At 42.1% G+C, this 72,089-nt stretch overlaps 2 protein-coding genes across 4 annotated transcripts in view; both read right to left on the reverse strand.

The window, feature by feature from the left end:
• Positions 1 to 5,231: 5,231 nt before the first annotated feature.
• Positions 5,232 to 45,882, reverse strand: CDK5RAP3 (CDK5 regulatory subunit associated protein 3). Of its 3 annotated transcripts, none has more exons than XM_056549024.1 (14): positions 45,775 to 45,882; positions 42,585 to 42,630; positions 40,520 to 40,651; positions 34,656 to 34,756; positions 29,552 to 29,600; positions 27,560 to 27,738; positions 25,506 to 25,642; positions 17,191 to 17,341; positions 17,027 to 17,116; positions 15,146 to 15,230; positions 12,810 to 12,898; positions 9,756 to 9,961; positions 7,488 to 7,659; positions 5,232 to 6,032 (listed from the first exon to the last, which is right to left on the reverse strand). In XM_056549024.1, the coding sequence occupies exons 1-14, from the start codon at positions 45,778 to 45,780 to the stop codon at positions 5,967 to 5,969; spliced, it is 1,509 nt and encodes a 502-aa protein (XP_056404999.1). In that variant the 5' UTR covers positions 45,781 to 45,882; the 3' UTR covers positions 5,232 to 5,966. The 3 variants fall into 3 exon arrangements, with proteins under 3 accessions (XP_056404999.1, XP_056405000.1, XP_056404998.1); XM_056549025.1 differs by having other exon boundaries at positions 45,690 to 45,787; XM_056549023.1 differs by having other exon boundaries at positions 45,684 to 45,785.
• Positions 45,883 to 70,450: 24,568 nt separating this feature from the next.
• PNPO (pyridoxamine 5'-phosphate oxidase) overlaps positions 70,451 to 72,089 on the reverse strand; it is a 51,680-nt gene continuing 50,041 nt past the window's right edge. Inside the window, 2 exon segments of the mRNA XM_056548109.1 lie at positions 70,451 to 70,871; positions 70,955 to 71,025. Of these exon segments, the coding sequence (XP_056404084.1) occupies positions 70,712 to 70,871; positions 70,955 to 71,025 (231 nt within the window). The 3' untranslated portion in view covers positions 70,451 to 70,711.

Consider the following 72,089-nt stretch of genomic DNA (forward strand, 5'->3'; position numbering starts at 1 on the left):
CGTCACGAACTTCTCGGCTCGGCAGTTGATAACTTATCCTGCATAAATTAGTTTAGCTTTCCGGTGCTCCGGTGGGCTGGAAAAGGTGGATACAGTCCTAGGAGACTCTTTCCTAGGAATGTATCCACCTTTTCAAGCCCACCGGAGCACCTGAAAGCTGAACTAATTTATGCAGGAAAAGTCATCAACTGCCGAGCCGAGAAGTTCGTGACGAATCGAATTTACTGTAAGTTCGCTCATCTCTAGTGATATTGTTGAAAAACAGAATTTAAAAACAGAAAAAATACAGACATGTGAACTGTGCAAAAACAGAACACTAAGGCTAGGTTCACATTGATGTTGACGTTGAGCCGACAGACCATGAAACGGGTCGGAACACAACGGACACTGCTGGGTCCCAACAGACCCTTTTCACTTGCATTAGGTCCGTCGGGGATCCAGTAGTTTAGCAGAAGAAAAAAAAAAAAGTGCATGCACAATATTTTTCTCCGCTAAACTCCCAATGTAACTCCGAATAGCGGAGACCAACAGCAATGTGAACAAGGCCTAAAATTCCTCCGACTTATATCCATAGATTAGTCAGAGTACCAATATGGATCCACTAAACCATGCTGTGTATTGAAGAAAAAAAAACACCATCTGCAGAATGAATTGGCCCAGGTTTACCAATCTGGTAATTATTGTAAGGCTATATACCAACCAATCACAGCTCAGCTTTCATCTTAACATGCACTGGTACAATGAAAGCTCAGCTTTGATTGGTTGTTTTGGGCAAAATCTTTTTGTCTCTGACAGATTGATACATCTACGACCATTGTCCAGTTTTACCGATGCATACAAAGCTGAAATAATCCAGATCTAAGATACAGAAAGAAAATGACCCCCTAAAACTGTTTATCACATTGGCTCATACTGTTGGTTAAAGAGGTACTCCGGTGGAAATTTTTTTTTTTAAATCAACTGTTTTTAGAAAGTTAAACAGATTTTTAAATTACTTTTATTAAAAAATCTTAACCCTTCCAGTACTTATCAGCTGCTGTATAATACAGAGGAAGTTCTTATCTTTTTGAATTTCTTTTCTGTCTGACCACAGTGCTCTCTGCTGACACCTCTGTCCATGTCAGGGACTGTCCAGAGCAGGAACAATTCCCCTTAGCAGACCTCTCCTGCTCTGGACAGTTCCTGACATGGACAGAGGTGTCAGCAGAGAGCACTGTTCACAGACAGAAAAAAAAATTCAAAAGAGAAAAGAACTTCCTGTGGAGCATACAGCAGCTGACAAGAACTGGAAGGATTAAGATTTTAAAATAGAAGTAATTTACAAATCTGTTTAACTTTCCGGCACCAGTTGATTTAAACAAAAAAAAAAATGTCTTCCAGTGGAGTACCCCTTTAGACAGTCAAGTTATAGTTTTAGACCATCTATTAGTTGGCTTACTTACCAAAATGTCAGCGCATTTCTTAAGTCACATCTCTTTTCTAATAAGCCACACTGGGTAGATGAAATGTGTCACAACTGCTTGGCACCACAATTCTGGCACAGTAAATCTAGGCCATAGAGGAATGCCTATGTTGGTATTATTTTCTATGGAAGGAGATGTAACACTGGCGACAATGCGGCCATTAAATTTACTATTTAAAAACTGCAGCATTGGCAATAGCGCATATAGATGTCGGTATTTAGTCACATAGGTCATAGCTACCCAATTCTTTACAAGAAAGAAGATGTGTTTATGTGAATAACTAAGAAATATATACATATATATAAATATATATATATATATATATATATATATATATATATATATATACACACACACACACACACATTATTTTACAGTTTCTGATATGCTTTCTTGTATAATTTAGTCCCTGGGCGCTGATCTTGGGTGTCGCCGCTGCAGAGGGCGCTAGTTAAGTTAAATCAGCTTGTCTATATGGACAAATGCAATTATAATATTTGCGATTTTAGGGTTTATTTAGATGAGGATATATATAAATCTCCCACATGCATTTAGGCTGCCATGATAAATGTGCATGTATGTAGTCATATTCTTTAAGTAAACCTGGCAGACGTATGACAAGCTCACCAGGGACCCTATTATTGCAGTTGTGGACCTTATATACAGGATAGGATAGGGGTTATTTACAAAACAAAATAGTAAATCTTGGGAATACTGTCATTAGGAAAGTGGGAATATTTTCTGGTATCACCTATAACAATGTTAGACCTATCACTTTGCAGATAATAAATGCTACAGTTTTATCGTTTACCACACAATGAAGCTGCAGACTGTACTTTACACTGATGTTTGCACAAGGGGTACGGTATGTCTTATCTTATGGACGCTAAGGAAGAAAATCATTAATTTTTTTCTTTTCATGAATGCCTAGAAGACAAACAACAGATTTTTGCTGACTACCCAATATCTAAAATGCACACAAATAGCCACAGACAATGTCCTCATAGAAACACAGTGCGCCACCAGACATTGTGCTGTCTACGGAATGTCCAGCCGGAATTTTCCAGGTGGACATTTCACCGTGTAAACATAGCCTTAGAGATGATGTGAAATCCAGGTCTCGATGGGTTACAGCGGTTCTGACCTCACAGAGGGGAAAACGTAATATTGGGCAGGTGATTTTAATAATGCAGCCTATTAAACTATATTTTTCTTTTTACTGCATTGAAAATAGACCAATGAAACTTAAAGGGGTTCTCCACCATAAGGTGATTTTAGTACGTACCTGGCAGACAGTAATGGGCATGCTTAGGAAGGATCTGCGCTTGTCTTGGGGCTAAATGGCTATGTTGTGAGATTACCATAACACTGTGGCTAGCTTTTTGTGAACTGGTATTTCCTGTTTGAGTTTCCTTCTTTGCCTACAAATGCCAGAATTCCATTTTCCTCCCTCCCACACATCAGCCACTCCACCCATTGAAACATAAATGAACTGCATCCATTCAAAAGACCTGTGGTTTTCAATCAGGGTGCCTACAGCTGTTGCATTAGTTGCAGTATGCAAAAAGAAAAACGGCAGCACAGCACTCACCCTTCCATACAGGACGTGGTTTATTCGGGGTCCATACAGTACAGTGGGACGGGGGGGAGGTGAAGGAAAGAGAGCTCACCCGAGTCCAGAAAACGACAGCACCGTTTTGCAGTAAAACCGCTTGGTCACTTGGTCACAAGTGCTGTGCTGCCGTTTTTCTTTTTGCATATTGTACGCACCTGTGTATACAGCGTCCTGCACCACCATTCATTACAGTACAGCTATCCCGACATCTACAAGTGATTGCTCACGGGTTCCAGTGCCGAGTACTTATCTCTATTTTGTAATGCATTAGTTGCAGATTGATCCCTCCACCCATAGAAGCAGACAGACTCCCTGTCATCAGCTGACTAGTGATGACAGGTCTCGGCCGCATTGCAACCTGGGAAAAATCTGAGACAACAGTCATTTTGTATGCTGGTAAAAATAAATATTGGGATGAAAATCACAGAAGAATTGTGAGAAAACCGTCACACACAGGTACAGACACTATATTATGAACTACACTAACTTTACAGCCCCTGTAGCATAGTCAAATAAAAAAAAAATCCTGGAATACCCCTTTAACACCTTTATCCTTAGTATAGTTTTTTTTTTTTTTTTTTTTTTTTTACTGGAGGGGCATTTTTTTTTTTTTTTTTACCTTTAATTTACAAAAAATTATACATTCTTTTTATACAATAACTTTTCTCTTTTTTTTTAGATACCATGAACATCACCAGAAGTTTTTTTTTGTCCCCCTAACCCCCCTACCTCCCCTATAAATTTCTCAGATAAGGTTCCAGGGCCCTGTCCGACCCTTACCATCCACATACTCTCATTGCCAATTAGACTTATTTAACCCCTTAAGGACCAAGCCCATTTTTACCTTAAGGACCAGGCCAATTTTATTTTTGCGTTTTCGTTTTTTCCTCCTCGCCTTCTAAAATCCATAACTCTTTTATATTTCCATCTACAGACCCATATAAGGGCTTGTTTTTTGCATGACCAATTGTACTTTGTACTGAAACCTCTCATTTTACCATAAAATGTACGGTGAACCCCCCCCAAAAAAAAATTTAGGGAGGAAATTTAAATGAAAACCACAATTTTGCACATTTTGGAGGGTTTTGTTTTCACATTGTACAATTTACGGTATAAATGACAGGTGTTCTTTATTTTGTGGGTCAATACGATTAAAATGATACCCATGGCTAGATACTTTTATATTTCTGTACCGCTTAAAAAAAATCTAAAACTTTTTGTACAAAATCAGTAATCTAAAATCGCCCTATTTTGACAACCTATAACTTTTTCATTTTTCCATATATAGGGCGGTATGAGGGCTCATTTTTTGCACCATCATCTGTACTTTTTATTGATACCACATTTGCATATATAAAACTTTTAGATAATTTTTTATAAATTTTTAAAAAATAAAATGTGACAAAAAAGCTGCATTTTTGGACTTTTTTTTTATTTTTTACATTTACGCCATTCACCGCATGGGATAATTAACATTATATTTTGATAGTACGGACATTTACGCACGCGGCGATACCAAATATGTTTATAAGATTAAAAAAATGACACTTTTTGGGGGTAAAATGGGAAAAACTGACAATTTTCATTTTTATTGAGGGAGGGGATTTTTCACTTTTTTTTACTTTTTATTTTTACATTTTTCAACTTTTATTTTGCACTTTTTATGTCCCCATAGTGGACTATCTATAGCAATCCTTTGATTGCTAATACTGTTCAGTGCTGAGTATCGGACATAGCACTGATCAGTATTATCGGTCATCTTCTGCTCTGGTCTGCTCGATCTCAGACCAGAGCAGAAGACCCCGGGATGCGGCCGGAGCCAGGTGAGGGGACCTCCGGCCGCCATGCTGGATGATCGGATCCCCGCGGCAGCGCTGCGGGCGATCCGATCATCCATTCAAAGTGCCGCACTGCCGCGATCCGTATTGATCACGGCATCGGAGGGGTTAATGGCGGACATCCGCGCGATCGCGGATGTCGGCCATTACCAGCGGGTCCCCGGCTGCTACTAGCAGCCGGAACCTGACGTTTAGGACGCGAGCACCGGTCCGATGCTCGCGGTCGTACACAGGACGTAAATGTACGTCCTGGTGCGGGAAGTCCCGCCAAACCAGGACGTACATTTACGTCCGTGGTCGTTAAGGGGTTAAATAATATTTCTCCTCTCCTACCCCATCTCCTCCTAACTAAACCACCATATAATTATACAAAAACAGAATAAAACAGTAATGAGGCAGTTTCTTTATGTGAATTGAATATACCTTATTCAGATATACAGGACAGATTATTTGGGCACAAATTTCTGCCTATAGCATAAACATACCCTTAAGATGGCATAACCTACAAAGCATCCGTCTCGTGCACCATGCTCCATTACAGACATCCAAGCCGAGGCTCCCTTGGCACCTTTGTAGCCAAATCCCGCAGCGTCATTTGTAAACCCATCCAGTCAGAACCCGACAAAGCATGACTTCCCGCCCCCTGGAAGAGCTGCACAACGTGCTTACAGGTATGGCTCCGTGAGCCTGCTGATTAATAGATGCCATCACTCAGTGTCCAGCTGGAGGGTGCAGCACCCCCCCCCAAGAGCGGAGATAACAAGCAGCCGGAATAATGAGCAGTGACAGGTCACTCGTCATTCTGATAGGATGTAATTAAGGAGCCAGGAAAAGGAGAAAGACGGGCGCTGGCGCAGTGTGGGGCTAAGGAAAAGGAGCAAGGAGGGAGACGGAATGTGTCATCCGCACAATGGTCCGAAAGCATACAGGTTACAGACATAAGGGGAAGTGGGTCATTGTCATTCGCAAACGATATCGCTTTAAAGGACAGGACACTCATACGACACTTTATAAACACTGTACTTTTAATGTAAGGTCACATGATGACTTTCAAAGTCCAGTGCCGATAAGTTTCACCGGGCGGTTGTTATATCTTCGGGATATATCTGCTTCAATCTGTAAGAATTAAAAATAAAAAAAATAATAAAAAAAAAGCGCAATGACTCCATTAAGACTCTAAAGCCATACATATTAGTTTTAAGCAGTGTTTCCAAACCAGGGTGCCTCCAGCTGTTGCAAGACTACAACTCCCAGCATGCCCAGACAGCCTTCGGCTGTCCGGGCATGCTGGGAGTTGTAGTCTTGCAACAGCTGGAGGCACCCTGGTTGGGAAACACTGCTATATACAATACACCACAACATCTCCGGTCATGCTCGGCCTCACCAGGCACTGTCCATGCATGCTGGGAGTTGTAGTATTGCAACAGCTGGAGGCATCCTGGTTGGGAAACACTGGTCTATACAATACACCACAACATCTCCGGTCATGCTCAGCCTCACCAGGCACTGTGCGGGCATGCTGGGAGTTGTAGTCATGCAACAGCTGGAGGCACCCTGGTTGGGAAACACTGCTATATACAATACACCACAACATCTCCGGTCATGCTCAGCCTCACCAGGCACTGTGCGGGCATGCTGGGAGTTGTAGTCTTGCAACAGCTGGAGGCACTCTGGTTGGGAAACACTGCTATATACAATACACCACAACATCTCCGGTCATGCTCGGCCTCACCAGGCACTGTCCGGGCATGCTGGGAATTGTAGTATTGCAACAGTTGGAGGCACCCTGGTTGGGAAACACTGCTATATACAATACACCACAACATCTCCGGTCATGCTCAGTCTCACCAGGCACTGTCCGGGCATGCTGGGAGTTGTAGTTTTGCAACAGCTGGAGACACACTATTTGGAAAAGATATAAGTAAACATGGAAAAAAAAACTGCTCCCCGCCTGGATTGGAGGAACTTCTGTGTCTTTAGGAAGCACAGAACAGGTATCCAAGGCGCATACTTGACGTGAACAGGTCCATAACAAAAAAAACGTACAGGTTCCAGCTCCCAAAAATGTCTAAAAGTCCAAAAAAACAAATTTCACATGATTAAAATGATGAAAACAAAAAATAAGGTGGTATTAAAAGCATAGCAGAAACGCTTCTGCTATGCTTTTAATACCATCTTATTTTTGGTTTTCATCATTTTAATCATGTGAAATAAATTTTGGACTTTTATACATTTTTTGGGAGCTGGAACCTGCAAGTTTTTTTGTTATGGACCTGTTTGGAAAACACTGCTTTAAAGTCAGACGAACCTCCTGATTTTGGCAACCTTTTAATCTGCATAGGGGCATACTGACTCTCTCATGACAAAAGATGTTAAGGAAAAAGTCAGGTATGTTAATAAGCCACAGGAGGTGTCTGGCAGCGGCATTCTCACCTCTCCCCATTAATAAAACAAAGAAATAGCAGTTTGTACATCCAGCTACGTCTTCCTAGTAGTACATTTCCTACGTTTTAAGTTTTTTTTTTTTTGTTTTTTTTTAACCCAAGCTTGCCCCTGATCCCTACCACTCACCTGCTTCTGGAGTTCACGACTCCGCTCTTGAAGAAGTAAAAGTTTAGGTTCCAGGCTTTCCCTCTCCTCCGCTGCCAGCTTCCCCCTCTCCAACCATGCCTCTCTTTTCCTCTCTAAGAGCTCTGCTTGCTTCAGGCGCTGTCGCAGTAGGTCCGTTACACGATCAACATACCTGTAAATAAATGTCATGTATTCTGACCCCAAGAAGCACCTTAGTCTATTAAAAGAAACAAAGAATGTGTCGGCAGAGAAGAACCCTTTGGCCCATCTAGTCTTCCCAATAACCTGAATCCTATCAATAGTCCCTGGCCCTATGTTATACGAAGAATAGCCTTATGCTTATCCCTATCTTATATGAAGGATAGCCTTATACCTATCCCTATCTTATATGAAGGATAGCCTTATACCTATCCCTATCTTATATGAAGGATAGCCTTATGCCTAACCCTATCTTATATGAAGGATAGCCTTATGTCTGTCCCGATCTTATATGAAGCATAGCATTATGCCTATCTTATATGAAGGATAGCCTTATGCCTATCCCCATCTTATAAGAAGGATAGCCTTATGCCTATCCCTATCTTATATGAAGCATAGCATTATGCCTATCCCTATCTTATATGAAGGATATCCTTATGCCTAACCCTATCTTATATTAAGGATAGCCTTATGCCTAACCCTATCTTATATGCAGGATAGCCTTATGTCTGTCCCGATCTAATATGAAGGATAGCCTTATGCCTATCTCTATCTTATATGAAGGATAGCCTTATGCCTATCCCTATCTTATATGAAGGATAGCCTTATGCCTATCCCTATCTTATATGAAGATATGAAGGCTTATTATAAGCCTTATGCCTATCTCTATCTTATATGAAGGATAGCCTTATGCCTATCCCATGCATGCTTAAACTCCTTTACTGTATTTGCAGCGACCACTTCTGCAGGAAGGCTATTCCATGCATCCACTACTCTCTCAGTAAAGTAATACTTCCTGATATTACTGCAGAAACCTTTGTCCCTCTAATATAAAACCATATCCTCTTGTGGTAGTTTTTCTTCTTTTAAATCTCCTGTCCTCCTTTACCGTGTTGATTCCCTTTATGTATATAAAAGTCTCTATCATATCCCCTCTGTCTCTTCTTTCTTCTATACATGTTAAGGTCCTTTAACCTTTCCTGGTAAGCTTTATCCTGCAATCCATGTACTAGTTTAGTATCTTCTTTGAACTCTCTCTAGAGTTTCTATATCCTTCTGGAGATACGGCCTCCAGTACTGCGCACAATACTCCAAGTGAGGTCTCACCAGTGTTCTGTAAAGCGGCATGAGCACTTCTCTCTTTCTACTGCTTATACCTCTCCCTATACATCCAAGCATTCTGCTAGCGTTTTCCTGCTGCTCTATTACATTGTCTTCCTACCTTTAAGTTTTCTGAAATAACGACTCCTAAATCCCTCTCCTCAGATACTGAGGTCAGGACTGTGTCAAATATTCTATATTCTGCCTGAGGGTTTTTACGCCCCAGGATACATTATCTTGCACTTATCCACATTAAATTTCAGTTGCCAGAGTTCTGACCATTCTTCTAGTTTGCCTAAATCCTAAATAAAAAACAATGGGGGAGATCCAATGCAATTTATGCCACACTTTCAATGTGTTTTAGACTCTTTTGAGCCCCATTAAAAGGACAAGGCTTATCAGACAGTGGATGTGACTTTGTTAAAATGGGCATGGCTTAAAGGAGAACTCCAGCCTTAATGAACTTATCCTGTATCCACAGGATAAGGGAGAAGTAGCTGATCGCAGAGGGACTGACCACTGGGACCTGGAACGGGGGCCCAGCTCTCTCAGTGAGGAGAACAGTAGATGGCACATGCTCCATTCATTTCAATGGGAGCACCGAAAAGACATAGAAATGAATGGAGTAGACTACACACACTCCTCAATGAGAGAGCCGGGGTCCCGTACCGGAGATCACGGGGGGGTTCCAGGGGTCGGATCCTGTGGCTAGGGCATGAGTTAATTTAGGTTGGAGTTCTCCTCTAAATGTTTTGGTACACACATTTTAAGCTAACTAATAAATGGTGCAAACTAAGACTAGACAGTCTGAAGATGCACCAGATTTTCCAATAACCCAAACCACTATGGTAAATCTGGTATATTCACAGACTGTCGAGTACAAGTTTACAATGTCTAAGAATTAGACAGTTTTTATTGATCTCCTCAAACAATCTTGGTGAGAAGTAACGCACAGCTGATCACACTAACCGCGGTGATGCTAGGATGAGGAAAAGATGGCGCATTTTGACGTCGGTTAAGCGTCCAATTAAGCTTCTAACTTGCGATAACATGGCTTCAACTTTCTTCTGGGTCTGTCCCTGCAGAATGGATGGGGCTGTCTGGAACTGTGTGACGGTGACAATGTCAGTATCACCATCAATACCCTGCAGCCACTGAGAGAGGAAGAGCTCCAACTGGTAGGGAGATATAAAAGAGAGATTAATAGGAAGAAAAAGACAGAGAAGGACATAAGTGACAAAATCAAGAGCAACAACAGAGAGATAGAGGAAAAGACACAAGATATCATCAGTTCTATGAAAATCAAGAGAGAGAGAGAGAGAGAGAGAGAGAGAGAAAGAGAAAGAGAGAGACAGAGAGAGGAGACAGAGAGAGGAGACAGAGAGATAGAGGAAAAGACACAAGATATCATCAGTTCTATGAAAATCAAGAGAGAGAGAGAGAGACAGAGAAAGAGACAGAGAAAGAGAGAGAGGATAGAGAAAGAGAGAGAGACAGAGAAAGAGAGCGAGAGAGAGAAAGAGAGACAAAGAAAGAGAGCGAGAGAGAGAAAGAGAGCGAGAGAGAGAAAGAGAGAGAGACAGAGAAAAAGAGAGAGACAGAGAGAGAGAGAGAGAGAGAGAGAGAGAGAGAGAGAAAGAGAAAGACAGAGAGAGGAGACAGAGAGAGGAGACAGAGAGATAGAGGAAAAGACACAAGATATCATCAGTTCTATGAAAATCAAGAGAGAGAGAGAGAGACAGAGAAAGAGACAGAGAAAGAGAGAGAAAGAGAGAGAGGATAGAGAAAGAGAGAGAGAGACAGAGAAAGAGAGCGAGAGAGAGAAAGAGAGACAAAGAAAGAGCGAGAGAGAGAAAGAGAGCGAGAGAGAGAAAGAGAGAGAGACAGAGAAAAAGAGAGAGACAGAGAGAGGGAGGGAGAAAGAGAGAGAGAAAGAGAGAGACAGAAAGAGAGAAAGAGAGAGAGAGAAAGAGAGAGACAGAAAGAGAGAAAGAAAGAGAGAGAAAGAGACAGAGAAAGAGAGAGAGGATAGAGAAAGAGAGAGAGACAGAGAAAGAGAGAGGGAGAGAGAGAGGGAGAGAGAGAGACACACACAAGAGAGATAGGGACAGAGAGAGAGGAGAGAGAGAGAGAGAGAGAGAGAGAGAGAGAGACACCGAGAGAGAGACAGAGAAAGACAGTGAGATAGAGAAAGTAACAGAAAGACAGACAGACAGACAGAGAAAGAGACAGAGAGAAAGAGGGAGAGAGACAGACAGAGAGAGAGAGACACAGAGAAAGAGAGACAGAGAAAAAGAGAGACAGAGAAAGCGAGACAGAGAGAATGTATGAAAAGTAAGGAGATTCCGAGAAAAAAAATATTTAAAGATTAATGTCTAAGACAGTGATGTATATAGCTATGTATATCTATCTATATATCTAGGTAAATAGTCATGAGATAGAATTGATGAAAATCAAGGAGATTCAGATGTAAAAAAAAAAAAGACATGTCTAAGACATTCTTTCCCAACCAGGGTACCTCCAGCTGTTGCAAAACTACTATTCCCAGCATGCCTGCACAGCCGAAATGTCTAAGACAGTGTTTCCTAACCAGGGTACCTACAGCTGTTGCAAAACTACAACTCCCAGCATGCTTGGACAGCTGACAGCGTTTCCCAACCAAGGTACCTTCGGCTGTTGCAAAACTATAACTCCCAGCATGCCCGACAGCCTTCACTTGTCCGGCCATGCTGGAAGTTGTAGTTTTGCAACAGCCGGGGGCACCCTGGTTGGAAAACACTGGTCTAAGAGGTCAAGGCTGAAAAACAGATTAAAACACAGAGGAGGAACAAATGAAACAAGTTGTAAAATATAGCAAAATGGAGAAGACAAGAGCACAAGAATGGTGCAGACTGCAGAAAAGCTCTGAACAAAGACGACAGAACAAAGAGAATAAGATAGAGAGAGATCATGGAATGAGAGGAGGAAGAGAAAGATAGGAAAGGGCCATGAGTATAAAGATCCTGCTATTAACAACACCATGCAAGAAAAGAGACATGTGGAGAAGTAAGGAGGTGTTTCTCATGCTGAGGATTTTTGATGCAGTTTTTGAAGACAAAGCCAGAAACACAACACAAATGGAGGACATCCATATGGAGAATCTGAGACTTTTCATTTTAAATCCATTCCTGCATGAAAAAAACTGAACTTGGGAACCCCTCCTCAGGGTATGTTCACACTACGAAAATTTGCGAGGAAAAGCTCCTCGTAGTAATCCTCTTTCTGCTCTATGGTAAAATGGAGCAGAAATCACGTAAAATTGGTGCTTATTTTCTGCGGAATTTGCTGCGTAACTTAGCGCAGAAATTCAAAGTCCCATTGACTTAAAGGGGTACTCCTGTGGATCAACTGGTACCAGTAAGTTAAACAGATTTGTAAATTATTTCTATAAAAAAAAAATCTTAATCCTTCCAGTACCTTTTGGCTGCTGAATACTACAGAGGAAATTGTTTTCTTTTTGGAACACAGAGCTCTCTGCTGACATCACGAGCACAGTGCTCTCTGCTGGCATCTCTGTCCATTTTAGGAATTGTCCAGAGCAGGAGAAAATCCCCATAGCAAACCTATGCTGCTCTGGACAGTTCCTAAAATGGACAGAGATGTCAGCAGAGAGCACTGTGGTCATGATGTCAGCAGAGAGCACTGTGTTCCAAAAAGAAAACCATTTCCTCTGTAGCATACAGACCCTAAAAAGTACTGGAAGGATTAAGATTTTTTAATAGAAGTAATTTACAAATCTGTTTAACTTTCTGGCACCAGTTGATTTAAAAAAATAAAATAAAAGATTTCCACTGGAGTACCCCTTTAATGGGATTTTACTTGCAGATTCCGCCAGAAAAATGAACATGTCTTCTCTTTTGCTGGAATTCTGATCTGTGTTGGAAACTAGAGTCAATGGGAGTTTGATTCAAAGCAGAATCAGTCTTGGTTTTCCGTAGTGTGAACTAAACTTTAGGTGCAGTGGTTACAAGATCGGGCCGTCACCTCCATTAATTCATCAACAAACTGATTGCGCGTTTCTGTGTTTTCAAGCACTGTGAGAGCGTCGGATCCTCGAGCCACACCTGGAGGGACTGAGAGAAATGGAAAAATCATTAAAGGGGTATTCCAGGAAAACATTTTTTATTAGATCGACTGGTTCCAGAAAGTGAAACAGATTTGTAAATTACTTCTACTAAAAAATCTTAATCCTTCCAGTAGTTATCACCTGCTGTTGTTCTTTTCTGTCTAAATGCTCTCTGATGACCCCTGTCTCGAGAACTGTCCAGAGTAGGAGGGAATCCCCATAGCAAATGCCAAGGGGATTCGTTCCTACTCTGGACAGCTCCAGAGAAAGGTGTCATCAGAGAGCAGTTAGACAGAAAAGAACAACTTAACTTCAGCAGCTTATAAGTACAGGAAGGGTTAAGATTTTTTAATAGAAGTAATTTACAAATCTGTTTAACTTTCTGGACCCAGTTGATATATATATATATATATATATATATATATTAAAAAAGTTTTTTTTTTTCCTGAAATACCCCTTTAAAGCAGAAACAAAATGACATCAAAGCTTCAAATTGTTTCTTTTAAAAATAGTAATTTAAAATTTCATGTTTCCTTAGGTACCCGCTAAAGGTGGTATTGAACATACAATCTATACAACAGCTGTTTTACCGGAGAGAGGAATAAGCTACTGCCAGATTAAAGGGGTACTCCACTGGAAAACATTTTGTTTTAAATCAACTGGTGCCAGAAAGTTAAACAGATTTGTAAATTACTTCTATTAAAAAATCTTAATCCTTCCAGTACTTATCAGTTGCTATATGCTCCACAGGAAGTTCTTTTCTTTTTGAATTTCTTTTCTGCCTGACCACAGTGCTCTCTGCTGATACCTCTGTCCATGTCAGGAACTGTCCAGTTCCTAAAATGGACAGAGAATCTTACAGCTAGTTTACCCACACTAAGCCCAGTATACTGGGTTATAGTGAAGGTGAACAGCTGTAAAACGAGGGGTTACTCACTAAAATCTGTGGCTTCTGTGCAGAGTTATGCTTGTAAATCAATTTATTAATAATGCACATTGGAGGCAGGGAGCTGGCTGGCCCAGCTACCCTGTCTCACCTATATTCACTCCTTGGCCCGCCCCTGGCTTCATCATACAAATTCTGCCACTTTCACGTCACTAGGACATGAGACACGGCGGGGGAGGTGAGTGTGTCTCTATGCGTCACTGAAGCCTCGCTACACCCGGAAGCCAGCCGGGCCTATGCTCTGCTCAACATGTGGAGGCACACTAGTTGGGAAACACTGAGATCATATGCTAGAAGTTGTGGTTATGCAACACCTGGAGGCACACTGGTAGGGAAACACTGAACTAGCCGATAGCAGAGGGTTTGACCACTGGTGCCCCCTGCAGTGTTGAGAACGGGGATTGTGCAAGCGCACCACTGCTCCATTCAATCTCTTTAGGAGCCAGGGAGCCTAACACTGTACTTGTTTGTTCTCCAGCTCCTATAAAGTAATGAATTGAGCAGCAACGCGCATGCGCAACCTTATGCTCTTTTCTAACAGGAGAATGAAGTCCTCATTTTCGAGATCGCTGGGGGCACTTGTGATTAGATCCCCTAACCTGTGGATTTAGGATAACTTTTTTTTCAAATGGGAAAACCCATCAAGTGTTGTCTAGAAACCTAGTGAAGTTCATAGGAGAGATGTGTTAGATATTTTTTATAAACACAATAATAATCCTTCATTTAGATCGAAGAATAAAAAAAAAAAAAATGAAATTACATTCCTAAGCAAGCATTAACCAAAAATGTCAAGAACTAAAAAAAAAGGGAATGGAAGAGACATTTTAATGTCTCCAGAAGTAAATTGACAAAGTCCAATCAATGTTTTATGAATGTAATAAAGGGATTTCTGTCCCTTTATGGACACAAGTCCCACAAGTCTAATAATATGAACTAACAGCATTACAGGGATCTACACAGCCATCGCATGCCTGCAGATATGCACATATATTTATGCTTATGTAAAAATGTCCGAAGTGTTGCCATCTCCATATGACAACGACTAAACCCAACTTAGTTCTAAGAAGAAAGAGATGACAGCACAAAGTAGGAGAACCTACAATGAATCATCCAAAATCTGTACTTGAGCAAAATCTAAAGGATTTAATTAAATATTCCTGCAAGACTCTTAGAATATGTGACTGTCACTTCACCAACCACATCCTGAAATGGCTGATGAATGACTAATACTAATACAAGTTCTGCTAGATACATCATTCAGGCATGTTACTGATGACAGCTTCCATCGTCTTCAGTTTTAGGTCTTACCATCGTGCCCAGCTTCCAGCACGGTGATGATTTCACCAGGCGCAATTTCTTCGGTGTCCCAGACTATACCATCCGAAACTGTAGCCTAAAAAACAAAAACAAAACCCCCAAAATACATATTCATTTAATTGCACAATAAATAATATAAAAATAGTCTGTTTCATACAGTTGTAGTGTTTTTTCTACGCTGAATGCTAAAAGGCTGCCGAGGCATTTCTTACTATATTAAAGTGGACCTGTCGGTAACAAAAACTTTTTATATAATGTATATAATACCATTATATGGATATTTGTAATATACATTGGTCAAAAATGTGTATATTTTTGTCCCTACAGCTATTGCCTGTGTGTCTCTTTGAGGAGTCCAAATACAGGAAGTGATGGTGGACAAGCAGGGCTCTGTACACTGAGGACAAGCAGGGCTCTGTACACTGAGGACAAGCAGGGCTCTGTACACTGAGGACAAGCAGGGCTCTGTACACTGAGGACAAGCAGGGCTCTGTACACTGAGGACAAGCAGGGCTCTGTACACTGAGGACAAGCAGGGCTCTGTACACTGAGGACAAGCAGGGCTCTGTACACTGAGGACAAGCAGGGCTCTGTACACTGAGGACAATCAGGGCTCTGTACACTGAGGACAATCAGGGCTCTGTACACTGAGGACAAGCAGGGCTCTGTACACTGAGGACAAGCAGGGCTCTGTACACTGAGGACAAGCAGGGCTCTGTACACTGAGGACAAGCAGGGCTCTGTACACTGAGGACAAGCAGGGCTCTGTACACTGAGGACAAGCAGGGCTCTGTACACTGAGGACAAGCAGGGCTCTGTACATTTAGGACAAGCAGGGCTCTGTACATTTAGGACAAGCAGGGCTCCGTACCCTTAGGACAAGCAGGGCTCCGTACACTGAGGACAAGCAGGGCTCCGCACACTGAGGACAAGCAGGGCTCCGTACACTGAGGACAAGCAGGGCTCCGTACACTGAGGACAAGCAGGGCTCTGTACAGTGAGGCTCTGTGACATGCTTCCGGCTCACACTGCAGGATGACTGACAAGCCACACTTCCTGTATTTGGACTCTTCATAAAGACACACAGGCAATAGCTGCTTGGACAGCATTTTTTCAACCCAAAATTATACAATTTCTTTAATCAATGTATATCACAAATAAACATATAATGGCATTATCTACAATGAAACAGAAGTGTTTGTTAACATGTACACTTTAAGTACCAAAAATGGATCTTGTAAAATAATCAAAGTATACCCAGTAAAAGTATCATGAGTGTTGGGTTGAATAACGATGCATTCACATCATGTTTTTGGAATCCCGGTAATTTGAAAAAAAACTTTTTAGACGTAAATAGTTTTGATCAGTTGGGTTATGGGTGTTTAGACTCACATAAAAAGAGGTGTGGAAATGCAGTACAGGCCCTACGACAGACCTCGCTTGGCGAACAATATCTCCCAGCAAAATAACAACAACAAAAAACTAACACCAAACTCAAGATGTGCTCAAGACTCCCACCAATCATTACATAGAAGCAAGAGAAGTGCATGGCTGAGCACTTTACTCTTTCTCTCTGTCTTTTCTGTCTCGCTACATGAGTGCCGATCCATTTTTAGTCTATAGAACCCGTCTCCTGCAGCATGATGGGAAGCCGTGCACTTCTTCCGGCTCGTCCTCATGATCAATGAAGGCCTGAACGTCCATACATCAACTAATCTGTGTGACATGTCAAAATAGCGTTCCAATGTATATTCACTTTAATACACAAAACATAGTCCACTCTTCCCTGAAGAGATCAGCTGTGTATAAGACAAAATAAAGACTAACAAATCCCACCTAAACCCTTTGTCAGTAAAAATATAAGCATCTTACCTCTGTTCCTGAATCAATGCCCCAGTCTACCTCCTCTGTTGTTTGCAGAGCTGGATTCTCCGTAGTTAGTTCAAAATTTCCCCAGTCAATCTGACAAAAATAGGACATTATAAAGACAGCGGTGACAGTGACCATAGACTTCTAGTACACATGCCTACTCTTACATCTCCTTCTATGGAATGGGAAACCTCATCAACCTCCTTAACTTCTGGTCGTTCTATTGTCACTGGGACTTCTCCTGTTCGCCACTCATACACTGTTGTGTCTCCATGTTCTTGCACATAGCGGATGAGAGGAAGAGCCTGTTCAGGAGAGCTAAAGTAGAGAAAATAATCAGGGAGGATTCATACTGCATTTTTAGTTCACATAAAAGTAAGATGAATTTCCCGACATATATGTCCATGACAGATGTCACTCTACAGATATACAGTACAATCTGTCACCCATAGGCTCCAATGATGAGAAAAAAGATTTTAAAAAAAGTATTTGGCATATTTTGCAGGTAGTGCAGTTGACTATATATATATATATATATATATAGGGGAATATGCAAAGCAGCTCATTACACAACCTTATGAGCTGCTTTGCATATACCCCTACCCATAATGCCTGCGGAGTGCTAAATGGCCTAACTTGAATCTCCGTTACACCTGAAGAGGTGTCCTCTCCCTGAGGAAAGTATTGACCCCTTTTATATATATATATATATATATATATATATATATATATTCATATATATTCATATATATATATATATATATATATATATATATTCATATATATATATATATATATATATATATATATATATATATATATATATATATATATATATATTGGCCTGATGGAGGCCAATTCTTTTAATGGACATGTTTAACATAAACACAGGGATTTCCCGGCATATAAATTAAAAATACACAGCAAACAGTGTTAATTCACCCTTATTTTAATCCTTTATTATTTTAATGTATCACAGTTTGTGCACTTTATGTTTTATCACTTGATTTTCTGTGCAGCTCTGTTGATTTACAGGTCATTGAAAATAAAAACACCGGCCAATTTTAAAATGGGGATATCAGAGATCAGAAAAGGCGCCACTACGATCCCCCATTTTGTATGTGGTATTGCAGCTTAATTCCACCAAAGTAAATGAAGCCAAGTTGCAATACCACACACAACCTGAAGACAGGTGTGGCACTGTTTCTGAAAGAATGCAGCTGTTTCACTTCCTGAATGCCCCCTTTAATATCCTGAAAAATACATTGCATAAAGGGGTACTCCACTGCTCAGCGTTTGGAACAAACTGTTCCGAACGCTGGAGAGGGGAGCTTGTGATGTCATAGCCCCGCCCCCTCAATGCAAGTCTATGGGAGGGGGCGTGACAGCCGTCACGCCCCCTCCCATAGACTTGCATTGAGGGAGCGGGGCTATGACGTCACGAGCTCCCGGCACCGGCTCCAGCGTTCGGCACAGTTTGCTCCAAACGCTGAGCAGCGGAGTACCCCTTTAACCCCTTAACGACGCAGGACGTATATTTACGTCCTGCGCCGGCTCCCGCGATATGAAGAGGGATCGCGCCGCGATCCCGCATCATATCACGTGGGTCCCGGCGCTAATCAACGGCCGGGACCCGCGGCTAATACCACACATCGCCGATCGCGGCGATGTGCGGTATTAACCCTTTAGAAGCGGCGGTCAAAGCTGACCGCCGCTTCTAAAGTGAAACTGAAAGTGACCCGGCTGCTCAGTCGGGCTGTTCGGGACCGCCGCGGTGAAATCGCGGCGTCCCGAACAGCTGATCGGACACCGGGAGGGCTCTTACCTGCCTCCTCGGTGTCCGATCGACGAATGACTGCTCCGTGCCTGAGATCCAGGCAGGAGCAGTCAAGCGCCGATAATGCTGATCACAGGCGTGTTAATGCACGCCAGTGATCAGCATAGGAGATCAGTGTGTGCAGTGTTATAGGTCCCTATGGGACCTATAACACTGCAAAAAAAAAGTAAAAAAAAAGTGTTAATAAAGGTCATTTAACCCCTTCCCTAATAAAAGTTTGAATCACCCCCCTTTTCCCATAAATAAAATAAAACAGTGTAAAAAAAAATAAAAATAAACATATGTGGTATCGCCGCGTGCGTAAATGTCCGAACTATAAAAATATATCATTAATTAAGCCGTACGGTTAATGGCGTATGCGCAAAAAAATTCCAAAGTCCAAAAAAGCGTATTTTGGTAACTTTTTATAACATTAAAAAATGAATAAAAAGTGATCAAAAAGTCCGATCAAAACAAATATCATACCGATAAAAACTTCAGATCACGGCGCAAAAAATGAGTCCTCATACCGCCCCGTACGTGGAAAAATAAAAAAGTTATAGGGGTCAGAAGATGACATTTTTAAACGTAAAAATTTTCCTGCATGTAGTTATGATTTTTTCCAGAAGTGCGACAAAATCAAACCTATATAAGTAGGGTATCATTTTAACCGTATGGACCTACAGAATAATGATAAGGTGTAATTTTTACCGAAATATGCACTGCGTAGAAACGGAAGCCCCCAAAAGTTACAAAATGGCGTTTTTTTTTCGATTTTGTCGCACAATGATTTTTTTTTCCGTTTCGCCGTGCATTTTTGGGTAAAATGACTAATGTCACTGCAAAGTAGAATTGGCGACGCAAAAAATAAGCCATAATATGGATTTTTAGGTGGAAAATTGAAAGGGTTATGATTTTTAAAAGGTAAGGAGGAAAAAACGAAAATGCAAAAACGGAAAAACCCTGAGTCCTTAAGGGGTTAAGGGATACATTAGGTAATAATATCTTAAAACTCATATAAGATTGTGTTTTTCACAAACCTGAGGCTCACAAAGTGACTTACTACTGATGATATCCACACATAATCTAGGATCAATTGCATAGGATCAAACAATTCACAAACAGAGAACATAGAAACTCCATAGTTACATAGTTACATAGTTAGTATGGTTGAAAAAAGACATACGTCCATCAAGTCCAACCAGGGGATTGAAGGGAAGGATGTAAGGGGATAAGGGAAAGGGATGTAGTTTTATAATTCTGCATAAGCATTAATGTTATTTTGTTCCAGGAATGTATCTAACCCTGCTTTAAAGCTGTTAATTGTTCCTGCTGTGACCAGTTCCTGAGGTAGACCGTTCCATAAATTCACAGTCCTCACGGTAAAGAAGGCGTGCCGCCCCTTTAGACTAAACCTTTTCTTCTCCAGACGGAGGGAGTGCCCCCTCGTCCTTTGGGGGGGTTTAACCTGGAACAGTTTTTCTCCATATTTTTTGTATGGGCCATTTATATACTTATATACGTTTATCATATCCCCCCTTAAACGTCTCTTCTCAAGACTAAACAATTGTAACTCCTTTAATCGCTCCTCATAGCTAAGATGTTCCATGCCCCATATTAGTTTAGTCGCGCGTCTCTGCACCCTTTCCAACTCCGCAGTGTCCCTTTTATGGACAGGTGCCCAAAACTGAACAGCATATTCCAGGTGAGGCCGTACCAATGCTTTATAAAGGGGGAGTATTATGTCCCTGCCCCTCGAGTCCATGCCTCTTTTTATACATGACAATATCCTGCCGGCTTTGGAAGCAGCAGCCTGACATTGCATGCTATTTTGTAGTCTGTGATCTACAAGTACACCCAGATCCTTCTCTACCAGTGACTCTGCCAGTTTAATCCCCCCTAAGACATACGACGCATGCAGGTTATTAGTACCCAGATGCATAACTTTACATTTATCCACATTGAACCTCATTTGCCAAGTGGATGCCCAGACACTTAGTCTATCCAAGTCATCCTGTAACCTATACACATCCTCTATAGACTGTACCGTGCTACAAAGCTTGGTGTCATCTGCAAAGATAGAAACAGAGCTGTTAATACCATCCTCTATATCATTGATAAATAAATTAAACAGCAGCGGGCCCAGTACTGAACCTTGGGGTACACCACTAATAACCGGGGACCAATCAGAGTACGAATCATTTACCACCACTCTCTGGGTACGATCCATGAGTCAGTGTTCAATCCAGTTACAAACTAAAGTTTCCAAGCCCAAGGACCTTAACTTACCTGTCAGATGTCTGTGAGGGACAGTATCAAATGCTTTGGCAAAATCCAGAAACACTATATCCACAGCCATTCCTCTGTCAAGGCTTCTACTCACCTCTTCATAAAAGCAAATTAGATTGGTTTGACAACTTCTATCCTTAGTAAACCCATGCTGGCTATCACTTATAATACTATTATCCCCTATGTATTCCTGTATGTAATCCCTTATAAGTCCTTCAAATTATTTACCCACAATGCACGTTAGACTTACCGGTCTATAATTGCCTGGCGAAGACCTAGAGCCCTTCTTGAAGATTGGTACCACATTAGCCTTGCGCCAGTCCCTTGGCACAATACCAGACACCAGAGAATCTCTAAATATCATGAACAAGGGTACAGATATTACTGAACTTACCTCTCTAAGAACTCTTGGGTGTAGTCCATCCGGCCCTGGAGATTTGCTTACATTTACTTTACTTAACTTACCTTGTACCATCTCTACATTAAGCCAGTCCAGTACATTACATGATGTGTTACCAGCACTGACCTGGCCAATGTCAGCTCCTTTTTTCATAGTGTATACAGAACTAAAGAACCCATTCAGTAGCTCCGCCTTCTCTTGATCGCCCGTGACAACCTCCCCATTATCATTATTAAGGGGTCCTACATGCTCTGTCCTTGGTTTTTTTGTATTTATATATCTAAAAAAATATTTAGGATTAGTTTTGCTTTCTTCGGCCACCTGTCTCTCATTTTGAATTTTTGCTGTTTTTATTACATTTTTACAGATTTTATTAAGCTCCTTGTACTGTTTAAATGTTATAGCTGACCCATCAGATTTGTATTTTTTGAAGGCTATTTTTTTGTTGTTTATTGCTCTTTTAACCTCATTTGTCAGCCATGTAGGATTTAGTTTTAATCGTTTATATTTGTTCCCCTTTGGTATATATTTAGCTGTATAGTTATTTAGAGTTGATTTAAAGATGTCCCATTTACCTTCTGTATCAGTATTTGAGAACACCTCCCCCCAGTCTATGTCCTGTAGTGCAGCCCTCAGCCCAGGGAAATTTGCCTTTTTAAAGTTATATGTTTTTGCTTTCCCCGTCTGTCTTTGTTTTCTACATTTTAAGTCAAAAGTAACTATATTGTGGTCGCTATTACCAAGGTTTTCCCGCACAGTTACATTACCAACCAGCTCTGCGTTGTTGGAAATGATCAGATCCAACAAGGCATCACTTCTTGTTGGGTCCTCCACAAACTGGCCCATAAAATTATCCTGCAATAAATTTAGGAATTTTCTCCCCTTTGTAGTTTTAGCCAACCCCCGGCCCCAATCTATATCTGGATAGTTAAAATCTCCCATTATTACCACTGTACCTGCCCGGGCGGCCCTCTCTATTTGTTTATACAGCCGACCTTCTATCTCTTCAGTGATATTAGGGGGTCTGTAGATTACACCAAATATTATTTTTTCAGTATTTCCCTCCTTTTGTAATTCTACCCACAGTGATTCCACCTCCTCAGAATCATCACACACTATGGCATCGTTCACATTGACTTTCATACCACTTCTTACATACAGACAGACTCCACCACCTTTTCTGTTCATTCTATCCTTGCGAAACAATGTAAACCCCTGCAGATTGACAGCCCAGTCATGCGAGGAGTCCAGCCATGTCTCAGTGACCCCAACTATATCAATATGTTCCTCCAGTATCAAGGCCTCAAGCTCCCCCATTTTATTTGCTAGGCTTCTGGCATTTGTGAACATACACTTTACATTTCCATTAAGTTTTACACATATAGTCTCACTAATGGGATTTTCAGAGTTATTGGGGTTAATGTAATTTTTTGAGTTATAAGGGCTAATTGTACTATTTAAGTTATTGGGGCTAATGGGATTTTTTGAGTTATTGGGTCTAACGTTATTATTTAAGTTATTGGGGCTAATGGGATTTTTTGCGTTATTGCGTCTAACGTTGTTATTTAAGTTATTGGGGCTAATGGTATTTTTTGAGTTAATGGGGCTTATTGTAGTTATTGAGTTATTGGGTCTAACGTTATTATTTAAGTTATTGGGGCTAATGGGATTTTTTGCGTTATTGCGTCTAACGTTGTTATTTAAGTTATTGGGGCTAATGGTATTTTTTGAGTTAATGGGGCTTATTGTAGTTATTGAGTTATTGGGGCTAATGGAATTTTTTGAATTATTGGGATTACAATTTTTCGGGCTACATTTATTTTTACAGCTGGTTTGTAACGCATGAATCTCCTTATCCACTGTTCTTAACCTCCCCCCACAGGACTCCTCTCCACCCGCCATTATGTCCTGACCCCTCTCTAACCTATCCATCCCACTGTCTGCTTTCTTTGCTTTATTATCCTCCCCCCACTCACCTAGTTTAAATACTCAGCCACCCCTTCCAGGATTCTCTCCCCCAGCACAGCAGACCCCCTTCCATTCAGGTGCAAATTATCCGTAGAATAGAGTTTGTACCCCAATGAAAAGTCAGCCCAGTGCTCTAAAAACCCAAACCCTTCCCCCTCACACCACGACTTAAGCCATGCATTTAACTCCCTAAGCTCCCGCTGTCTTTCCTGCGATGCGCATGGCACAGGAAGTATTCCAGAGAACACAACCTTAGAGGTCCTTCCCTTCAGCTTGGCACCTAGTTCCTTGTAATTATTCTTCAAGGACCTCCACCTACCATGTATTCTGTCGTTGGTTCCCACATGGACCACGACAGCTGGGTCATCCCCAGCCCCCCCTAGTAATTTGTCCACCCTTTCCACCACATGCCGAACCCTGGCACCAGGGAGACAGCAAACCATTCGGTTGAGGTGGTCTTGGCGACAAATTATTCTATCCGTCTTCCTGATTATAGAGTCCCCTACCACAACTAACTGTCTTGGCCTACCTGCGTTACCATCCCCCACACTACTAGTTGAGCTGTTCCCCCGGCTGTTAGGGAGACCAGTATCCACTAGGGTTGCCATCTCTGATACTGAGGCCCTCGCATCATCGCCCAACTTGGCAATTTTACTTGGGAGATCAGAAGCAGAAGTGACCTTCCTTTTCCTTGCCCCCTTTCCAGTCCCTCTAACTACATTAACCCAGCTCCCTACTTGGGCCTCCTGGCTAGTTTCTCCAACCTCCATTTCTGCCCCACTAACTGCTTGCTCTGTAAGATTGTCAATCGCCCTCAATGTTGCATTTTGCTCCTCTAGATCTCTAATACGAGCTTCCAGGTGGGCAACATGCTCACATTTGTCACAGCGGTATTCACCCTGAAGCTGCTGCTCCAGAGATGTATACATGTGGCACAATGTGCACTGAAGAAAACCTCCAATCCTGCTGTCCATATACTTGGTGACAAACAGCTGTTATTAACTATTAAGAAAAACTACTTTTATCAAGGGAGTGTAATACTTACAGTTACAGTGGGTCCTGCTTACAACTCCTGCTTTCTAAACTTCTGCTTATAAAACTTCTCAAATGTAACACTTAATAATACCACACTTTAGAATACAGACCCAGCTTCAGCTAGACTCAGTCAGAGCAGGGCTCACAGAGTTTCCCAGTTAGTTTTATACACCTGAGAGCAGTTAATCAATTAACCCCTCCCCCAGGTGTGCTACAGACAGGAGGAAAAAAAAAAAAAATGCAAGGGCTATGCAACCGCTGGAGACACCCTGTTTGGAAAACAATGATCCACAGTATACTTAGCACATGAACTTCTGCTTATAAAACTTCTCAAATGTAACACTTAATAATACCACACTTTAGAATACAGACCCAGCTTCAGCTAGACTCAGTCAGAGCAGGGCTCACAGAGTTTCCCAGTTAGTTTTATACACCTGAGAGCAGTTAATCAATTAACCCCTCCCCCAGGTGTGCTACAGACAGGAGGAAAAAAAAAAAAAATGCAAGGGCTATGCAACCGCTGGAGACACCCTGTTTGGAAAACAATGATCCACAGTATACTTAGCACATGAACTTCTGCTTATAAAACTTCTCAAATGTAACACTTAATAATACAACACTTTAGAATACAGACCCAGCTTCAGCTAGACTCAGTCAGAGCAGGGCTCACAGAGTTTCCCAGTTAGTTTTATACACCTGAGAGCAGTTAATCAATTAACCCCTCCCCCAGGTGTGCTACAGACAGGAGGGAAAAAAAAAAAAAATGCAAGGGCTATGCAACCGCTGGAGACACCCTGTTTGGAAAACAATGATCCACAGTATACTTAGCACATGAACTTCTGCTTATAAAACTTCTCAAATGTAACACTTAATAATACCACACTTTAGAATACAGACCCAGCTTCAGCTAGACTCAGTCATGTGGATATTGTGGATATTGCTTCCTGATTTCAATGTACGACTGGACTACTTACCTGTCACAGACAAAAGACACACAGGCCAGGTACAACTGGATTGCAGGCAGAAGTTCAGCAGCATCTGATCCAAATTGCCTAAGGGCTGCTGGGACATCACGAACCAACATCTGTAGCTCCTTCTGGACCTCTTCTCCCTACATGGGAGAAAAAAGTAAAGTAGAGCCATAGTTTTAAAGGACAACTGCAGCGGCATTACACTTATCCTCTATCCACAGGATAGGGGATAAGTGTTTGATCGCGGGGGGGTCCGACCACTGGAACCTCCCCTGATCTCCCTAACGGGGTGCCGCCATAAGCACTCATGCTGAGCGCTAAGGCGCGTAGCGTCGACCTAGAGGTCGACGGTGATGCCCCGTCTCCTCCCCGTCCCCATACAGTTCTATGGGGGATGGGGGAGGCACGAATGCTGCCTCCCCGCCTCTCCCATAGAGATGTATGGAGGAGGCGTGCCGGCGGCAATGTCATGCTGCGGCCGGCACGCCCCCCTGTACGGGAGAGCCGCGGCCCCGTACAGGAGATCACAGGGGGTCCCAGCGTTCGGACCCCCCGCGATCAAACACTTATCCCCTATCTTGAGGATAGGGGATAAGTGTTTGTAACGCTGCAGATGTCCTTTAAGAAATTTGCAATTCAGGGTACAATGCGGATATTAGGTGTGCAATGTAAAAGATGTTAGGATTACAGATGTAATTACTAAATGGGCACTCTTAAAACGAATATTTGCTATTGCACTCCTTATGGTAAATAAAAAAAATCTTTCTAATGTACTTTGTTTAAAAAAAATTAGTTTACGATGTTTTATTTGTGTTTAAAAAAGCTGCCACTATAGAGAACATTTCCCCCCATCTCTTGCACAGACTTTGGACTCCTGCTGGCCTGGCAGAAGTCCAAAATTAGGAAATGCAGTCTGGAATGCTGAGGGGGTGTGTGCAGCCTTAGCCAATCATAGTTCATCTCACACTGAACTGCTCTGGGGTGTGTGTAGCAGAGTGAGGGAGGAAGTTCTCCCCTGTATGGCTTAAGATGAGGTCACGCCTGCTGGGGAACGCCCCTTCCCAGTCTGTGAATCTGACTGAGACTGAGCAGAAAATACAGAGCAATATCAAGGTAGTAAACTAAAAACTAATGAAAATAAAGGCAGGGGGTGGTTTATCATGATGGGGGCAGAAAACTGGGAGGATTATAAAATTTAAAAAGATCATGAGAGGTACTTACACTTTTCTAATTTATAGTCAATTCTGTAATCTATAAGATCTATAGTCAAATCTAATGCTAGAAATACATATTAGGTTAGACACTGAATGGGGAAATATTGCAGTTCCCTGCATAGCATAGCTGGGGTGCACCACCCTGTATTCTCAGGACTGCTGGAGATCCAGGAGGTCAGACCCCCACAATTATAAAGTGATGACATATCCAAGCGATGTGCCATCACTTTATAAGATAAGAATACCCATTTATGGTCCTTCCTCCCTTTAAAGGGGTTAACCAGGATTTTAAATATATATCTCAACTGGCTTCAGAAAGTTAAAAAGATTTGCAAATTACTTCTATTAAAAAATCTTAATCCTTTCAGCACGTATGAGCTGCTGAAGTTGAGTTGTTCTTTTCTGTCTAAGTGCTCTCTAATGACACCTGTCTCGGGAACTGTCCAGAGTAGAAGCAAATCCCCATAGCAAACCTCTTCTACTCTGTGCAGTTCCCGAGACAAGCAGAGATGTCAGCAGAGAGCACTGTTGCCAGACGGAAAAAAAAAAAACACAACTTCAGCAGCTGATAATTATTGGAAGGATTAAGATTTTTTTAATAGAAGTCATTTACAAATCTTTTTAACTTTCTGGAGCCAGTTGATATATAAAAAAAGTTTTTTTTCCTAGAATACCCCTTGAAATCAAATTTTTTTTGCCTGCCAAAAAAAGAATAAGTAAATGTCCTAATAATAGGACTTTCAAAAGCCAATTTTACCACCGACTTCCATTTTACAGTTCAGGGTGTTTGATACCTGACAGGACCCTTTACTACCAATAAAAGTAAATGTCCTGTAGACTCACATTGATTCCGTAACGCTTACAGCTGCTGTAATACTGTTCTCGCTGCTCTGCTGCTCCCTGCACACACTCCTCTGCCCGATGCTCACACTCCCCAACAAGCTGCTGACACCGAGTCATCTGTTTCTTCATAGCCGGGATCTCATAGCTCACATTGCGCATTAACAGACTGCCACTCTCCGCTAGGAGAAAAAGAACACATGTTAGTTATCCCCTTTAAAAGGGTACCTGTCTCTTTAAAAAAAACTTCTGACATATCATTGTGCCGGTCCTCGGGGAAAAAAAATGAAGGGAATTCACCCAAGATTTCCACTCAAGAGCTGGTCCTCTAGGACTCCTGCTAATGATAAAAGTCAGGAACTCAGTTCCCATGCATTCCTGCAGGACTTGGGCCCTGATTGTACCATGTCAGAACTTTTGATTGGTGGGGGTCCGGGTGCAGAGACCTCAACAATACCTAAAATGAATGGTTGCCTAAGTGCTGCTGCCTGTTATTTTTAGGAATCGGTGTGAGTCTTAGTGTTGGTTTTAACCAATCAAAACTTGACATGTCAAAAGTTTTTTTTTTTAAAGAGACACCTCCCTATTTATATTCTGTTGGAGTGCTCTGCTGTCTTCTGTAGACAATAAATGAAGCATCGGTCGAGTCTGTGAGCTGTCGCTCCAGTCAGAGTCCTGTAAGATTGAAGGGGAACTCCTATGGAAAACCTTTTTTTTTTTTTTTTTATCAACTGGTCCCAGAAAGTTATTTAAACAGATTTGTAAATTACTTCTATTAAAAAATATTAATCCTTCTAGTACTTATAAGCTTCTGTATGCTCCACAGGAAATTATTTTCTTTTTGAATTTCCTTTCTGTCTGACCACAGTGCTCTCTGCTGACACCTCTGTCCATGTCAGGAACTGTCCAGAGCAGCAGAGGTTTACTATGGGGATTTGCTCCTACTCTGGACAGTTCCTAAAATGGACAGAGGTGTCAGCAGAGAGCACTGTGGTCAGACAGAAAGGAAATTCAAAAAGAAAATAATATAGCAGCTGCAGCTTCTAAGTATTGAAAGGATTAATATTTTTTAATAGAAGTAATTTACGAATCTGTTTAACTTTCTGGCACCAGTTGATTTAAATTTTTTTTTCCAGTGGAGTACCCCTTTAAAGAGGCATTTCAATGATCAAACCCAATGCAGTCAGAAATGTATTCCCCGGTCAGTAGAGAGTGCATAGATAAACATAGCAAAACCCCTTTACTACCAATATGGAAGGTCTATTCTTTTATATAGATGGTTCCTAGAGTTGATCAGAAATAAAAATAAATAAATAAAAGAATTCACTAAGGCTTCATTCGCGTGGCGTTTTTGGTAGTAACGGCATATCACGGTTTTCAGTCCGGTCAGAAAACCGGATACAGGGCAAAAATGAGCCGACCGGAGTCACTATCTGACTCCGGTCGGCTCGGTCAAATGAATGAGATGAGGGCCGGGTCCGGCTGGGATACGGGAGCGCCCGGTTTTCACATTTCCCAGCCGGATCAGGTCAACGTAACTACAAAACATTATGTGAATGCAGCCAAACTCTGTGTGCATGGTACAGTGTCTCCTAACCAGTGTGCCTCCAGCTGTTGCAAAACTACAACTCCCAGCATGCCCGGACAGCCAAAGGCTGTCCGGGCATGCTGGGAGTTGTAGTTTTGAAACAGCTAGAGGCACCCTGGTTAGGAACCACTGGCATAGTATATATATACAGAAAAGGAATATTGTGTGTGTGTGTGTGTGTGTGTATGTATATGTATATATATATATATATTATATATATATATATATATATATATATTTATATATATATATTATATATTTATATATAAATATTATATATATATATAATATATATATATATATATATATATATATTATATATATATATATATATATATATATATATATGCAGCTCTTTTTTATTTTTATTTAAAATGTGTTTCCGACAGTCAATTTAAGACACTGACCTAGATAGGTATTATCCACTTGGTATAGAGAGATCACCTCTTGCCAATCCTGTACAAAAATAAAATAAGGACATGCTATAGATATTTAAAGTAGAAATATCCTGTTAACTAAAACAATGTTTATTGAGGGACTTATTTTAGATACGGTACCTCAAAAAGGACAATACACGCAACACCGAAAAAGCAGCCTAAATCCCCTTGTAGTATTTTTGTGTTTTTCTGTGTATTTCTGTATTCCAGTTGCATGTTACATGATCAGCAGCAATGGACAACACCCCTGGCTTTTTATTTGCATCAGTTTCATAAACTCCATTAAATGTTAGTGTAAGAATGCTTTAAAATGGCTTTCCCTGAAATGTAGGATGAATGGAAAAGCCACATAAGCCAAGACACAAGTGACAGACAGTGATTTGGATACATGCAAACCAAATGCAAATGAAACACAATATGGTCCTTCTAGTTTTGCAGCTGATATAATTGTGACCGCACATACAGAATATGTCAGTATCAATGTTATTAGGTTCTATTAGACTTCGTTTTAGATGTATAGATAGAAGTAAATTAACCCGTATAGATAGAAGTAAATTTGCCGGCACAAAAGACGGGTGCATGCACTAATTTCTGGTCCGGCAAAAATAAAATGGTGAAAAACCGGATGTTAAAATTTAACATTGAAGTCTATGGGAGCCGGATGTTAAAAAAAAAAAAAATCCGCTATCATCAGTTATTGTCAAGTTTTTTAACATCCGTTTTTTGTACTGAGCATGCTCATTACAGCTTTAGAAAAAAAAAGGTTAAAAACCTGATAAAAAAAAAAGTAAAAACGGATGTAAAACTGGTAATAACGCATAACAACGGATGAACATCAGGATTTTTTAGAAAAAAAAAACATTAAAAATAACGGATGATGGTCATTAAAGGGTACCTCTCATCAAAAAAACGTTTTATATATTATAGATTAATGTATGCAGAATAACTTTACAATTGCATGTTATTAAAAAATATGCTTCTTTCTATTTAATTTTCCACTTTGAAGAAATGACCACTAGGGGTCTCCCTTCCAGTCCTGGCAGCAAGCATTTCAGGCTCATGCTGGAGTCCTAAACACTACGAGCTGCCAGTCTGCTTTGTTCACAAAGGAGAACACTCAGAGCTGCCAGCCTGCTTTGTTCACAGTCTGTTTGGCTGTGAACAAAGCAGGCTGGCAGCTCTGAGTGTTTAGGACTCCAGCATGAGTCAGAAATGCTTGCTGACAGGACTGATCAGGAAAAATACAATAGAAAGAAGCATATTTTTCATTAACATGCTATTGGAAAGTTATTCAACATCAAATAAACTTTTGATATATTTTAGATTAATGAATGTTGAATAACTTTCCAATAGCATGTTAATGAAAAATATGCTTCTTTCTATTGTATTTTTCCTGATCAGTCCTGTCAGCAAGCATTTCTGACTCATGCTGGAGTCCTAAACACTCAGAGCTGCCAGCCTGCTTTGTTCACAGCCAAACAGGCTGTGAACAAAGCAGGCTGGCAGCTCTGAGTGTTCTCCTTTGTGAACAAAGCAGACTGGCAGCTCGTAGTGTTTAGGACTCCAGCATGAGTCTGAAATGCTTGCTGCCAGGACTGGTAGGGAGACCCCTAGTGGTCATTTCTTCAAAGTGGAAAATTTAATAGAAAGAAGCATATTTTTTAATAACATGCAATTGTAAAGTTATTCTGCATACATTAATCTATAACATATCAAAAGTTTTTTTGATGAGAGGTACCCTTTAATCTAAAATATATCAAAAGTTTATTTGATGAGAGGTACCCTTTAAGTTATCATCTATTATTACAAGTTATTGCATCCGTTTCTTTTTAATCCGTTATTGTAAAATAACGGCAGTAAAAAAGCAGGATGATACATGTAGTGTGAAAGGGGCTGTAATGAGCATGCTCAGTACAAAAAACGGATGTTAAAAAACTTGACAATAACTGATGAGAACGGATGTTTTTTTTTTTTTTTTTTAAACATCCGGTTCCCATAGACTTCAATGATACATATTTTTGCTGGACCAAAAATTAGTGCATGCACCGTCTTTTGTGCCAGCAAAAATAACGGACATTAGTAAAAATGGACATGCCTGATGCAAAAGGATGTTCAAAAAATCCCATTGACATGAATGTGATTTTTTTCCAGACATTTTCAGGACTTTTTTTCCTTTTTTTTACAGGATGATACCTGTAGTGTGAAAGGGGACTTACTATGGCTTATAAGGTTCTCAATGTATGCAGTGAGTACACCATGATCTTGCTTACATTTTATAGTCAATATATTCTTGCTGTGATGAAAATCAGCTTCCCTGGCTTACAATATTACAACTGGTACAATAACATTCTAACTAAAAAGATAAAAAACAAAAGGATGCACTCCGTAGTGTAATACCTTGGGATATGCAAAAATGCTGAATGTGAACTGCGCTTACCAAGGCGAGTTGTACTCCATCCAATGAGGTAGAGTATATCTGATAGTGGGTCTCTGCATCCACTCCACGCCAACATTCCACTGAAATCCTGGAGAACTCCTCCAACAACCGGCAGGATCAATCGGGCGCTGAGACCATGGTAAGGATAAGGGAATTTATTACCCACAATGCAACGCGCTTCACGGAAGGTCCGCTCCTTCAGGCATCAACGCGTTTCGCGGAAGGTCCACTTCTTCAGGCATCAACGCGTATTCGCGGAAGGTCCACTTCTTCAGACATCAACGCGTTTCGCGGAAGGTCCACTTCTTCATGCCTGAAGAAGCGGACCTTCTGCGAAACGCATTGCATTGTGGGTAATAAATTCCCTTATCCTTATCTTGGTCTTGGTCCTTATCTTATCTGATTGATCCTGACGGTAGTTGGAGGAGTTTTTCTTGGATTTCACAATAACATTTTGGCACAATCGGGTTCAAAAGTCGCAGAAAAATTCACTGAGGTGAAACCATCCAAATTGGTGTACCGAAGTACTAGCACCATATTTATCACACGCCCTGCTCTATTTAATAAATTTGTCGCACGCACACATTTTCCACTACAAGAATTAAAGGTGTACAAAAATGTAAACCTTCCCCCTATGAAGTTTTCACGATTCTACTCGTTAAGTGTAAACAAATAACAAGAAAGAGAAAAACGCAGTCACTTATAAAACATATATGATTTTATTAATTCCGTAGAATGTAAGTACATAAAAATTGTATATATATTAGTTAAAAATATTATTTTTCAAGGAGGAATAAGGCTAAAAGGTGGTGTCACCGGCTCTGCAATGAAGGCTGGGTTGTATATAGTGTATATATTACTGGATCCACCACAATGAGATAGAAAAGATACAATAATCTTGCACACAAATTTGAAAAAACAGGATGTTTAGCAGCATGTAGAAAACATGTATATAAATCTCACAGTGAGAGCAAAAAAATATATGGCATGCAAAATAAAGTGCAGTGTGCATGTAAACAAACATAACATTGCAGGGATATGGCGCTATACCAGAGTACAACAGCAATCAGCAGAGACCGGGACAGCACCACTCCAACGTACGTTTCGGTACGCAACCTTCGTCTGGGAGTGAAGTGTAAATAAAATTCACACTTGCAATCTGGAGAGCCATAGATTATTCTCCGTGACTTGTGCAAACAAAAGGTGTTAGTGACTGGCTGGGAATGGATGGACACATAATGGCCACCGTGACACCAAATTACCTTCTGCTAAGCATCTAGAAATGGTCCTGGCAGAAACAGAGATGTGTAATGAAGAAGAAGAGGTATGTAATGAAGAAACAGAGGTGTGTAATGAAGAAGCAGAGATGTGTAATGAAGAAGCAGAGGTATGTAATGAAGAAACAGAGATGTGTAATGAAGAAGCAGAGGTATGTAATGAAGAAACAAAGGTATGTAATGAAGAAACAGAGGAATGTAATGAAGAAGCAGAGGTATGTAATGAAGAAACAGATGTGTAATGAAGAAGCAGAGGTATGTAATGAAGAAACAAAGGTATGTAATGAAGAAACAGAGGTATGTAATGAAGAAACAGAGGTATGTAATGAAGAAACAGAGGTGTGTAATGAAGAAGCAGAGGTATGTAATGAAGAAACAGAGGTGTGTAATGAAGAAGCAGAGGTATGTAATGAAGAAACAGAGGTATGGAGTGAAAAGACAGATGTGTGTTATAAGGGTGCCACCACTTGTGTCTGGCTGGTTAACAAGGAAACTGTGGGAGCTGCTTGTGCTGGTCAGTGGATCATATGATCCTACCTACTGTTCCCATCACATAATTTCTGCTTCCAACACCTTCTAACAGCTTGGTTAGAACAGCCTAGATGGTGGAAATTTATTGAAACTACCATCCTGCTTCTCTCAGTCTATTGATGCGCCCATCTCAAAGTCTTTCAACTGGGCAAAATATCTTTAAATGTGTCATAGAAGTATGTCTAGCAGTAAGCAATCTCTCACCAAGAGGTACACTACCCACAAGTAGCCTCAGAGCTTTTTTTTGGAAGCACTTTTACCCCATCTTGTGGCAAGACCCAGTGCCTAATCAGAACCAACTTGTAATCATTTACATATCGCCCTGAGACATACCGGCAAGCCAGGTTTTGCAGGAATGCGATATTTCTATATTTTTGTTACTGAGTGTATATTTCTGTCATTTAATACCGAACACTCTGGTTAATACGTTACAAGACTCTCCAAGTCTCGTCCTTTCATAGCACACTTCATTACACCCTTGTCTTGGATCTCCTGATATTACAGCACAGATTACAGTCTCCATGCTGGGAGTTGTTTAGAAGTAAAGCAGACAGAGAATGTACTGTCTCCTGGGCTCCCAGATAAAGTATGGAACTGCATGTGGCCTAATAGATGGAGACCATGCTGTTTTGTTCACGTCAAGAAACAACCCATAGTGCATGAACCCTAAACATCTGAATGTCTTGTCTGGAGCTGAATGAACATTAATTCCACAAAGGAGTTTTGTTTATGGTACGTTTATGTGTATACGTGTGTGTATGTATATATATATATATATATATATATATATATGTATGCGCTTTATCTGTATACATGTATAACGTCCTACCTTCATTCTCTGAGACGAGTATCTTCCAAAAAGGTTTCTGGTGGCAGCTTCTGTTCCTTTCAATATCTCAACAATCTTTAAGCAGTGGAAATAATTGATGTCTGAAATAAGAGGGGAAAAAAGACAAGAGAAAAACATAAATCATAAGTTTCATCATTTATATCACTATTTCCCTCGGTAAACATTAATGGGACACAACAGCATCTGTCGGATATAACTTGCCTGGTTAGACCTGGTTTAGGAAGAGTTCACATGTGGCAGATTTGTTGGACAAATTTCTATGAGGAGTTCTCAAAAAAATATGCACTGCAATTCACATTGAGAAGGCCAGCAGGTTCCCAACATGTGCTGCAGTGCAATTTTTTGGAGCACATATTTCAGTTACACCAGAATAAATAACATCACTTACAGTCATGACTGTAAATGTTGGCGCCCTTGAAATTTTTCAAGAGTATTTCTCACAGAAAAGGATTGCAGTAACACATGTTTTGCTATACACATGTTTATTCCCTTTGTGTCTATTGGAACTAAACCAAAAGAGGGAGGAAAAAAAGCAAATTGGACATAATGTCACCAAACTCCAAAAATGGGCTGGACAAAATTATTGGCACCCTTTCAAAACTGTGGAAAAATAAGATTGTCTCATGCATGTGATGCTCCTTTAAACTCATCTGTGGCAAGTAACAAGTGTGGGCCATATAAAAATCACACCTGAAAGCAGATAAAAAGGAGAGAAGTTCACTTAGTTTTTGCATGGACAACAGAAAGAGGAGAAGAGAACTGTCTGAGGACTTGAGAACTAAAATTGTGGAAAAAAAGATTTGCCTTTGTCCACAGTGCACACATTATCAAGAAGTTTGCAACCCATGGCACTGTAGCTAATCTCCCTGGGTGTGGATGGAAGAGAAAAATTTATGAAAGGTGTGGATAGTGCAGGATAGTCCAGATGGTGGATAAGCAGCCCCAAACAAGTTCCAAAGATATTCAAGCTGTCCTGCAGGCTCAGGGAGCATCAGTGTAAGCGCAAACTATCTGTCAACATTTAAATGAAATGAAATGCTATGGCAGAAGACCCAGGAGGACCCCACTGCTGACACAGAGACATAAAAAAAGCAAGACTAGATTTTGCCAAAATGAACTTGAATAAGCCAAAATCCTTCTGAGAAAACGTCTTGTGGACAGATGAGACCAAGATAGAGCTTTTTGGTAAAGCACATCATTCTACTGAATGAGGCCTACAAAGAAAAGAACACAGTACCTACAGTGAAATATGGTGGAGGTTCAATTATGTTTTTGGGTTGTTTTCCTGCCTCTGGCACTGGGTGCGTTGAATGTGAACAAGGCCTCATGAAATCTGAGGATTACCAACGGATTTTGGTTCGCACTGTACAGCCCATTGTCAGAAAGCTGGGTTTGCGTCCGAGATCTTGGGTCTTCCAGCAGGAAAATGACTCCAAACATACGTCAAAAAGCACCCAGAAATGGATGGCAACAAAGCACAATGAGTCCAGATCTAAATCCCATTGAACACCTGTGGAGAGATCTTAAAATTGCTGTTGGGAAATGGCACCTTCCAATAAGAGAGACCTGGAGCAATTTGCAACGGAAGAGTAGTCCAACATTCCGGCTGAGAGGTGTAAGAAGCTTATTGATGGTTATAGGAAGCGACTGATTTCAGTTATTTTTTTCCAAAAGGTCTGCAACCAAATATTAAGTTAAGGGTGCCAATAATTTTGTCAAGACCATTTTTGGAGTTTGGTGACATTATGTCCAATTAGCTTTTTTTCCTCCCTTTTTTGGTTTAGTTCCAACACACACAAAGGGAATAAACATATGTATAGCAAAACATGTGGTACTGCAATCCTTTTCTGTGAGAAATACTTCTTTTTTTATTTTTTATATTTTAGGGGTGTCAACATTTATGGCCATGACTGTATTTGGAGCATATGGCTCGGGAGTGAGTGTTGGAGATGCAGAACGAATTGCAATGTGGTTAATCTGGATCTAAAAATATCACCATATGCTGCAAAAATCTAAAGCTACAGCTTCTGCAGAGTATTTTGAATACATTAAGATATGCTGCAGATTTCCCACTGCAGATTTACATGTAGAAAACCCATAGCCTATTTGGTGTAGCAGCAAAAAGGAGTTTTGTCACAAAGCAATAAGATAAGCCAACAAAGAAATAAGTACAAATGACCCCGAAAGGAATCCCAGAAAAAAACACCAGAGTCGGAAAAGAGGATCCGGACAATAAATTAAGAATTGGGTGGGTGCTGTGTCCCCCAATGAAGGCTACGATAAAGAGATTTCACGGTGAGTACAAAAAATCTCCTTTTCTTGGTCGTTCTTCATTAGGGGACACAGATACTGATGGGACATACCAAAGCAGCCCCTTGGGAAAGAACAACAACCAGAGGAAGGGAGTCATTCCGGAGACTGAACCCCAGTCTGCCGTAAGGCTCACCGCCCATGGAGATCGACTAGGACGCCAGGAAGGTACCGGCCTAGGAGAGACTCTAAACCAATAGGCCACATAGAGAGACAAGAAAGGGGCGCTTCATAGACCCGATGAGCCGTAGCCAACGTGAAAGGAGGTAGAAAACCAACTTCAAGAAGCGAAGAACCAGACAGAGGCAGAGCCTGTCTGGCAAACAAAAAGGGAAAAGAGAGCGACAAGAGAACCCAGTATGGAGCTCCAACTGAAACCAGACAGCAAGGCGAGAAAACACCAGGGAAAGCGAGCACAGTCAAGGAGAAGACCAGAAATTGTTGGAAAAGAGGAAGAGAGACGAAAACAGTCTCCAGAGAGGCACGGTGCAGAAGATTGAAGACCAGAACCAAAACACTGATGGCTCTAGCCAAAAACCACTGTCCCAGAGCACAGAGCGAACACCCAGGGGGAAAAGCGGAGACATAATGCTATGTCGAGACAAGAAGGGTGGCACAGAAAGACCGCCGGCAAATGGGAGTGCGGAGAAGTCTGGGCAGGATCACTACACATGCCCGAAACTGCAACCATCACTAAGGCCCGAAGAACCAGGGGGGCCGACCCAGAAAAGAAGGCACAACACGGCAGTCTAGGAGAGTTCAAGGACAAGGAGACTAAGGAGGACAAGGACAAGGAGACTCCCAGTACAAGGAGACTAACTGGTCTTGGACCCCAGCGGTCCGAGCTGACCAGAGTGCTCCAAAGCAATATCCCGTCAGGACGGTAACGGAGGGGGAAGCAAAAAGAAACCCAGCTGGGGCTGCCAGGTTCTGGGCACAGGAAGGTTACTCCAAAAGACTATTGTGCCAGCGTAGCACAACTGACACTGTCAAACGGAAGGATGAACACATTCGTCCTGAGAGATTGCGCCAAGGAAGGAGGAAAGCAATGGCAGGAACCAGACAATGGGCGGTGGCTAGACCGGCTGTCGTTGAGCCAAAGATAAATGCATAAACCCCTGCCACAGAGAAGAGTGCCTTGGCTACAGCAATCACGCCCCCTCCCATAGGCTTGCATTGAGGGGCGGAGCGTGACGTCACACGGGGGTGGGGGCGTGACGTCACACGCCGCCGGCCTTGTGGTAGTCGGTAATCAGACCCGGAGCGAACACGCTTCGGGGACTGATTACAAACGGGGTGCCGCGTGCATGATCCCGGGGGTCCCCAGCGGCGGGACTCCCGCAATCAAGCATCTTATCCCCTATCCTTTGGATAGGGGATAAGATGTGTAAGCACCGGAGAACCCCTTTAAAGAGCTATGACCAAGGGGGGAAAAGTCTGTGGCATCCAGACCCCATGTAAGATCGGCACCATGGCCCCTTAAGTGCCCTGTTGATGACCGGCATATCCTCAAACCACAAGTGCCAGTCATCAAAGTGACAGCGCTAGATACCCAGGGAGAATATTAACCCCTCAAGTCCTGGCACAGGCCCTGCCAGAAGGGAAGGGGGGGGGGGTACATTCTCACCCGGACTCCATCTTCATATCCTCACCTACATGGCTTCAGCCAGCTTATGGCCACGCTGCATCATGCCACGCTGTCATAGCGGGGCGAGCAGGGGCAGTGGGGGACCCGGACCCAGGGTACCACCTCCAGGCGCTGGCGATAAGGGGTACACAGCCCATACTGTTATGTTCCGTGCCCCCTTGTCGCATATGGGGGAACAGGTAGGGCCATGCCTCTGAACTCCCACCTGAAAATGGGAAACAAAAGGGAGTAAAAAATCTAACTAAACAGCCCTTACTATAAAATAATAAAAAAGTCTAGGGAGCTCCCAGACCTATGTCTTGCCTCCTCCTGACACTAGCTAAAACTGATTACATCACTTCCAGTGGGCGGGTATATCCTGCCAGTGAGGAATCGACTTTTTTTCCCTAGTGTCAGCGCCTCCTAGTGGCAAGAGCATATACCCATCGTTATCTGTGTCCCCCAATGAAGAGCGACTGAGAAATTGTAATTTTATGCTGGATTCCAGATAAACTGCTGATCTACAGCATATTTATAGACAAAACATTGCATAACATGTTTATCCCAAGCTCTCTATGGCCAGGATATGTACAAAAAAGTCTTAATACATTTAGTTTATATAAATATATCTATCCTGCCTGCAATGCTCTTAGGGGTACTCCGGTGGAAAACTTTTTTTTTGCCAGAACGTTAACAGATTTGTAAATGATTTCTATTAAAAAATCTTTAACCTTCCGGTACCTTTTAGCAGCTGTATGCTACAAAGGAATTTCTTTTCTTTTTGAATTTATTTTCTGTCTGTCCACAGCGCTCTCTGCTAACACCTGATGCCCATGTCAGGAACTGTTCAGAGCAGGATAAAATCCCCATTGCAAACCTATGCTGCTCTGGACAGTTCCTGACACTGACAGGGGTGTCAGGAGAGAGCACTGTGGACAAGACAAAAAAGAAATTCAAAAAGAAAAGAATTTCCTCTGTAGCATACAGCTGCTAAAAAGTACTGGAAGGGTAAAGATTTTTTAATAGGAGTCATTTACAAATGTGTTTAAAAGAGGTACTCCGGTGGAAAACTTTTTCTTTTTTCTTTTTTTAAATCAACTGGTGCCAGAAAGTTAAAGGGGTACACCGGTCCTGAGACATCTTATCCCCTATCCTAAGCATAGGGGATAAGATGTCTCACCGCGGGGGTCCTGCCGCTGGGGACCCCCGCAATCTTGTATTTGCCACCCACCTGTTTGAGCTGCACGCCGCGGTGCCAGCTCACAAACAGCCGGATGGCGACCGCGGGGCCGGAGTACCGTGACGTCACGACTTTGCCCCCATGTGACGTCACCCCCGCCATGCAAGTCTATGGGAGGGGGCGTGACAGTGAGACATCTTATCCCCTATCCTTTTGATAGGGGATAAGATGTCTCAGGGCCAGAGTACCCCTTTAAACAGATTTGTAAATTACTTCTGTAAAAAAATCTTAATCCTTCCAGTACTTATTAGCTGCTGAATACTACAGAGGAAATTCTTTCCTTTTTGGTACACAGTGCTCTCTGCTGACACCTCTGTCCATTTTGAGAACTGTCCAGAGTAGGAGAAAATCCCCATAGCAAACATATGCTGCTCTGGTCAGTTCCTAAAATGGACAGAGGTGTCAGCAGAGAGCACTGTAGTCATGATGTCAGCAGAGAGCTCTGTGTTTCAAAAAGAAAATAATTTCCTCTGTAGTATTCAGCTGGAATTCAGTACTGGAAGGATTAAGTAATTTACAAATCTGTTTAACTTTCTGGCACCAGTTGATTTAAAAAAATATATATTCCACCGGAGTACCCCTTTAACACACATGAAAAGTCCTTTTAATGATGATATTAATATGTTGTGTCATCCCAGCATACCCCCAATATTCTCAAAATCTCACATGTTCCAGACAGGAGATTCCGGATATCCTCATGTTCCGGCATGTCCTGAAGTGCTTGGTTAATCTTTTCTCTAATCTGCAGTACCTTGCTTTGCCACTTGAGGGCGCAGTGTCTACGATCGACCAACCAATCTGTGAAAGAACAGAAAGATCAAAACATTCACATTTTTTTTTTATATATATATATATTCTTTTTATTTTACACGTAAATAAAAAAAGAAGACCGTAAAATTAACTAGCCACTTGTTACAAGAAATTACCACAATTGATTATTTGGAGTATTCTTATTATTACTAATATTTCAGTAAAGAACCTTGACCCTCTGCTCCCCCACACACACAGAGAATCTAAGCCTATTATAACCAGTGAGGGATGGGGGTTGGAGGCAATCCGCACAAAGCTTAAAAGCTTTTTTTTTTCTTTTCTTTTTTTTTTTACCAGAATAGAAGTACACACATCTGCCCCCTAGTGGTGTGAACAAGAAACTGTGTCTGGGAACAAATTATAAGGGTTTTCTGGGACTTTTCTATTGATGTCCTATCCTTAGGATAGGGGTCCCAATATCTGATCTGTGGTGGTCCAGCCTGGCACTCCGCTGATCAGCTGTTTGCCTAAGCCACGGTGCCCCCATACACAGTAAAAAGAAACAGAAGCAGACAGCACCGTATATTGAATAGTGGCCATGTTGGGTACTGCAGCTCAGTGTCCATTCATTTGAATAGGAGCTGACCTGCAATAACCCAGCAGGGCCACTACACATTGTACGGCGCTACTTTTTTCCGGCTGTTTTTTGTATACTAACTTTTTTTGTTTTTTTTTAAACTAAAATTTTAAGGGAAGCTTTAACCCCATCATGTGCAATGGGCTGATTCACTGCTCCGTGTACACCCAGGGGGTGGGGTTCAGGGGAGGAGCCTCAGACCCAGCAATTTGTTAGAATTACATATACCATTGTGTAGAGGAGGAGCAGGGGGGGGGGCAGAGAAGTGATGCAGAGTGTATCAGAAATCCATGGATCCTAGGTTCGCCCCCTGCTCTACAAACCCCCACCCCCCTATCTCGATTCGCTGGGTGGAGGTGTGTACACGGAGCAGTGAATCAGCCCATTGCACATCCCGCACTGTTAAAATTTCCTGTGTGTTAAAGGGGTACTCCGGTGGAAAACTTTTTATTTTATTTATTTATTTTTTAAATCATCTGGTGCCAGAAAGTTAAACAGGTTTGTAAATTACTTCTATAAAAAAATCTTAATCCTTCCAGTACTTATTAGCTGCTGAATACTACAGAGGAAATTATTTTCTTTTTGGAACACAGAGCTCTCTGCTGACATCACAAGCACAGTGCTCTCTGCTGACATCTCCGTCCATATAAAGAACTGTCCAGAGTAGGAGAAAATCCCCATAGCACACATATGCTGCTCTGGACAGTTCCTAAAATGGACAGAGATGTCAGCAGAGAGCACTGTGCTCGTGATGTCAGCAGAGAGCACTGTGTTCCAAAAAGAAAAGAATTTCCTCTGTAGCATTCAGCAGCTAATAAGTACTGGAAGAATTAAGTTTTTTTTTTATAGAAGTAAATTTAGAAATCTTTTTAACTTTCTGGCACCAGTTGATTTAAAATAAAAATTTTAAAAAAGTTTTCCACCGGAGTACCCCTTTAACACATAGAAAATTTTAACAGTGCGGGATGTGCAATGGGCTGATTCGCTGCTCCTTGTACAAACCTTCACCCAGCGAATCGAGATAGGGGTGTGGGGGTTTGGAGAGCAGTGGGCAAACCTAGGACCCATGGATTACCCCTTTAAAGAAAACTTTAGAACACCGACCCCGCAGTTCTGCCAAACAGCTGACTGGTGTGGGGTGCTGGGTGTCTGAACCAATCCAATAGTGATGACTTATCTCAGTGTTTTACCAACCAGTGCGCCTCCAGCTGTTGCAAAACTACAACTCCCAGCATGGCCGGACAGCCAAAGGCTGTCCGGGCATGCTGGGAGTTGTAGTTTTGCAACAGCTGGAGGCGCACTGGTTGGGGAACACTAACCTATCTAAGCCTGATAAATACTCACCCAGCAGTTTGCTGGTCTGGATGTCAATGGGCACATTTTGTATGTCCTGTAAGACAATAAAACAGAATTATGAATAAATTAAAGTTTACTGCATCTTGTCAATGTTTAATACTATAAGATGGATTTTCGGAATAAATTTACCCTCAGCTGCTATTTGCTGAGACCTCACCGCTCAGAGCAACGAAGGGGCTGAGGCACTCTAACCAGCACCTTGTCCCCTTGTTGTTTACACGGGAACAGCGCCATGCATATACTTGTGGCTGTGCTTGGTACTGCAGCTTAGGTCCATTCCCAGCTGACACTAAACCATGCTGAGGATTGGGACAACGGTATTTGGAGGGGCGGTCCACAGCGATCAGATTTACTTCCAAAACCATTAGGGCCCCGCCTGGAGATTCCATGTGCAGGGGGCGCCACCAATACCAATCGGCGCTATGACGGCGCGAATATGACAGTTCCCACACACAGTGCCAACCTGAAAAGCAGATCTGTGGAGTTACACCATACAATGGGCTCTCCTATCATTGGGTAAGTTGGAAAATGGCCATTCAGGGGTCTAGGGAAGTTTGGTAACGGTTTCTGTCAGATGATAGCAAGAACAGGATTTGGGCCACCAGGGGCTCTCAGTGACAGGGATATAGGAACCCCACTGGGGCCCTCAGTAACAGGGATATAGGAACCCCACTAGGGCCCTCAGTGACAGTGATATAAGAACCCCACTGGGGCCCTCAGTAACAGGGATATAGGAACCCCACTAGGGCCCTCAGTGACAGTGATATAAGAACCCCACTGGGGCTCTCAGTAACAGGGATATAGGAACCTCACTGGGGCCCTCAGTGACAGTGATATAAGAACCCCACTGGGGCCCTCAGTGACAGGGATATAGGAACCCCACTGGGGCCCTCAGTGACAGGGATATAGGAACCCCACTGGGGCCCTCAGTGACAGGGATATAGGAACCCCACTGGGGCCCTCAGTGACAGGAATATAGGAACCCCACTGGGGCCCTCAGTGACAGGGATATAGGAACCCCACTGGGGCCCTCAGTAAAAGGGATATAGGAACCCCACTGGGGCCCTCAGTAAAAGGGATATAGGAACCCCACTGGGGCCCTCAGTGACAGGGATATAGGAACCCCACTGGGGCCCTCAGTGACAGGGATATAGGAACCCCACTGGGGCCCTCAGTAACAGGGATATAGGAACCCCACTGGGGCCCTCAATAAAAGGGATATAGGAACCCCACTGGGGCCCTCAGTGACAGGGATATAAGAACCCCACTGGGGCCCTCAGTGACAGGAATATAGGAACCCCACTGGGGCCCTCAGTAAAAGGGATATAGGAACCCCACTGGGGCCCTCAGTAAAAGGGATATAGGAACCCCACTGGGGCCCTCAGTGACAGGGATATAGGAACCCCACTGGGGCCCTCAGTGACAGGGATATAGGAACCCCACTGGGGCCCTCAGTAACAGGGATATAGGAACCCCACTGGGGCCCTCAATAAAAGGGATATAGGAACCCCACTAGGGCCCTCAGTGACAGTGATATAAGAACCCCACTGGGGCCCTCAGTAACAGGGATATAGGAACCCCACTGGGGCCCTCAGTAACAGGGATATAGGAACCCCACTGGGGCCCTCAGTAACAGGGATATAGGAACCCCACTGGGGCCCTCAGTGACAGGGATATAGGAAACCCACTGGGGCCCTCAGTAACAGGGATATAGGAACCCCACTGGGGCCCTCAGTGACAGGGATATAGGAACCCCACTGGGGCCCTCAGTAACAGGGATATAAGAACCCCACTGGGGCTCTCAGTAACAGGGATATAGGAACCCCACTGGGGCCCTCAGTAAAAGGGATATAGGAACCCCACTGGGGCCCTCAGTAACAGGGATATAGGAAACCCACTGGGGCCCTCAGTAAAAGGGATATAGGAACCCCACTGGGGCCCTCAGTAACAGGGATATAGGAACCAGACTAAGGCCCTTAGTGACAGGGATTTAGGAACCTTAATGGGGCCCTCAGTAACAGGGATATAGGAACCTCACTGGGGCCCTCAGTAACAGGGATATAGGAACCAGACTAAGGCCCTTAGTGACAGGGATTTAGGAACCTTAATGGGGCCCTCAGCGACAAGGGTTTAGGAACCCCACCAAGATCCGTAGTGACAGGGATTCAGGAGCCCTAATGGGGTCCTCAGTGACAGGGATTTAGGAACCCCACCAGGGCCTTCAGTGAAAGGGATTCATGTGCCTTAATAGGGCCCCCAGTTACAGGGATAGAGGAACCCCCCCAGGGCCCCCCAGTGACAGGGATTATGGAACCTCAATGGGGCTTCCAGTGACAGGGATTTTTGGGACCCCACCAGGGCTCCAAGTGACAGGGATTCAGGAGCCCCAATGGGACCCTCAGTGACAGATTCAGGAGCCCCAATGGGACCCTCAGTGACAGATTCAGGAGCCCCAATGGGACCCTCAGTGACAGATTCAGGAGCCTCAATGGGACCCTCAGTGACAGATTCAGGAGCCCCAATGGGACCCTCAGTGACAGATTTAGGAGCCCCAATGGGACCCTCAGTGACAGATTCAGGAGCCCCAATGGGACCCTCAGTGACAGATTCAGGAGCCCCAATGGGACCCTCAGTGACAGATTCGGGAGCCCCAATGGGGCCTTTCTAAAAGCCATGTAGATTTTTCAGTGTTGTTTTGACATTGCCACTTAAGTCAACAGGACACGGCGCTGATATTGTAAGGAACTTGGTGTGGTATACGTTTCCGAATAATCTTAGATTTAAGCTGCCTTCAAGTGGGCCTTGTTGCCCATAGCAACTAATCATGGAGAGAGAGAAAAAATGTTCTGCTCTGGTAAATAAGCCAGCTGCACTGTAATTGGTTGCTATGAGTCACATGATATGTTTTTGGACAGGTAGTCCCTCATACAGCTCCATGACAGCTGTGGCCTGGACCAGCGTAGACCAGCTGTTTCAAAACTACAACTCCCATCATGCCCGGACAGCCGAAGGCTGTCCGGGCATGATGGGAGTTGTAGTTTTGCAACAGCTGGAGAACCACAGGTTAGGGAACACTGGGCTACACACCGTTACCATTTCTATCACACTGTCAGTGACTCCTCTCCCAACACCGAAAGAGCACCGACCACACGCCGCCCCCCACTGCTTACGGACAGACCTGCATCCCGGCTCCGGTGACTCCTAGGACACGTGTACCGGACGCACAGTCGTTGACCAATCACAGTCTAGCGTGCGGCTGACATGGCCCCGCCCCTACAGGGAATCCACCAATGAAGGAAGGGGGGGGCGGGACTACGCTATTAGACTGAACGTTCTAACGTGTGAGCTACAGAGGCAGGAAGTAACGCTAGGGGCAGTAGAGACATCCTGTATGTTACGTGTATTATCCCTATTAGAGATGAGCGAACTTACAGTAAATTCGATTCGTCACGAACTTTTCGGCTCGGCAGTTGATGTCTTATCCTGCATAAATTAGTTCAGCTTTCAGGTGCTCCTGTGGGCTGGAAAAGGTGGATACAGTCCTAGGAGACTCTTTCCTAGGAATGTATCCACCTTTTCCAGCCCACCGGAGCACCTGAAAGCTGAACTGATTTACGCAGGATAAGTCATCAACTGCCGAGCCGAGAAGTTCGTGACGAATCGAATTTACTGTAAGTTCGCTCATCTCTAATTCCCTATATAGTTCCTATGTAACCTTACATTATCTCTATAATAAAATATTTTTAACTTGTTTTTAACTCTTCGAAATGGAAATTATTACTGTAAACAAGTATATATGTGCAGAAGGGGGACCATTACAGAAACGTTACATTAATAACATTAAAGGGGTACTCCGGTGAAAACCTTTTTTCTTTTAAATCAACTGGTGGCAGAAAGTTAAACATATTTGTAAATTACTTCTATTAAAAAATCTTAATCCTTCCTGTACTTATTAGCTGCTGAATAATACAGAGGAAATTCTTTTCTTTTTGGAATGCTCTCTGATGACATCACGAGCACAGTGCTCTCTGCTGACGTTATTACAATAATAATAACACTTTATTTATTGTTTTCCTTAGTGGGATTTGAACCCAAGTCCCCAGCAGTGCTAACCACTGAGCCACCATGCTGCCCTTAGCACACATCTGCTATGCACGGTTGCTAAAATGGACAGAGATGTCAGCAGAGAGCACTGTGCTCGTGATGTCATCAGTGTTCCAAAAAGAAAGGAATTTCCTCTGTAGCAATCAGCAGCTAATAAGTACTGGAAGGATTAAGATTTTTTAATAGAAGTAATTTACAAATATGTTTAACTTTCTGCCACCAGTTGATTTAAAAGAAAAAAGGTTTTCACCGGAGTACCCCTTTAACGTAATGTTCACACCTGAAAAATGCGCTAAATCTAGCATACCGGTACTATTGCAAGTACGTATTTTGCTTCAGATCTTATACAGTGGATTGCGAGTGCGTATTTTGGACTACCCCTAATTATATCAGCGGTTCCGGAGTCTGAAATCAACATGGCGGAAAAGTCAACGGAAAACCCATTCACACCAATGTTATGCAGAATTTCTGAGCAAAATTCTGTAGAGTGAACGGTCCCATAAATCAGTGATAAATTCTGCAGCAGAAAATCAGCAGAAAAATCAACACGTGTACGTACCCTGTAGTTGTGATGTCTCTGAAGATCCGCAACAAAATCCACAATGGCAGATGGCAGCAATTGAAATGCAAAGATTTTTTATTTTGAAATTATTAATATATTCCTTCCTAAATCCGCGCTGGCAAATCGGCAGCAAAATCTGCATGATTTGGTGCAGATTATGCCATTAGGAGAAAAGGCTACGGAAATGCTGTGGTAGAAAAACCATAGTATTTTTATACAAAAATCTGAAGCACAGTGTTTTCCAACCCATGTGCCTCCAGCTGTTGCATACCAAGAGTTGTAGTTTTGCAACAGCTGGAGGCACGCTGGTTGGGAAACACTGCTGTAGCGGATTTTAACTTCCCGCTGCCCATAGCAAAAAATCTAATTGTTTCTTTCATTTTTTTAAATCCCTCTGAGAAATAAAATAAGCGATCTGATTGGTTGCTATGGGCAACTGGTCAACTTTTCCTCTGGACAGGTTTAAAAAAAAAAATCTCCCCTTTGTCAATTTTTGTGGATTTTCAAATTTACCCCATGGGTCAATTTAGGTTTGGATTTTGGGGGAAATTTATCAAAACTTGTGTAGAGAAAGAGTGGTGCAGTTACACATAGCAACCAGATTGCGTCTTTAAAGGGGTACTCCACTGCCCCAGTGTCCAGAACGTTTAGTTCAGAGCGCTGGGTGTGGGGGTCGTGACGTCACACCCCCTCAATTCAAGTCTATGGGAGGGGGCGTGACGTACGTCACGCCCCCTCCCATAGACTTGCATTGAGGGGGTGTGGTGTGACGTCACGACCCCCGCAGCCCGTTCCCAGCATTCGGAACTAAATGTTCCGGACACTGGGGTAGTGGAGTACCCTTTTAAAGGGGTACTCTGGTGGAAAACTTTTTTTTTTTTTTTTTTTTTAATGAACTGGTGCCAGAAAGCAAAACAGATTTGTAAATTACTTCTATTAAAAAATCTTAATCCTTTCAGTACTTTTTAGCAGCTGTTTGCCACAGAGGAAAATCTTCATTTTTTTTCATTTATTTTTTGTCTTGTCCACAGTGCTCTCTGCTGACACCTGATGCCCGTATCAGGAACCGTCCAGAGCAGGAGAAAAAAATCCCCCATAGTGAAACCTATGCTGCTCTGGACAGTTCCTGACACGGACAGAGGTGTCAGCAGAGAGCACTGTGGACAAGACAAAAAAGAAATGCAAAAAGCAAAGAATTTTCTCTGTAGCACACAGCTGCTATTAAGTACTAAAAGGATTACGACTTTTTAATAGAAGTCATTTACAAAACTGTTCAACTTTCGGGCACCAGTAAATAAAAAAATAAATAAATAAAAAAGTTTAAACATTAAACTTATCCCCTATACACAGGATAGGGGATAAGTGTCTGATAGCGGGGCGTCCGAACACTCAGATACTACGCAGTTTTGTATGTCAGAACAATTTAGACCTTGTATCATGGTTAGGGCAAAGTCGACCATAATTCCGAAAAAAGAATAAAACAAATAAAGGAATACAAATGAAAGTGTGCATTTACTGCATTGTTACAGCCACATACCATCATAAACACAACCAATAAAAGAAGGTAATGTATGTCATTAAATGTGCTATAGTTTCAGTGTAAATGAGGAACCTATCTGTACCTTTCACCAAATCGGCACATTCCATTCTGTACATATGAACACACCTATGTGCTATATTGGTATATGCAAACACCACGGATAACGTTTGGCACTTATCAATTAAAATACCTAAACTACAGATCATACAGCACTATTTGCAAAGTAGCTTCAGTCATACACATCTTATAGGCTGTGGATATATTATTTAAAGGGGTACTCCGGTGAAAACCTTTTTTCTTTTAAATCAACTGGTGGCAGAAAGTTAAACATATTTGTAAATTGCTTCTATTAAAAAATCTTAATCCTTCCAGTACTTATTAGCTGCTGAATGCTACAGAGGAAATTCCTTTCTTTTTGGAACACTGATGACATCACGAGCACAGTGCTCTCTGCTGACATCTCTTTCCATTTTAACAACCGTGCATAGCAGATGCATGCTAAGGGCAGCATGGTGGCTCAGTGGTTAGCACTGCTGCCTTGCAGTGCTGGGGACTTGGGTTCAAATCCCACTAAAGACAACAATAAATAAAGTGTTATTATTATTATAATAATTACGTCAGCAGAGAGCATTCCAAAAAGAAAAGAATTTCCTCTGTACTATTCAGCAGCTAATAAGTACAGGAAGGGTTAAGATTTTTTAATAGAAGTAATTTACAAATATGTTTAACTTTCTGCCACCAGTTGATTTAAAAGAAAAAAGGATTTCATCAGAGTACCCCTTTAATGGGGTTGTCCATTACTGGGCTTAAAGGGGTACTCCGGCGCTAAGACACGGGGGTCCCCAGCGGTGGGACCCCCACGATCAGGCATCTTATCCCCTATACATTGGATAGGGGATAAGATGTCTTAGCGCCAGAGTACCCCTTTAATGGAGATATCCAGTGGTGAAAAACGTATCCCCTATCCTAAGGATAGGGGATAAGTTTCAGATCGCGGGGGGGTCTGACCGCTGGGGCCCCTGCAGCCTGCGGGAAGGGGGCGTGTTGACCACTGCACGAAGCGGCGGCTGACACACCCCCTCAATACAACTCTATGGCAGAATCTCCGGCTCTGCCATAGAGTTGTATTGAGGGGGCGTGTCGGCCGCCGCTCTGTGTGGTGGTTGACACGCGCTATCTGCCCAGCGAGCCGGGACCCCGTACAGGAGATCGGGGTGGTCGGACCCCCCCGTGATCTGAAACTTATCCCCTATCCTTAGGATAGGGGATAAGTTTTTAACCACAGGACTACACCTTTAATGTGTACCTGACGTCAACAAAAACTTTTATGTAATGTAGAAAATACCATTATATTTGTAATATACATTGGTTAAAAAAAAATGTTGTAAATTTTTGTCCCTGCAGCTATTGCCTGCATAGAAATGCATAGATGGTGAGCACTGAACTGGGGGCAACAGCTAGGGAGCAGTGCAAATCTCTGGCTCTAGGGACACAAAAATAGGGCATTTCTTTAAAGGGTTACTCACGAGGGGGCAGGCGTGAACACGGAAGCCCGCACCCAGCGTTCGGACCCTGGGAAGCGGAGTAACCCTTTAAATTTTAGTTAAAAACTAAAATATTTTGTGGGGTTAGACAACCCATTAAAATCTGTTTCTGGGGAGGATGGATGAAAATGAGCATGGCCGCCATGACAGATTCCACAAGAGTCCTGGACAGTTAGGACCCATTCACATCCTGGAATATGCGTCTGGAGACATTCCGGGCAGACACTACATGAGCAGCAGACGCCGCCTGAATCAATCGATGCTGGGACTGCTTGGACAAGCAACGTTTACATTGACGACAATGCATTTCAATGTGAATTCTGCCTAAAGAGTTAACATATTCATCCGGAATTTGAATTTCCGAGGCAACACCTTAATGACGACCCCTGTGAGAGCAATAATGGGGGCCAAATTTTATGGTGGAAACAGAATAGTAATAGTAGACAATACTGTTTGGAGGTATTTGTATGAGTAGAAAGTCGTCTCCTAGCATTGTGATATGTTGGTTGATCATGTTACAGGTAGGTGCCCATAGAAACTATTTGTTTCTGATATCAGGATGCTGGTTATCAATGAGTCATGCATTACAAGATTTTTGCAACAAAGTTTGTAAAATTGTTTAATTGTTGTATATATTACTTTTATGCTTTGCTACTATTTATTTGCAACTTATTTTAAATTTCTTTTAAAAATTCCAAAATGTTTGTGTGATTTCCCTCCACTGTCACGTCTGGACAGGGAAGAAGTGAAGCCCTAATCTCCCCCACAGCCCCTGTCTCTTCCTATTGGGTATCCGCCTTATGCCACAGATCTACAACCACGAAGACGGTACCTGCCTGGCCAAGTCCTGGGAGCGTCCTGTCACAATAATAAACTGCTCAGTCACAAGTCAGAGAGATGCCGAATCAGAAAGCAAAAGAGGTAAACAGCCGAAATCAGAAAGCAGAATACAATACCGAAGGCAGGATATGCAAGAATACTGCAGGTTTATATAGCCAGCAAGCGTGGTGACACCAGAATCTGATAGGTGAGTGAGACAGTACCACGATAGGTCAGGATGTAACCACAGCAACCTAACACAGAAAACAAACAGAACAGTTAAAGGGGTACTCCACTGCCCCAGCGTTTGGAACGTTTTTTTCCGAATGCTTGAAGCAGGCACGGGGAATGTGACGTCACGGGCATGCCCCCTCAATGCAAGTCTATGGGAAGGGGTATTCCGCTATAGAGAAGCAGCTGAGCAGATTGATATTAGAGATGAGCGAACTTACAGTAAATTCGATTCGTCACGAACTTCTCGGCTCGGCAGTTGATGACTTTTCCTGCATAAATGAGTTCAGCTTTCAGGTGCTCCCGTGGGCTGGAAAAAGGTGGATACAGTCCTAGGAGACTCTTTCCTAGGACTGTCTCCACCTTTTCCAGTCCACCGGAGCACCTGAAAGCTGAACTAATTTATGCAGGATAAGTCATCAACTGCCGAGCCGAGAAGTTCGTCACGAATCGAATTTACTGTAAGTTCGCTCATCTCTAATTGATATAGAAATTTGTGGGAAAAGATTCAGTATAACTAGATATATAGGGGTTGTACGTACTTCCTGATGCCTAATACTGTAATATCGCTGATCGACTTGTCATCAAGTGAGTGAGTGTTCCCCCACTTTTTAACTCTTAATGTTTAACTACATATGTTTGTCACTTTATTAATTAAAGGGGTACTCCGGTGAAAAACTTTTTTTTTTTTTTTTTATCAACTGGTGCCAGAAAGTTAAACAGATTTGTAAATTACTTCTATTAAAAAATCTTAATCCTTCCTGTACTTATTAGCTGCTGAATACTACAGCGGAAATCTTTTCTTTTTGAAACACAGAACTGTCTGCTGACATCACGAGCACAGTGCTCTCTGCTGACATCTCTGTCCATTTTATGAACTGTCCAGAGCAGCATATGTTTACTATGGGGATTTCCTTTTACCCTGGACAGTTCCTAAAATGGACAGAGATGTCAGCAGAGAGCACTGTGCTCATGATGTCAGCAGACAGCTCTGTGTTTCAAACGGAAAATAATTTCCACTGTAGTATTCAGCAGCTAATAAGTACAGGAAGGATTAAGATTTTTTTAATAGAAGTGATTTACAAATCTTTCACATAGAAGATAGTGCGGCACTGCTTGAGTGTGCTGGACGCGGGATGGCAGGTAGGAGTCGGTGTAGCTGTAATGCCTCAGGTGGTGCTCAGATAATGTAAGCAAAGTTCATAGGGGTGGTGGGGGGACAAGTGGTGTTGACCGAGCTCTAGTTTCGTACACTTGGTGTACGAAGCACACCAAGTGTGCGAAACTAGAGCTCGGTCTCCACCACTTGTCCCCCCACCACCCCTCTCTTCTGTACCCCGTATGTGAGTATGTATCAATAAAAGAAGACCCTGCAGCCACGCTGGTGAGTGCCTATATTTCTTTTTTCTTCACGGACACTCTGATTTACAAATCTGTTTAACTTTCTGGCACCAGTTGATTTAAAAAAAAAAAAAAAAAAGTTTTTCACCGGAGTACCCCTTTAAACACAATTAGTGTTTATCTTAAAGGAGTAGTCCAGTGGTGACTCAGTGGTTTACAACTTGGGGATAAGTTGCAGATCGCGGGGGGTCCGACCCCTGGGGCCCCCCGCGATCTCCTGTACGGAGCCCCGACAGCCCGCGGGAAGGCGGCGTGTCGACCTCCGCACGAAGCAGCGGCCGACACGCCCCCTCAATACAACTCTATGGCAGAGCCGGAGCGCTGCCTTCGGCAATCTCCGGCTCTGCCATTGAGATGTATTGAGGGGGCGTGTCGGCCGCCGCCTCGTGCGGGGGTCGACACCCGCTATCTCGGCGGAAAGCCGGGGCCCCGTACAGAGAGATCGCGGGGGGCCCCAGCGGTCGGACCCCCCGCGATCTCAAACTTATCCCCTATCCTTAGGATAGGGGATACGTTTTTCACCACTGGACTACCCCTTTAATGTATTCGCTGCACTTTAATCTGTAAAAAGTTTTGATGATGTATTTTAAACTTTTTTGGATTTGCACTTTATGTCTATGTATATTTTGAATTGTTTACACTTTGCATTTGCACTTTATATACTGATTGATTTTGCACATTGTTTAGTACCATTTGTAATTGGATCTCCTATAAAGATATAGGCCCAGATTTAACAAACTGTGTGAGAGAAAAAATTGAGAGATTTTCCCACAGCAACCAATCACAGCTCAGCTTTCACTTTACCTCAGTTCGTTAGCTGAGCTGTGATTGGCTGCTGTGGGAAAATCTCTCTATATTTTCTCTCACACAGTTTGATAAATCTGGGCCATGGTTAGCACTGGTTGTGTGATGCTGGTGAAAGGTCAGGTTGAGCTGACTGAAACGTCGCTGCTGTATTGACGCCTTTTATGGAATAAACATCCTTTTTGTTCATGAACTTTGGTGCTGTGGACCAGATTTTTTTTGTACTGTTTAAAAGATGATCCCCCTAACCAAGGATCCAGGAGCTGCGTGCACCTCCTTACGGAATTTTCCTTTTTTTTTTGGCTGTGCTGTTCTTTTTCTATTGCTAGATATATAGGGGGAGATTTATCAAAACCTGTGCAAAGGAAAAGTTGCCCATAGCAACCAATCGGATCGCTTCTTTCATTTTGCAGAGGCCTTGTTAAAAATTAAAGAAGCGATCTGATTGTTTGCTATGGGCAACTGGGCAACTTTTCCTCTGGACAAGTTTTGATAAATCTCCCCCTTAGTCATCTAAACCTCTATTCTTTCTGGGAGTCCTGGGGGCAGTCCTAATCAGTGATATACAGTATCTTTGTATGCACACTATTAGGGAGAAGTTGGCACTAACTGATTAGGACCACCCCCTGGACTCCTAAGTCAAGAATAAGCAGAGTTTTAGATGAATATACTAGTTATGCTGAACCTTTCCCCGCAAACATATACAGTGGGGCAAATAAGTATTTAGTCAGCCACCAATTGTGCAAGTTCTCCCACTTAAAAAGATGAGTGGCCTGTAATTGTCATCATAGGTATACCTCAACCATGAGAGACATAATGAGAAAAAAATCACATTTTCTGATTTTTAAAGAATTTATTTCCAAATTATGGTGGAAAATAAGTATTTGGTCACCTACAAACAAGCAAGATTTCTGGCTCTCACAGACCTGTAACTTCTTCTTTAACCCCTTAAGGACTCAGGGTTTTTCCGTTTTTGCACTTTAGTTTTTTCCTCCTTACCTTTTAAAAATCATAACCCTTTCAATTTTCCACCTAAAAATCCATATTATGGCTTATTCTTTGCATCACTAATTCTACTTTGCAGTGACAGTCATTTTACCCAAAAATTCACAGCGAAACGGAAAAAAATAATAATTGTGCGACAAAATTGAAGAAAAAACATTACATTTTGTAACTATTGGGGGCTTCCGTTTCTACAAAGTGCATATTTTGGTAAAAATGACACCTTATCTTTATTCTCTAGGTCCATACGATTAAAATGATACCCTAGTTACATAGGTTTGATTTTGTCGTACTTCTGGAAAAAATCATAACTACATGCAGGAAAATTTATACGTTTAAAAATGTCATCTTCTGACCCCTATAACTTTTTTATTTTTCCACGTACAGGGCAGTATGAGGACTCATTTTTTGCGCCGTGATCTGAAGTTTTTATCGGTATGATTTTTGTTTTGATTGGACTTTTTGATCACTTTTTATTCATTTTTTAATGGTATAAAAAGTGACCAAAATACGCTTTTTTGGACTTTTGAATTTTTTTACGTGTACGCCATTGACCGTGCGGTTTAATTAACGATATATTTTTATAGTTCAGACATTTATGCACGCGGAGATACCACATGTTTATTTTTATTTACACTGTTTTATATTTTTTTATGGGAAAAGGGGGGTGATTCAAACTTTTATTAGGGAAGGGGTTAAATGACCTTTATTAACACTTTTTTTTAACTTTTTTTTTGCAGTGTTAGAGGTCCCATAGGGACCTATAACACTGCACACACTGATCTTCTACACAGATCACAGGCGTGTATTAACACGCCTGTGATCAGTGTTATCGGCGCTTGACTGCTCCTGCCTGAATCTCAGGCACGGAGCAGTCATTCGTCGATCGGACACCGAGGAGGCAGGTAAGGGCCCTCCCGGTGTCCTGTAAGCTGTTCGGGACGCCGCGATTTCACCGCCGCGGTCCCGAACAGCACGACTGACTAGCCGGGATACTTTCACTTTAGAAGCGGCGGTCAGCTTTGACCGCCGCTTCTAAAGGGTTAATACCGCACATTGCCGTGATCGGCGATGTGTGGTATTAGCTGCGGGTCCTGGCCGTTGATGAGCACTGGGACCGACGCGATGTGATACGGGGTCGCAGCGCAACCCCGCTTCATATGGCGGGAGCCGGCGCAGGACGTAAATCTACGTCCTGCGTCGTTAAGGGGTTAAGAGTCTCCTCTGTCCTCCACTCGTTACCTGTATTAATGGCTCCTGTTTGAACTTATCAGTATAAAAGACACCTGTCCACAACCTCAAACAGTCACACTCTAAACTCCACTATGGCCAAGACCAAAGAGCTGTCGAAAGACACCAAAAACAAAATTGTAAACCTGCACCAGGGTGGGAAGACTGAATCTGCAATAGGCAAGCAGCTTGGTGTGAAGAAATCCAACTAAGGGAGCAATTATTAGAAAATGGAAGACATACAAGACCACTGATAATCTACCTCGATCTGGGGATCCACACAAGATCTCACCCCGTGGTGTCAAAATGATCTCAAGAACGGTGAGCAAAAATGCCAGAACCACATGGGGGACCTGGTGAATGTCCTGCAGAGAGCTGGGACCAAAGTAACAAAGACTACCATTAGTAACACACTACGCCGCCAGGGACTCAAATAATGCAGTGCCAGATGTGTCCCCCTGCTTAAGCCAGTACATGTCTGGGCCCATCTGAAGTTTTCTAGAGAGCATTTCGATGATCCAGGAGAGTATTAGGAGAATGTCATATGGTCAGGTGAAACTAAAGTAGAACTTTTTGGTAAAAACTCAACTTGTTGTATTTGGAGGAGAAAGAATGCTGAGTTGCATCCAAAGAACACCAGACCTACTGTGAAGAATGGGGGTGGAAACATCATGCTTTGGGGCTGAAGATTTTTAAATAGAAATCATTTACAAATCTGTATAACTTTCTGACACCAGTTGATTTGAAACAAATAGTTTTCCACTAGAGTACCCCTTATAATTAATAAAAACTATGCCATTGTTGTTCTTTTTCACTGGCACAATAGCATGCTGGATGGTGGTTATATGTCACGCTTTCTGGACTGGTATCCTATGTAGGGGTTATTTTCTATGGGTGTTCCTTGTTTTGTGGGTGGTGTATTTTATGGGTTGGTTATTTTAATTGGGAGGGCTATTCTTGTTAGTATGTTTTCATTTTTTGATTTTAATAAAGTGTTTTGTATACACCTTTTTGGGTGTGTCATTTGTAGATTTTTTTTTATTATTCATTTATAATGATTTCCACCACAACAACTTCGCAGTGTATACAGTACAAGTCAAAATACCCTAAAGGGAGGCAAAAACCACAATGTAAACATGCAAGTGATTGCAACATTTCGATAAAGACAAAAGACTAAAATAGCCAAGGATTTGATATCAAGCAAATTTAATATCAAGTAAAAAAAACATGAAAAAAACGGGACTGTAACCAATGCTGTTATTTGGCTTAAAGGACATCTGGAGCCTAAATACACTTATCCCCTATCCACAGGACAGGGATAAGTGTTTGATCATGGGGGTCCGACTGCTTGGACCCCCTGTGATCTCCGAAACGGGGCCCCGGCATTGCCGCGCTGCATCTAATGCGTGTAGTGTCGACCTGGTACACCTCATCCACATACAGCTTTATTGTGGAGGCAGGGATACATGAATGCTGATCCCCGCCTCTCCCATAGAACTATATGGAGGAGGGAGAGCCGGGGCCCCGTGCAGGAGATCGCAGGGGATTCCAGCGTTCGGACCCCCTTCGATCAAACACTTATCCCCTATCCTGTGGATAGGGGATAAGTGTATTTAGGCTGCAGATGTCCTTTAAGGAACCTATATCCAACGTTTTGTATTCAAAGATTTATTGTCCAAAACGATAAACATGCTTTCTGAGACTTTGGCCCTGATTTACTATGAGTGTTGGATTTTTATTAGTGTGCTTTATGTTGTTTCAGACTTGCAGGATTCCACTCTATTTACTATGGGGACACACAGGTGGGGAAAGTTCTGACCTTAATGGGAATTTCCAGCCAATTATACACAGCATTTTGTCTAAATTCAATAGAAAATAGGGTTGCAAGAACAGTCCCCAGCGGCGGGACCCCAGCGATCAGACATCTTATCCCCTATCCTTTGGATAGGGCATAAGATGTCTAGGGGCAGAGTACCCCTTTAAAGGTTACCACTCATCAAAAAAACTTTTGATATATTATAGATTAATGTATGCAGAATAACTTTACAATTGCATGTTATTAAAAAATATGCTTCTTTCTATTTAATTTTCCACTTTGAAGAAATGACCACTAGGGGTCTCCCTACCAGTCCTGGCAGCAAGCATTTCAGACTCATGCTGGAGTCCTAAATAGTGTTGCTCGTGAATATTCGCAATTCGAATTTTATTCGCGAATATCGCATATTTGCGAATTCGCGAATATTCGCAAATATAGCATTATATATTCGTAATTACGAATATTAGTTTTTTTTTTTCACAGTACACATCACAGTGATCACCCCTCTCTGCTTCCAGCTTGTGTGGTGTAAAGAAGGCTCTAATACTACTGTGTGAGACTGGCGTGCGAATTTTCGCATATGCGAAAATTTGCATATGCTAATTTTCGCATATGCGAATTTTCGCTTATACAAATTTTTGTATATGTTAATTTTCGCATGTTAATTTCCGTATACGTGAATTTTCGCATATGCAAAAATAAAACAAGAATATTACGAATATGCGAATTTAGCGAATATATTACAAATATTCGTCCATATATTCGCGAATTCGAATATGGCCTATGCCGCTCAACACTAGTCCTAAACACTACGCGCTGCCAGTCTGCTTTGTTCACAAAGGAGAACACTCAGAGCTGCCAGCCTGCTTTGTTCACAGCCTGTTTGGCTGTGAACAAAGCAGGCTGGCAGCTCTGAGTGTTTAGGACTCCAGCATGAGTCAGAAATGCTTGCTGACAGGACTGATCGGGAAAAATACAATAGAAAGAAGCATATTTTTCATTAACATGCTATTGGAAAGTTATTCAACATTCATTCATCTAAAATATATCAAAAAGTTTATTTGATGAGAGGTACCCTTTAAATTATCACTTTTGGAGGCTCTTCTTCTCTTGGTTTTTGGCTTCTCCGCTTCATAAGGATCGGGTACAGGAAGCTGAACGCTGATGTGTCCAGGTAATAAGACACTGCCCAGGCATTTGTACCATATGGTCGTGGAGAACTGCTGGTTTAGACCTAATGGCTGTCATGTTATATACCCATCTGTACCACCCAGGCAGCGTAAACTTTACTTTCACCTTTACCTACAGTATGTGTGCAGGGTGAGTGGAGGAGATACACGGCCCTGATTTCTATTGTTACACACTTCTGTCACACTCACCTGCTGAACTCTGTTAAAATGTGACAGGTGTGTCCTGCCTATAAATATTCATGTCTCAGTTCCTGTTCTCTCCTGTTTGTTGAGCTGGGAGGGTCAGGTTTAACCTTCAGAGTGAGCGAGAGAGAGAGGGAGAAACCGAGACACCTGTACCAGGCTGAGCGAGACTCCACCGAGACAAAAAAGAGACCTCTGTCCCAGTCAAGAATTATCCAAGTAGAAGACTGCCGGATCTGTAGCAGTGCCATATCTTTATAGAGCTGGGGAGGACACAAACCACTTTGGTCCAGGAAGGAGGCACCTGTTTATCTGTAAGAAGTGTATTGACAAGACAGATACTTGAGAGGAAACCGATACACCTGTATCCAAGAAGAGCGCTGTGACAACAAGGCATTGTTGGAGACACAGGTAGGCTTTAGGTTGTCTGCGGCGCGACTGGCCGGTTATCTGTCGGCCATCATTTCCCTCTAACATATGTCGTGTAGGTCATAAAGCTTCGATTTTTTTTTTCGGTTACATTACAACTTGCCCTCTATCAAGACTGAATTGCCCCCAGGCCCGGTATCCTATAGCAGGTGCACCGTGCTTCTTCAGGTTGTTTTAGAGGTTTTGCTCCTTTGTTGGCAGCGGATCATGGGACAGCAGTCAAGACGGCGGTGAGACAATATGCCGGACACTAAAGGAGGCCGTACGTGGTTCTATTTATTTTTGGCCCGATGCCACATTTGGACCATATATGGGGCTGTATCAACCGCTGATGATCTGAATCACTGAAAATCAAAAAGGGATTTTTAGATATGTTAAAAAATTTTTTTAAAAATCCCTTTACTATTAACTCCGACTATGCTGGCAGGGAGCCCGGACATCTGGCAGAAGAAAGATGTCTTGCCAATTCTAAAAAAAAAAAAAAAAAGAAATTGCCAATCCTAAGGCTGGGTTCTCGCCATGTAAAATTATTGGTGCATGCTGAATTAAATTATTATTTTTTTTTTTTTGCGATCAGATTTTTACAATTACGGCTGCATTTTAGTGGCGTAAAATAAAATATACGCAGAATTTTACACAGTAAGACATTAATTCTGTATGGCACGTAGCTTGTTGCCATTTTATTGCGGTAAAAGTTGGAAAGTGAGATACTTTTTTTTTAAATTTAAATGCAAGTACCTCAAGCCATAGGTAATAATTTTAATTCACGTGTTACTCCATTAATTTTCTATAGCCGCAGTAACCTTTGTCCCCAAGCCAATCCCTTATTTTATATATAGCTCACTGGCTTAGAAAGTAATGGTGAACTGTTGGTATAGCAGCGGCGGAGTATAATCTGGGCCCTACCCAACAACATTAATGTCAAGAGGATTGGAATTTTACCAAAATTGTGTAAAATCTATCATTATCCATGATATATATTTATATATAAAATAAAATCTGTTATCCTTCAGAGATCACACTCAGATCTGTAAACAGCATCTAAACCAGTGTTTTCAGACCAGGGTGCCACTGGCTGTTTCAAAACTACAACTCCCAGCATGCCCGGACAGCCTTTGGCTGTCCGGGCATGCTGGGAGTTGTAGTTTTGAAACAGCCAGTGGTACCCTGGTTGAGAAATACTGGTCTAAACACAAGGAAAACTATTTTTTTTCCATATTTTATAGCCCATTGATATTTATGTCTAAAATGGACATATTGGGAGAGTGACTATGAGTATCATTCATCAGTATTAAAGGGCTTATCCAGGAAAAACTTAGATAGATATATATATATATATATATATATATATATATCTATATATATATATCTATCAACTGGCTCCAGAAAGTTAAGCAGATTTGTAAATTACTTCTATTAAAAAAAAAATCTTAATCCTTTCAGTACTTATGAGCTGCTGAAGTTGAGTTGTTCTTTTCTGTCTAAGTGCTCTCTGATGACACATGTCTCGGGAACTGTCCAGAGTAGAAGCAAATCCCCATAGGAAACTTCTGCTACTCTGTGCAGTTCCCGAGACAAGCAGAGATGTCAGCAGAGAGCACTGTTGCCAGACAGAAAAGAACAACTCAACTTCAGCAGCTGATAATTATTGGAAGGATTAAGATTTTTTTAATGGAAGTAATTTACAAGTCTGTTTAACTTTCTGGAGCCAGTTGCCAAAAAAATAAAAAATAAAAAAAAGTTTTTTCCTAGAATACCCCTTTAACTTAAGACTGTTCATTAAAAATATATGTTGCCTATATCTTTTAGGGTATGTCCAGACGTATTGTATGGGCTACAGAATTTTTTTTGTGGGGATGGGAGTCCAGGAAGAGGGCATGTCGACCCCCCCACGAATCGGCAGCCAACTTGCCCCCTCCATTTTTCTCTATGGGCGATCAGTGATTTGGGTGTTGGCAGCGGCTTTACGGGGGGTCCCAGTGATCGGACCCCCCGCGATCAGACACTTATCCCCTATCCATTAGATAGGGAGTAAGTGTTCCAGCACTGGAGTACTCCTTTAAAGGGGTACTCCAGTGGTAAACTTATTTTTTGTTTTTAAATCAACTGGTGCCAGAAAGTTAAATAGATTTGTAAATTACTTCTATTAAAAATTCTTAATCCTTCCAGTACTTATTAGCTGCTGAATACTAAAGAGTAAATTATTTTCTTTTTGGAACACAGAGCTCTCTGCTGACATCATGACCACAGAGCTCATTGCTGACATCACGAGCACAGTGCTCTCTGCTGACATCTCTGTCCATTTCAGGAACTGACCAGAGCAGCATATGTTTGCTATGGGGATTTTCTCCTACTCTGGACAGTTCCTAAAATGGACAGAGATGTCAGCAGTGAGCACTGTGGTCATGATGTCAGCAGAGAGCTCTGTGTTCCAAAAAGAAAATAATTTCCTCTGTAGTATTCAGCAGCTAATAAGTACTGGAAGGATAAAGATTTTTAACTTTCTGGCACCAGCTGATTTAATAAAAAAAAGCGTTTTCCACCGGAGTTCCTCTTTAAGGATAAGCCATGTTTTAAAGCTGATCTTACAACAAAGCTTGTTGTACATTACCACAATATTTCCATATAAATTTCCATAAAAATGTAAACATAAAGTTGGGTAAACCAGAGAAAATTTTAGGAAAATTAGTTATCACACGTAGTATTTTGTATTTTTTGCCAAAAGCATGATTAAATCTAAAACACACAAAAAAAAGGTGCAAATCTTCCTGCTATAGTCTTCTATCTGTGTCACTTCCACTCCTGGCTTTGGCTAAAAATATTGAGTAAAATAGTAAATTCAAACCCAGCCTTAGGCCCCCATCACATCACGATCGGGAGATCTACCTTGTTTTTAGCAATTTGATCTGAACCCTAGAGAGGGCCTGAAAAGTTTTTTAATGACGGATGATAATCTTGTGAAATTTCCGATAGTGATCCTGTACAAAACTTCTTCTTTTCTTCCCAGCTGCCCAGCTACATGGCGGAGCCCTCACATAGTTGGTGGAAACTGACATTTCTCCGTAAAAAGAAGTCCGCACCAAAGGTTGTCTATGAATCGGTGGTGGAGCACGCAGGCACGGAGAAGGTCCCGGAGGAGAGCCCTGGAGATACCAATTACACCGCTCGGCTAGAGAAAATCGTAGACAAAAACACAAAAGGCAAACACGTCAAGGTGTCCAACTCTGGACGCTTTAAGGAAAGAAAGAAGGTCCGTCCTTCACTGAATGAGACACCTGGACTATGCCCCGAACCTTCCGGTGGACAATGAAGCATATTAATTCTAGTTCTTGAATTAGTTCCTTGGACAGAGGCATTCTCAATGTAAACCTTTTTAAGGATAAGGTGGATCCAGACCAAAGATGCCATTGATTTACTCTGATGACTTTACGAAAAGGATCACTCGGCTCTTTCCAGTGTTTACAGACACATTTGTACATACGTATGAGTGTTAGTCCTTCCTGATCATGTTTGTACACCTACCATTTCACATGGATGCAAATGCATCCTCTGTACTGCGCACCTTGGCATCTCAGGAAGAGACTCCCAGACCCAACTGTTTACTGAGTGTGTGCCACGTACATGTGCTGGGTCATACACACCAAGTATAATATGTGTACTGTACTTCACTATAGGCACTATTTAATATATGGCTATCCAAATGATACGAACATCACAAGCCCGCCAAGCCAGTTCCATAAATTGTACATAGTCCATTACCAAATGACCAAGATCTATTATAGGCCTTTTTGCAGATCACCTACGACCTGCATTCACCTATACATGGAAAATTGCTACATGATGTAGGTAACATAATGAATGTATTGTATGGATGTCCTTTTTTGTGTTTTTTTTGTCTCCATTTTAACTGGATCATTTGCCAGGTATATATTTTTTCTATGTGCTAATAAATTGCACAACATGTGCTTTATATGTCAAAATTTCCTGCCAGAAAAAAAAGATGCAAGAATTGGACCTAGACGATCTATATTTATTTGGGTTCAACCACTTCTTACTTAGAGTATTGTTATTTTACCATGTCTATTTGTGAGGGAGCAAGTCCAAGGCGAAAGAGTGAAATCATTGAAGGCTACAACTCAGGATCTAAGCTGCAGCTTTAAGATTTTATCCATCCAGTTGGGTTGAGGCTTCTTCTCCATCCATGGCTGCCTACTCTTGGGCACATTGGGTATATGACTGTAATCATCTCAAACTTGTCAATCAGAATAGGGTCGGAATAAAAGAGGGAGACCTTTCCAATTGGTCCAATGGTGTTGAGTCAGATACCATAATTTATCCCAAAAACCAAGAGTCTGGCAAACTGGTGTCAATAAAAGTGTCCTTGCACGCCTTGAATGGGATTTTGCGGCAGACAGAATTCCCAGCCACAGCTAGAACCAGTTAGAAACGACTGCGTGAAGTTTATCTCTTGAGTTATATTGAAGTGTGACTCAAAGGAGAAAAGTTGGTGTGACTAGACCTGCTCGTCTTCAGGCATGTCTGATACCATCATGTAACATGGGCATTAGTGTGTGCGTGGGTTATTGTCATTTACCTGTTTGGCCCACAGGGACATGGACTGATGTGTAAGAGCAATTCTTATGTACAATGTTGCAAAAGGTCACAGAGGATAATAAAACGTTCTAGCTATAGCAACTTTACTATAATTTCTCCATATGTTAAATGATGGTCCTATGAATATCCAAAAAGTGTCAAAAACCCACCTGTTAACTTCCTTAAACATAATGTCTAGCTCCTATATTAGGTTTTGAGACTGGGCATCAAAGCTATATATAGATTCCATGACTTATTTATCGCCCTCCTATCAGATTTCCGTGCTTTGCGATTCCTCAGAAGTATTAGTATCCTATCCTTTTGTCTGTGTGCAAAATTTCCGTAGAATCCTGGGTGGCTCCTTCCCTTATAAAACATTTAACTATGGTATATGTGATTCTCTTGTTTCTCCTTGGCGACCTATAGGGGTTTTCTCATCATGACATTGACAACCACTGTCCATGTGCCTCGTAAGGCAGCCCTCATGGTGGCAGAACCTTGTATGCATATCACAATACTGATGGTTTGGGGGTAGGGGGCTGACCCTAGGCAGCCCCTGCAAATCAGCTGTTAGCATGTTACAAGGCTGTTATTCCCTGCACAGCTTCTACTAAAGCTGGCCATACACATTAGAAATGTGACCGTCATACCTACCAATTTTCGCAGAATCCGTCAACCACCTAATATGGTGGGCTCTGAGCCAACGAACGAGCAAGCGCATTTTTGGTGTCTGATGGGGTTGTTTTGACCTGATTACAAATCACTGGTTGTAGGCAGAACATCTTGTATAAGGGGATGTCCTGTGGTTGGATGACTACGGGAGACGGCAACATGATCGATCTAGTGATTGTACTTGCAGCCCCCCCTGAACAGCACTCAAGCCATTTCATAGGATCTGTAAAGTGCTGATCTACTCTATTTGAGTATATAAAAATAGGAGGCAAGGTATTAAAAGGAATTAGACAGAATTTAACTGTTACCAAGTAGGGTATTGCTCAAGGCACAACACCTATATGAGAGTTTGAAGAGAGAATTTGGCCTGTGGCCCCTCTGGTATTGACAAAACGCCACCGGTAACAAATGCAGAATGAGTGAATGACTCACAAGAACAACAGGGCTTCTGTATAGGCACCTCTCCAAGAACAACAGCAGTATCGCCAATACTCAATGGACATCTGGTTAAGATGGTTGACATGACTAGTAGGGTGTCTGGCATACTAGCACTACTCTAATGCTAAATGAGCGATAGCATAGTGCTAGTAGACTGGACGCCCTACTGGTCATCATGTCAATCATCTTAAGCAGACGTCCATTGAATGCTGGCGATCCTGCTGGTCTTTTTGGTGAAGCACCTATACAGAAGTCCTGTTTTTCCTTGTGAGTCATTTACTCATCCTATGATCTAGTAGATTGGCACTTGTTCACAGGGTGGCTTGGGGCGTCTAATATGTCCATCAATGCTGTCATCTCAAAAAACCCTTTAGGATGCGTTCACATGGGCAGATTTGTTTGCAAACTCGCAGCATGTTTCCTGCTGCGAGTTTGAATGGGGCCAGGCTCTCCGCAGCAAATATTTGGCAGTGAAATTTCCATTGTGGAAAATCTGCCACAGACCCTATTGATTTCCGCTTGCAGTCCAAATAGAGGCCGCCCCCACTCAAACTCACAGCGAGAAAAACGCGCAGGATACTGTACGTGTGAATAGGCCATTAGAGTACGTTCAAATGTGCGTATTTTGCTGCTTATTTTCTGCAGATAATTTTACTACCTATTGACTTCAATGAGCAGTAAAATTTGCTGCAACAATACGAATGTGTGAACATGTGAAGGTATGCTTGTATGGGAATGGCCGCATGCAATACTTTATTTTCCCTGTTGCAGATGAATAAGCAGCTGACGGGAACTTTCTCTCACAGAACTGCCTGTTGGTTGGATAACTTGGAAGCAACTCCTTCAATAAAAATACATTTACAAATGTGAGCCCTTGAGTTATAGTCATTTGTTGAGCAGTTAAAACTATATAACCTGACAATTTTTAGTTATATTTGTTTCTGGGAATATTAAAAGGGGTTGTAGCTCGTCAAATTTTCTCTTACTTCCTAAGTCATGTCCCTAGGACACAAGCCTTTACACCCAACTTTTTTGTGGCTTACTCTGTTTACACTCCTAATCTTCCGGGGTTGCTATCCGTTTTGTATTCCCACCTCAACGCCCCACCCAACGATGTGAAGCTGAAGTTTATGTCTGATTGGGAGAGCGATATTCATTCCACCCTGTCGCTCTCTCAATGGAGGGATGGTTGTGCAGTGATTGGCCGTGGCAGTTGGCAGGTATCGCTCATGGAAACCGCACTTAAAGGGGTACTCCGGTGGAAAACATTTTTTTTTTAAATCAACTGATGCCAGAAAGTTAAACAAATTTGTAAATTACTTCTATTAAAAAATCTTTATCCTTCCAGTACTTATTAGCAGCTGTATGCTACAGAGGAAATTCTTTGCTTTTTGAATTTCATTTTTGTCTTGTCTACAGTGCTCTCTGCTGACACCTCTGTCCGTGTCAAAAACTGTCCAGAGTAGCATAGGTTTGCTATGAGGATTTTCTCCTGCTCTGGACAGTTCCCGACACGGACAGAGGTGTCAGCACAGAGCACAGTGGACAAGGCAAAAAAGAAATTCAAAAAGAAAAGAATTTCTTCTGTAGCATACAGCTGCTAACAAGTACTGGATGGATAAAGATTTTTTAATAGAAGTAATTTACAAATCTGTTTAACTTTCTGGCACCAGTTGATTTAAAAATAAATGTTTTCCACCGGAGTACCCCTTTAAGGTGCTTCATAGGACTTATCTGGTCCCTGTTAGATTACATACAATTTACCCCTCAGTCTCACTGACTGTGAGGGACGATGTTTCATATATGGTGGTCCTGCCCAGTAGTCGCAGCCCTTTGGACTAACTCACCATGTTATCACGGAGTGTGTTTATGCCCTAATGTTCCCATTGTGTACCAGTACTTTTTGGTCTGTTGGACCTGATCTGGTTGTATTTCGGAAGATGTTTTTGTACCATGTTTCTTTGTGCTAAAATAAAAGCTTGACTGTTAAATTAGAGGGTCTGTACTCTGCCCCCAGACTGCCTAATAACATGACAACATTTTTTCCTCCCCTTCCTCCGCTCACTTGTAGCCCCAGCATTAGGGCGCCTTTCCACGGCCAATGACTGCTTTTCCCCCAAGCTGTAGAGCGTAGTGTCTACAGTCGTGGGAACTGACAGTGCCGCTTACCATTCACTGACCAAGGAGGGACACCGCTTCAGCCAGTGATTGGTGGAGGGGCACTGTGACATCACATCCACAGCTCCGGCTGGCTCCATGTAACAGACCGTCAGTAGAGAACTGGCTGGAAATGGGGCGTCCTGATACTAGAGCTACAAGGGAGAAGAAGAAAGGGGAGTTAAAGTGCTTTTTATTTTATTAGACAGCCTGGGAACTATTTCACCGGACGACCCGTACTTAAAGGAGTAGTCCAATGTAGAACAACTTATCCCTTATCCTAAGGATAGGGGATCAGTTTCAGATCGCGGGGGGGTCCGACCGCTGGGGCCCCCCGCGATCTCCCGTACGGGAGATCGCGGGGGGGCCCCAGCGGTCGGACCCCCCCGCGATCTGAAACTTATCCCCTATCCTTAGGATAAGGGATAAGTTGTTCTACACTGGACTACTCCTTAAAAGGGGTATTTTTTATTATTATTTTTTTAAAATCCTCTAGTGCCAGAAAGTTAAAACAGATTTGTAAATTACTTCTATTAAAAAAAAATCCTAATCCTTCCAGTACTTATCAGCTGCTGTATGATCCACAGGACGTTATTTTCTTTTTGAATTTCCTTTCTGTCTGACCACAGTGCTCTCTGCTGACACCTCTGTCCATGTCAGGAACTGTCCAGAGCAGGATAGGTTTCCTATGGGCATTTGCTACTACTCTGGACAGCTCCTAAAATGGACAGAGGTGTCAGCAGAGAGCACTGTGGTCAGACAGAAAGGAAATTAAAAAAAGAAAAGAACTTCCTGTCTCATACAGCAGCTAATAAGTACTGGAAGGATTAGGATTTTTTTTTATTTTTTTTAGAAGTCATTTACAAATCTGTTTGGCACCATATGGTGAGAACCCAGAGGACCCGGCACCAGAACTTTCTGGAACCAGATGATTTAAAAAATACAACTGGGACTATAATTATAACTTTCAATGGGGTTGCATCTATCCATATGTACAAGGAGGTGGGAAAGTCATTGCATAACTAGGTAGATTTGCTGCTGTGGACTTCACTGTGTGAGCTGCTATGGTGGCCCTATTGATTTAGGATTATGAAACAGATCAATATCATTTTACTGTATTTTTTTTTTACTATTGCCTTTTACGCCAAGACTGCAGTAGACCATAAAATCGTATAGACTGTATATAACAGACACCTACTTCTGGCCTGGGCCATCATATATATTTGTAGGTCAATGGTGCTGCCACTCCTTCATCTTTATTGTTGTCATATTCTGCCTCCTCCATATTTGCACAAGGTGTTCCTTGTGACTCAGCTCCTAACACGTGAGTGACATGTTCCCTCTATCTGTGCCTGTCACGCTCATTCGGCCCTCAGTACTGCTCCTTGTGGCACTGTATAATTTCAGTCGCCATCTGCCCAACATATATTCTCCTACTACGCAGCGAGGGAAACATTCAGTGCATCTACTTTGCTTCTTTAAAGGGGTTATCCAGGAAAAAAATAAAATATATATATATATATATATATATATATATATATATATATATATATATATATATATACACACACATCAACTGGCTCCAGAAAGTTAAACAGATTTGTAAATTACTTCTATTAAAAAATCTTAATCCTTTCAGTACTTATGAGCTGATGAAGTTGAGTTGTTCTTTTCTGTCTAAGTGCTCTCTGATGACACCTGTCTCGGGAAACGCCCAGTTTAGAAGCAAATTCCCATAGCAAACCTCGAGACAAGCAGAGATGTCAGCAGAGAGCACTGTTGCCAGACAGAAAACAACAACTCAACTTCAGCAGCTGATAATTATTGAAAGGATTAAGATTTTTTTAATAGAAGTAATTTACAAATCTGTTTAACTTTCTGGAGACAGTTGATATATATATATATATATATATATATATATATATATATAAAAAAAAGTTTTTTCCTGGAATACACCTTTAAAGGGGTACTCCGGTGAAAACCTTTTTTCTTTTAAATCAACTGGTGGCAGAAAGTTAAACATATTTGTAAATTACTTCTATTAAAAAATCTTAATCCTTCCAGTTCTTACTAGCTGCTGAATGCTACAGAGGAAATTCCTTTCTTTTTGGAACACTGATGACATCACGAGCACAGTGCTCTCTGCTGACATCTCTGTCCATTTTAACAACCATGCATAGCAGATGTATGCTAAGGGCAGCATGGTGGCTCAGTGGTTAGCACTGCTGCCTTACAGTGCTGGGGACTTTGGTTCAAATCCCACTAAGGACAACAATAAATAAAGCGTTATTATTATTATTATAATAACATCAGCAGAGAGAACTGTGCTCGTGATGTCATCAGAGAGCATTCCAAAAAGAAAATAATTTCCTCTGTAGTATTCAGCAGCTAATAAGTACAGGAAGGATTAAGATTTTTTAATAGAAGTAATTTACAAATATGTTTAAATTTCTGCCACCAGTTGATTTAAAAGAAAAAAGGTTTTCACCGGAGTACCCCTTTAAGTCTAGTGTAATAACAAAACTTCCTGTTGCCGCTGTTTATTAACTTAATGATTCCTTTTTTACATTTCTAATGTGTTCTGTAATATATGTTTATTTATTTAGCCATGAATTACGCTGCATACACCAATTATTCCACAACATGAACACAATGGGGGAGATTTATCAAGACCTGTCCAGAGGAAAAGTGGCAGAGTTGCCCCTAGCAACCAATCAGATCACTGCTTTCATTTTCCAGAGGCCTTTTCAAAAGTGAAAGCAGCGATCTGATTGGTTGCTATGGGCAACTCAGCCACTTTTCCTCTGGACAGGTCTTGATAAATCTCCCCCCAATATCCCAATAGACCGGAGAAGTCCAATGTCACCAATGCACTTCACAGCTCACTATTAAAAAGACACAGAGACGGCACAGTTATCTGATATGCATAAGGAGGTACTTTAGTTTGGCACAGTTAAAGGGGTACTCCGCTGCCCCAGCGTTCGGAACATTTTGTTCTGAACGCTTGGAGTGGGCGGCGGGGGGTGTGACGTCACGGCCACGCCCCTTATGATGTCACACCACGCCCCCTCAATGCAAGTATATGGGAGGGGGCGTGGCGACAGCCACGCCCCCTCCCATAGACTTGCATTGAGGGGGCGTGGTGTGACATCATAAGGGGCGTGGCCGTGATGTCACGACCCCTGCGTTCTGAACGTATGCCAGGGGCTGCACAGAGATCGTGGGGGTCCCAGCTGCGGGACCCCTGCGATCAGACATCTTATACTCTATCCTTCGGATAGGGGATAAGATCTCTAGGGGCGGAGTACCCCTTTAAATACTTGAATCTGAAAGAAGCTTCTTGATTGTGCTTAGAACATGATTGTGCGTTGAAATCTGGGAACCATAATATCATTGCAAGTTATGGTGCAAGCCGCTCATACACCCACCCACCCTCACCGGCACGGGTGTATGGACTGGCTTCTTCTTCCTTTGGTCGACGGAAAACAATGCGGTCGTGTAGACGGTTTGTCTGTCCTTGCCAGAACTCAATCACAGAAGGACGTACATTGTAACCCCACCTGAAGAAGCAACAGATGACAATTTTAGTATAGAAAGGCGTCTGTGGATCCCGCAACGCCAGCGGGTACTGTTTGACACTCACCATTCAGGTGGTCTGGGCACCTCTTTATCTTTGTATTCTTCTTCTAGCTCAGCGTTCTTCTTCCGTAAATACTGTAGATGGGAAATAATCAATGTTTAGTTCTGCTAATAGCTGTTTTCATGTTGCTGTCTCCTTACCATAATCTGATGTTGAGATTAAAATTTAGCAAATCTTAAAGGGGTACTCTGATGGAAAACTTTTTTCTTTTTTAAATCAACTAGTGCCAGAAAGTTAAAAAAATTTGAAAATGACTTCTATTAAAAAATCTTAATCCTTCCAGTACTTATTAGCTGCTGAATACTGCAGAGGAAATTAATTTCTTTTTGGAACACAGAGCTCTCTGCTGACATCATGACCACAGTGCTCTCTGTTGACATCTCTGTCCATTTTAAGAACTGTCCAGAGTAGGAGAAAATCCCCATAGCAAACATATGCTGCTCTGGTCAGTTCCTAAAATGGACAGAGATGTCATCAGAGAGCACTGTGCGCGTGATGTCATCAGAGAGCTCTGTATTCCAAAAAGAAAATAATTTCCTCTGTAGTATTCAGCAGCTAATAAGTACTGGAAGGATTAAGATTTTTTAATAGAAGTAATTTGCAAATCTGTTTACATTTCTGGCACCAGTTGATTAAAAAGAAAAAGAAAAAAAGTTTTCCACCGGAGTACCCCTTTAAATAAGAATTACTGAACCGGAATCTAATGATTTAGTTTTGTAAAAGTTGCTTCATTTTCTGAGTCCAGAGTCTCATTCCTGACTTCTTTATGGAATTCAAGTGTTTGGAAAAAGGAATGGCTTTTAAAAGACTAAATTAATTCATGGCCGATTCATTAGACTCAGGTTTGGTGTTTAGTTTTTTTTTAAAACTGTTTATTTTTTTTATTTATAAACAAAGACAATCCAGCATAAAGTGTGCTTAAAAAGTGTGCGTGTGTGCATATACTTTGTGTGTGTTAGTATTGTGGAATGTACATGTGTTTGTATCTGTGCATTGTGTGCACACAGTGCAGGGCTTACAGTATCTCCTCAGCTTTATGACACCCAGCTTTCCCAGTCTCCTGAAGATAATATCTGTCTGGTGCCAGATATCACACTAGTATTCTGCCAGGTGGCGAGATCTGGCAAGATCTTGCGGC

Source organism: Hyla sarda, chromosome 12 (assembly GCF_029499605.1).
Source record: "Hyla sarda isolate aHylSar1 chromosome 12, aHylSar1.hap1, whole genome shotgun sequence".
In the NCBI taxonomy this organism is placed as follows: Eukaryota; Metazoa; Chordata; class Amphibia; order Anura; family Hylidae; genus Hyla; species Hyla sarda.

Coding starts and splice junctions, on each gene's coding strand:
- CDK5RAP3 (XM_056549023.1), bottom strand. Junction 34,757..40,519: donor GAATCTCCTGTCTGGAACAT/GTGAGATTTTGA, acceptor CTCTTATTTCAG/ACATCAATTATTTCCACTGC. Junction 27,739..29,551: donor AGTGGATAATACCTATCTAG/GTCAGTGTCTTA, acceptor TTTTTCTCCTAG/CGGAGAGTGGCAGTCTGTTA.